This window comes from Adiantum capillus-veneris, chromosome 8 (assembly GCF_014529385.1).
Source record: "Adiantum capillus-veneris isolate H3 chromosome 8, ASM1452938v2, whole genome shotgun sequence".
NCBI lineage: Eukaryota > Viridiplantae > Streptophyta > Polypodiopsida > Polypodiales > Pteridaceae > Adiantum > Adiantum capillus-veneris.
Genome location: NC_140938.1, coordinates 33149937 through 33222025, shown reverse-complemented (window position 1 = coordinate 33222025; position 72089 = coordinate 33149937). Strand labels below are relative to the sequence as shown.

The 72089-nt window shown below is 42.9% G+C and overlaps 1 protein-coding gene, 1 long non-coding RNA gene and 1 pseudogene across 2 annotated transcripts; 1 reads left to right on the top strand and 2 right to left on the bottom strand.

The window, feature by feature from the left end:
- Nucleotides 1–16802: 16802 nt before the first annotated feature.
- Nucleotides 16803–20110, top strand: LOC147451929 (uncharacterized; annotated as a pseudogene).
- Nucleotides 20111–24295: 4185 nt separating this feature from the next.
- LOC147451928 (protein IQ-DOMAIN 6-like) lies at nt 24296–67088 on the bottom strand. The gene is made up of 6 exons (XM_086517804.1): nt 66862–67088; nt 51448–51521; nt 36245–36436; nt 35919–36146; nt 35728–35841; nt 24296–25145 (listed from the first exon to the last, which is right to left on the bottom strand). The coding sequence occupies exons 2-6, from the start codon at nt 51496–51498 to the stop codon at nt 24714–24716; spliced, it is 1017 nt and encodes a 338-aa protein (XP_086373930.1). The 5' UTR covers nt 51499–51521; nt 66862–67088; the 3' UTR covers nt 24296–24713.
- Nucleotides 66862–67449, bottom strand: LOC147451927 (uncharacterized). The gene is made up of 2 exons (XR_015188853.1): nt 67194–67449; nt 66862–66988 (listed from the first exon to the last, which is right to left on the bottom strand). It is a non-coding gene; the product is annotated as an uncharacterized LOC147451927 (long non-coding RNA).
- Between the last annotated feature and the right edge of the window lie 4640 nt (nt 67450–72089).

Below are 72089 nucleotides of genomic sequence, written 5' to 3'. Positions count from 1 at the left end.
GAGCACCGGTGTCTAGACGAGTGTGAAGATCGTCTCGTCGACGCCGAAGCTTCGGAGCGCGCCGAATGCTCCGAAAGAGAGGGAGATGCGGATGGAGTAGGAACGCGCGATGATGCGCCAGAGCGATGACGCTCCACGTACCACTGTCTCTGCTGCGGTGACAAAGAAGAAAGAAACTCCTCATCATCCATACCTGCATTAAACACACGAATATTTAAACTTAATATTGAATGAATAGAGTAGACAATGACGCAAAGACCATTAAATACAATGACGTAATGACGCATATAAATACAATGACGCAATGAATTGAGTGATAGAAGAGGCAAGTCGAAAACTCAGAATTTTCAATCAAAAGATGTGAGCGCGAGTAGAAAAGAGCGTTATACACCATGGAAGGTACTTAGAGAGCCAGAGCTTTTACAACACGGAGCAAAATTGTTCAAATACAATATTTGTGGCTTTAAGAGATCTCTCTCTCATCCTCGCATAACTCAGCATAACTTCCTATATCTATATAGAGCTCTCCGTTTAAACACATATCCTCTGTTTCATTTTGTAGCTCCTCTGCATGCACCCCATATAGAGTAGTAGCATCTTGATGCTCGTCTGGCACCACCGCAGCGGCTTCTGATTGAGCATCTTCTCTGATCTCCTCCATTGATGCCGTTGTGATTGGCACATGGTAGCCTTCATACGTCCTTGCACTACGAGGGGCTACCTCTATGACGTACCACCAGTTTGATGTAGACTTTGTAGGATGAAATATTACCTGCCAGAGCCACATAACTTACATGAGAGCTTTCAAGCACATAACTTGTAAAAGGGGGATGTTAACTATTTACATACTTACTTGTTCACAATGCTCGGGTAGTACGAAAGTGTCTCTTAGGTCAGTCCATTTCTTAGTAGAATCCACCTCAAGAAAACCAGACTCTCCTCTACGCACAGTAGCGTTGCGACCCTCCATGATTATCTTGAACCATTGCACGTCGAACAAGTCGACAAAAAATCCTCTGTAATCGATCCTCAAAATCTCTTGTAGCGTGCCGAAGTAAGTGAGTTCCGCCACCACAGGATCTGCATCAGAGGAACGTCGTCGACTAGACTGTTCAAATTTTGCCATGATTCCACAATCTTGAGTAAAACGCTTTTTGTCGATCCGTTCCACCCTAAAATGTCGACCTTTACACCATGCTGCTGTGTATGACTTATACTACAACGAACAAAGATTATGAGTGGCCGTTCAAACGTTTAGAAATAAAGTCACTAGCTAGTCGTACATTGCAAACTTACCTTGGTCGCGCAACCCCGAGAGTACTCCCACTCTTCCTCAGTCACTTCGTCACCGCATTGTTGTGCGCTTTTCAATTGGTTGTGCAACCATCTTAAGCTCATGAATGTTGGTAGGCTCTCCAGAACCGTCGGATAGTGCATCGGTGGTCGTCTTCCCCGTCTCCACTCGATTCGTGCCCTTTGTCGCTCTTGCTTTGCATCCTCATATTGTGAAATCCACTTTTGCATCACTGGATTGTGAAGCATGCAAAATCGGTTGATTTTAGCCTCTAGATCTTCCGTCATCTTCTTCTCAACACCGAGATTGCACATGACAATCCCAGATATGCGCTCATCATCTATGGTTCGCCATAGCGTGTCCCGGGCTTTATCAAATCCGTCTAGCCACTCTCCAATGTACACTAGGGACTCTGATACCAACCAACCTTCTGCCATGCTACCCTCCGGACGTGCCTTTTGACGCACATATCCCTTAAGCGTTTTCATGAAACGTTCTAAGAAGAACATCCATCTGGAATGAACTGTGCCAGCTATTTCCACCTCATCAACTATGTGAACAAGAAGATGCACCTGAATGGTTAGCATGGTAGTAGGAAAATGTTTCTCAAACATGCACACAAGCTCCGCAGCATTTAGTTTGGCGAATGGTATGGAGTCTACGTTGATCTCCTTTTGTGAGATCATTGCACCAGCTTTGCAAGTTTGTAGATTGTGTTACGGATGTCGAGAGACAAACATCCCTCAATGGCAACCGGTAAAATAAACTGTAAAGTATGTGCAGCAATGATATTAAAGTCCACATTTTATGCAATGATATTAAAGTCCACTATGAACGTACCTGACACATTTTATGCCAATCGTGTGACTTCAAACCGGTAAGCTTTCCTTCTTTAGTAAAACACGTTCGGAGCGAGTGCATTACGCCAGTGGGGGTCCGCAAAGATCGAATGGTCTCTTTTACTTTGCGTTCTTGGGCTCCTGTGAAAATCCATGGTGCTTTAGGGAGTTTTATCGATCCATCAGACTGTTTGCGGCCAATATTGCTCCATACGATCCACATTTCTAAGGTCAACTCTGGCTCCCAAAGTATCTTTCTTGCGGTCAGATGGTCCCATAGTAGATTACCCACATTCTTGAATATGTGCATTGGATCGAGCAAGTGATTGATCATGAGTCGGGGCCAGTATGGTAACTCGTACCATAGAGATAGTCTCTTCATCCCTGGAGGCAATCCGTCATCGCACATCTCCTTCTGCTCTAACCATGCTTGTGCAGACATCCTTGGTGGCTCTCTTCCCAAAAAGCCATCGCGTAACACATGATTCTCTGGAAGATACGCTTGATGACCTTCATAGATTTGCTTCTTCAGTGAGGGCGCCCTACGTGCATTCAGTCTAGGTCCACATGTGACACATGCTCTGTATCCGCTTGTTTGAAGCCCTGCATGTATACACATGACAATAGATCAACTATGGGAAAAAACAAGATTTACAGTGTCTGAGTGAGGAGTGTCAATAGATCACCTGAGCATTCTGTTAGCCCGGGATAGTCATGCATGGTCCACATTAGAATGCCTCTGATCAAAGCATTCCGTCGTCCTGTGTGTCGGCTCATATCCACCACCTCTATGCCAATCCACAATTGTTGTAGCTCTTCCAATAGTGGACGAAGATACACATCCATATTCTCCACTTTATATCGCCCTGGCACAATCAAGCTTAGCCATAGGTGCCCCTTCTTCGTAGTCAACCACGGGGGAATGTTGTAGTTGACGATGACAACGGGCCATACACTGTAAGATGTTGATCTTTGACCAAATGGATTTACGCCATCCATAGCCAGGCCTAAGCGCAAATTTCGAGCTTCCCTGGCAAAATCCGACCATGTTCCATCTATATGTTTCCAGGCTGCGCAATCTGCAGGAATTCGTAGCACACCATCCGAAGATTTATTCTCCTCATGCCATGATGCTAGGGCGGCCATGGACTTACATTCGAAGAAATGCTTGATGCGAGGAAGCAGAGGAAAATGTCGCAAAACCTTTTGTGGAATTTTTGTCCCGTGGAGATCTACTCGATATCTTTCGGAATCACATTTCGGACACTTCTCCATGTCTATGTATTCCCCTCTGAAAAGAATGCAGTCATTAGGACAAGCGTGGATAGAATTGTAATCCATCCCCAAGTTTCGCAAAATCTTTCTTGCTTCATCTCGGGAATGTGGCATCACATTGTCAACTGGTAGTATGTTCTCTTTAAACAATCTACACAACATAAAAATACGATATAGTCGTGTAAAAATCTATCAGATCATTATACATTTAGAGTTTTATTAAAGTAAACTAATTGTAATAGATCACCTGAAAAGCGCTGTGACGCTAGTGTCACTCCATCCAAACTTTGCCTGCATGTTGAGAAGAACCAGGAGTGCTTTCAATCTAGACATACGTGCTCCATTATACAATGGCGTATCGGCTTCACTTTTCATATCATCATAGATAAGCCTTTCTGAATCCATGATCGTCTCGATCATTTCATCAATCTCGGGCTCAAACATTGCCTCATTGGGAGTGTGCTCTGCATGATCATCCCCCGAGCTGTCAGAGGCTACATCTTGTGGCCTCACATATGCTGCTTGACCAAAGCGCCTGCGAACACGTCTATTGGGTTGCAAGATTGCTGCTTGTTGGCCAGCGTCAGAGTCCGACGAGTTATAATTGGCAACAACTCGATCTATAATAGATGGATCGAACTCGCCAAATTCGCGAACGTGCTGCAAAGAAACACGTCTTGTCCGTCGCACAGCATGCTTGCATTGATTTCAAGGACATAAGACCCTCGTTGAGAGATAGATGTTTCGGTTGGACGGTCCCACATCCTCGTCACTACTCATAATGAGGATAAAAATCTTATAACCTGGACAACAAATTTAATATTCTATTGGCATTCATTCTCTCTCTCTCTCTCTCTCTCTCTCTCTCTCTCTCTCTCTCTCTCTCTCTCTCTCTCTCTCTCTCTCTCTCTCTCTCTCTCTCTCTCTCTCTACCTCACATTCTCTAGTCATGTCCAATCCCCGCACACCTCGGTCTAGAGGTGCACGGAGATCAAAACCACCGGGTTATAATCTCGTCTTTATTGGTCAATACCTATATTTGTGGGTACAAGAAATCTACAGACCCACGTCTACATGATACTGCATGTAGTGGACAAAACCCCTTTGCCTCTTCTCTAGCTGTAGCACTTCACAGCATCTTAACATCTTTTCACAGTAGATCTTTTCACTGTTCGTCTAACTCTAAACCCTAAACCGTAAGTAATTCTTGCGTGGACTCGATCTAACGTAAATAATCGTAAATCTAAATAAACGTAAATCTAACTGAAAATAAACCTAAATCTAATTTAACGTAAGTCTACATCTAACCTAATCTTTAACATCTTTTGGGATAGTTTCCTACGACGTTAAAACTCTTCTTCTTGTGTGTGTGTGTGTGTGTGTGTGTGTGTGTGTGTGTGTGTGTGTGTGTGTGTGTGTGTGTGTGTGTGTGTGTGTGTGTGTGTGTGTGTGTGGGTAACCTAAATAAACCTAATTCTAATCTAATATAACATAAATCTAAATCTAATGTAAATTATGTTATATTAAAAACAAAGAACTAAACTAGCAGGGAGTATAAGAACCTTAAAACTGATTTAACACATAATTTTTCACATAACTCGGCAAGAGTTGGCATTCTCATCACTAAAGATGTGAGAGTTAACTTCCGGCGGTGACGTTGCCTCATCTCCATCCACATCTGACGACACCAATTGGCCCTTTGGACCTTTCTTGCTCTTGTTACTAACTTTGAAGTTGCTGTTGAATGACTAGAGGTTGTCTGGATGGTCATTGTCGGGGATGTAGTGACTCTTGCCGCCCTGAAGATCCACCTTCTTCCCTATCTTCTGAAGACATTTCACCAGTACTTTTGGATCGACGGAGCCCACCATGAGTGAAGGCAGCAATACCCTATATTCCATTGAGGGCTTTCTTCACCCGCTTCATGCAGGCATCGCAGTCTATGGAGACCTAAATCTAATCTAATATAACGTAAATCTAAATCTAGCGTAAATAAACGTAAATCTAACTAAAAATAAACCTAAATCTAATCTAATTTAACTTAAATAAACCTAAATCTAATTTAACGTAAGTCTACATCTAACCTAATCTTTAACGTCTTTTAGGATAGTTTCCTACGACGTTATAACTCTCTTCTTCTTGTGTGTGTGCGCGTGTGTGGATGTGTGTGCCAATAAAAAGAGATAAATGGTATAACCTTTCTATCACCCATGCCAAGTATGATAGATTGGTTATTCCATTTCCCTCTTGAATAATAGGTCTTGAGTTCAACTCCTCGTCGGCTAGATCTTTAGGTCTTTTAATTTTAATTAGTTTCCTACGACGTTAAATTAGTTTCTCTCTCTTTCTCTCTCAATGTGTGTGCGTTTTTTTGTTTATGCATGTTTTCTCTCTCTTTTCCTATCTCAATGTGTGTGTTTTTTGTTTATGCATGTTCTCTCTCTCTTTTCCTCTCTCAATGTGTGCGTTTTTTGTTTATGCATGTTCTCTCTCTCTTTTCCTCTCTCAATGTGTGCGTTTTTTGTTTATGCATGCTCTCTCTCTCTTTTCCTCTCTCAATGTGTGTGTGCATTCTTTGTTTATGTATGTGTGTGTGCGTTTTTGTTTATGTTTGTACTCTTTCTCTCTCTCTCTCTCTCTCTCTCTCAAAAACACTATGTGTGTGTGTGTGTGTGAGAGAGAGAGAGGGAGAGAGAAAGAGGGGAAGGGAACATGAGAGTGAGGAGAGGGAAGGAGCATACCTGGCTCTCCTTCCTGTCACCCGTGTGTGTGTGTGTGTGTTGTGTGTGGGAGAAGAGAGAGGAGAGAGAGAGAGAGAGAGAAGAGAGAGAAGAGGGGAGAGCGTTACCTGCTCCTTTCTTGAGGGCGTCGAAAAACTCAGATCTGAGATCTGAGTTTTTGGGCGCTCTCTGTTATTTTTTTTAGCTTAGCCGGCGTCGCTATGAGCGTCGCAAATTTACTTGTAAATTTGCGATGCTCATAGCGACGCCGGGAAATTTTTTTTTGAGCGTCGCGGTGTGAGCGTCGCTAATATGAATAGCCTCTTGTAGTGGTTGTTGTTTTTGTAAATTGATTTAAAAAATCCTATATTGGTCAATTGAGAAAAAAATACGATTTAATTGTAACAAAAGAATCCTTCCATAATTGGTTATGGTGTTTGTCAGTGATTTGTCATGTAAGAATTAAGGTTGTCTTTCTATGAAGATCACAGCCTTGTAGAGTATAGATAGGACAAGATGACATGGAAAAGATAATTGGTGTATAAATGAACTAATGAAGTGCAATAAATTGCTATCAAATTGATGCGGCAAAGATGAGGAAGGATGCACATGCTCTCAAGTATAAAAAAATGACAATCAAGAACCAAGTACTAGACACAGGAGCATTACAAATGACCGTACAAAAAGAAACTTACAATGACTTGAACATTAAGTACAGACCTAGAGCTCTTATTTTTCTATCAATATTACTTTATGCTCAAACATGAAGCCCAAGAGAGCCTAGGAGAGAAGATAATATTTTTCATTATATAATTTGTTTTTTTTTCTTAAAAGTAAACTTTGATCTTTTGGAATTTAGAAGGTAGTCTATTCATTGATAACCCTTTTTGTTGTGGTGCAATACATAACAAATGATAAATAATATGTTGACGATAAAATTTACTATATCGTGTACAAAAACTTGCTCAGGTTTGTCCTTGCTCGGGAAAAATTGCTCAGTGCATGGTAACACTCGTGATTGAGATGCTTGAGGTTCTTGTTTATGATTGAGATTCTAGGGTTGTACTTGAGGTGGGAACCCAACCCAAATTTGAGGGGCTTAAGGACCGAGCTTGTGGCGAGAACTGGGCCCAAGGTTGAGGGGCTTGAGGTGGTCACAAAAGTCAACACATATCCCTACAAGGAGGGGGCGAGACATTCAAGAAGGGGGTGGTGTGTGCTTGACCACTCTCTCTCCCCAAAGGGCACCCCTTGCTCAGAGGATAGTATAACACATGTCAAGCCCCTAGCTAGGTTACCCTGAAGGAGTGTGCAAAGCCTATTGCTTGATCTCTACAGAGGTCCAATGATAATTTAGTTTTTTTAATAATTGTTTTTTCATTTATCAAGTCCTCTCTCTCAAAGGGAAAGGGGGACACACTTGTCCCAAGGCTACCCTTGTTGCTTGAATGCCCCTTGCATGTATGTGATTGGCTAGGCCTCGAGGGTCCAATGAGCTTCAAGTATGAGCTACAAGGGGGGGTCAACCAAAGAAAGAAGGGGAGCTTGTTGGGGGTTATACTCTCCCATACACACTCCCACACACTCTGATTGTGTGAAGTGCAAAGTGAAAGAGCTCCATCTCCTTCTCCAAGCTAGTAGAGAAATTGAGAGCCTACACCAACACTCTTGGCTATGGAATGCAAATCCAACCAAGAGCTATGCTTCAATGCTTAAGCTTTCCATCTTCTCCATCTTCATTACTATGCTATTATGTATGCTAGCAAGAAGAGTGATGATAAGTGAAAAACTACTTCTTTCTCCTATGTGATGTTTCTTCTTCCTCTTTCCTACTCTCATTCCTTGCTAAATCTCTCCACCTTTGAAGGTGTTTGAGGCCTTGGGACTGAAGGCTTGGGATAGTTAATTCTTTTTACAAAGTTTATGTTATGCTTGTGATGCATGAAGCTTTCCATCTTCATTGCATCACCCTAGGTCACAAGGAACATAAAGTTTGTATTGTACCAAGTCTCTCTTAATGGGAGAATCTATAATACAAATGCCTATTGGAGGGGGGGACCAGCTCCACATAAATCCGGTCCTCAATTGTTGTCAAGTTCTCTAAACTCTCTCTCTCTGCAAAATTATTATTCATGCCAAGTTAATTAAGTACTATGTTTATTTGCTACCATCAATTTAGTTCACCCTCTATGTTCTCAAGGTAATCTCACAACAGTGCTTTCTCTAAGTTTCCTAATTCCACTACTCTCAAAGTTCATAGGCCATTTCCATTACAAATACATAATTAGATTGTCTTGCAAAAAGTCATACCTTCTACCCTAATTTCACGACACATGCACATCCATGGAAACCTCATAAACTCCATAAACTTTCCCAACTTCTCTATTGAAAAGAAGAAACCCTAATTTACTCCCTCACACATTGGAAAATAGAAAGCAAATAGGTCAGGAGTACACTTGACCACCAAGAAGAACCCCTGCCTCTTTCTCATCAAGAGAAGATAAAGTAATGATATTTTTCAAGGAATCATTCCCCCATGTTTTGAAATCATGGAATCCATTTCTCTTGTTCCATTTTCCACTTTTTGCCCAGAGTTAGTCATTGTATCAGTCTTTTGGGCAAATTTTGACCCCAGAAAGGCATTTTTGAGGGGGAAATCCAAATCATGTCCAAAATTCCTTAAATTTGATATGCATGATCCTTGTTAGGTAAGTATTATATTCATACATCACTATGAGGATTTGAAAATGTTTATTGCAACCTTTTACCACAGTTTGTAGAGAGAGAGTCCAAAATGGGTTGGCCAAAGAAGAGAGAGGAGGGCAAGAGAGCATTTTTTTCATTTCAAATACTACCATGGATATTACTGCACAAATTATCGTGATAATTACCACTTAAATTGTTTCTAAATAGCACAAGACATATAAAACATCATATAATCCACGTGTATCACCTAAAAAGTAGCCTCTTTGAGGACTAAAGAGCTCTAAGATCTTGTCATTTTCTTATTTGGTATTCAGCTTTTCCCATGGCTCAAGGAAATCCAATTCCAAAATGTTCTTATCTTTGATGAGAGAGCTTAGTCTCGGAGCTATTAGGAATATTCTCTATGATCTTTCCCTTCATCTTAATGCATTGTGTTCACAAATTTCCCCAGTAGCACTTCTTTGTACATCCTAAAATTATGTACGCTAAGGTATCTTTCCCTAATAGGATTTTCCATTTTGCATGTCAAATTCAATTGAAAAATATCTCGTTTCCTAATTTCAATATATGCAATGAAAACTAGTAGGGCTCATTTATATTCCATTTTAGTGGTGATGCATACTTTTATTTTCTACTGTTAAGAGAGAGAGAGAGACAGAGAGAGAGAGATTATATACGTACCTATGCTCATGACCCTTTACGCAACCCCAAACAAACTCTTGAGCATGCCAGCACTACCACTGCTTGTCTTTAGATATCACAAATGCATCATATACATGTGCATCTCTCTACACATCCATATGTGTGTACATGTTTTCCCAAATATGACTCACACTTTGGTAGCAAGAATGTCAAGCTAGTGCATTTTTCTATACATCTACATGGGTGTGTCTTTGCATCTACGTGCATGTGCACCCATGTGTAGCAAGGCTGATACATACAAATTGATTTACAAACTTTACTCAGATTTGCTTCAGAACCTAGAGGCAAGAAACCACAAGCTATTCAAATACAAGACATGGCACCGAAGGGGCACATCCACTATATCATCCCACGTATCCAATTTATGTAGGAGATAGGCAAAATATAGTAGTTTCAAGTTTCTACATGGAATCTTTTTCCTGTAGGAGATTTATAAACTACAAAGAGGTCCATGACTCCATAGCACAATGCATCACATAAAGAATTGGGTTTCACGTTGAATGCTAAGATCATACATGAGACTCTCTAGTGAGATAAATTTTCCATTTTGACGTGTTTTTAGCCATAATAGAGACCCTTTTCTTATATTGGACGAGACCCAAAGGACTAAATTCTTTGAAGGCCCTTTCAAGACCCCAAAATTCCTCTAATGGTGTGCTCTCATTGCAATAGGTCATGTCTACATAGTTATACTAGGAGCAAATACGATGAAACAATATATTATCTCACTTTACGAGGCCTCCCTCTCATCTTGGATCAACTCAATGTAAATTCCTATATCTATTTAGACATCTCCACTTGGAGAGACATCCTCATCATCATCCAAAATCCATCTATGTTTTTTCTATGTACACAGTTTCTAGTGCCTTCTTCTCTAGTCAGTGCTTCCTCTACATTTCCTCTTAGTTTTCCTTTATGATTCCCTCTACATTTTCTATTTTTTAGGAGGTTGTAGTCCTTGTAGACTCATGCACTTTGCAAGGAAACCTCAATGACATACCACCATCTTGGTTGCAAATTCTTGGGAGTAACTTAAAACCTAAAGTGTAAATCTTATTCATAAGCACAAAGTACAAATGCAAGAATAAAGTAAAAACATAAACTTTCTACGCAAAGTTTTGACTAGAAACACAAAGCTAACCATAAACACAAAACTTGAACTAGAAACTAAAAACCAAAAACCTAAACTTAAACTGCAAACTTAAATCAAAAGTGCAAACCTAAACCGCAACGCAAGTCTAAATTGCAAGCCAAAAATGTTAACATAAAGTTTAAATATAATCATAAACCATGAAACCTAAACCTAAACTTAAACATAAACTACAAATACTAATAATACAATGCAAACCTACTCTTAAAATTTATACCTATATGTAAAGTATAAATAGATTTGTTTGAGAAAAACTTAAACCTAAACTGTAAGACCTATACTTAAATCATAGCTAGGTTTAAACCGGGAAAAACATAAACCTTTCAACCATAATTAGGTTTGTTTGAGAAAACCCAAACCTAAATCATAATTAAGTTTATTTGGAAACCTAAATTGACACTACACTGGTAATGAGACATTTTTATGTTGTGAGTCTCTTTTATGTCCTCTTGACCAAGCAATTCTCTAGAATTACTCGATCAAAACCTAAGTTTTTAAGTATTTTATATCCACAAAGTGGGCTTATAGTTGGAAAAAACTAGACATGGATATGGGCTATAGATTCCAGCTTTTACCTTGTGCTTACAAAGGAGATGTCAACCTTCTTTGTTAGTGCTATATAACTTGGAATAGAAGTCTAGAACATGTTTTATGCTTTCAAGGAATAGGATATGTTTGTAATTTAAGTTATAGCCTATTTATGAAAAGTTGCATGTGCTAATTAATTGAAAAATATTATACTTCAGTAAAAAACTTAGCATCTTAGATACAATATAAACACAAGTTCAATTGTGCATATGAATTTTATATCATATATTCATTCTTTCTTAAATTTTGGGACACCTAATACCCTATAGAGAAAACAATGTAACATTGGGGTTATATATTGGTTTTACTAGAATAAAGATCAATTTGAGACACGGGTATATTTATTTCAATATTGTCTTGTATTTGATAGTGGAAAATAGTAAATGTGTAGCTTACATAAGAATTTCATTAAAATTTTAAGCCATGTTGATAGCTTTTCAAGGGATTGTAAAGGCCACCTTATGGAAGCCAGTTTTTTTGTACATGCACTTTTAGTGCTTCACAATTGTGTCCTAAATGATCCTAGGATGGAACATTTTGAAGAATTTCACACTTTCTATGGGTATGTATGAATTTTAAAGAAAATAAATATATACTTAGTGGAAATAATGAGTATAGCCATCTAAACATCGAGGATATGCCAGCAAAATGAAAAAATGTGATATTTCTGTAATGAAGTCTATGTCTAGAATAGAAATTATGGGGCTTCCAAAACCAAAAATTTCAATGAAAAACTTATTCAATTTTGTAAGAAAAATAGGTTTATGGTCTAGAAAATTCCGTGAAATTCTTAGAATGGGATTGACCTAGAGAATTTGTTATCTTTAGTAAAATTTAGCAATACATCTTAATTTGAAGCCTACCATGACCAACTAGTGAGAATGTTACTAATTTTGCTAGTAGGAGTGGTCTTTTAGCTTCAAGATCGAGTAATAATTCCCAAAAAATGGAGTATTGGATTTTTTTCCAAAACCCTAAAGGATACTTTTATGTTTTGTTAAGTAACCAAATTATTGCTAAAGATACATAAACTAAAAAACCAAGCCAAGTTGGCATAAGCATCCATCACAGGAGCTGAGCTGCTCGATGGACCTATGGAAGGACAAATTTGGATGCAAGATGAGAGTTTCATGGTAATCACGAAACCCCCCCCCCACCCCCCCCCCGGGTCAATGTCTCTCTTTGAAATATGACACTTCTTTCTTGCTACATTCTTGCTTTCTGGCTACATTCTTGGATTGCTAAAAAGGATGAATTTCTCCGTCGTTGGACCCGAGAGTACCATGGAAGGGATGCAGCTCTTTCACAATGTCTTGACAGAATTTGTGAGGCATCAATCCACGTCTTTCACAACGGAATGTTGCAAGAGGACACTCTCGATGAAGACACTCTCCCACTTCCTAGGTGGACCAATGATGCCACAAAACGTGGACAAAGTCATTCTTGTCGGAAAAAATTTGCGAGAGAGTGTTTTGGATACAGCCCTGGGTATACAGACGGTCGTGCCGCACATTACTACACATACACATCAATGGCACTATCCTTAGAAAAACAAGATCCAAATGAACTCTTAGAGTTATATGGAAAACACATGATGATAGGATATAAGGGCAATGTGCCATAAAATATATCCAAATTCTCAACAAGTTGAAACACAACTTGTAATTTGTACAAGTTGTCTTGAGCACAATACCATTTTCCTATTGCAGATTGTACATGTTCTGTGGTAAACACATTACCATCTATCTAATTTTCTCAAAACATATATAAGACTTACATATTGTGTTAAAGACTCAAAGTCTCTTGCTCCACCTATGGTTCACAAATTCCATTGTCTCTCTCCACTTTCTTAGGCCTTCACGAGCACTAGAGTTTTTGAAAGCCTCAGAGGATTTAATTTTTCTTTGTTGTACTTGTCTAATTGCCTAAGTTGTTGTTGAAGATGCTAATACTTTCTTTTGCTGCATGCGGTGAAGAATTCTGCGATAGAACCATTGGAAAAGCTCTTTCAAACTGTTTGCCTTGTCTCAAGAGCCACCATACTGAGTGTCTCTGAAGTAGGCTGAAGTAGGAATTCCTTGCCATGTAATGAGACTTTTCTATGCCCTAGGTATCAAAATTTCTAGGTTTCCATACTTTTGAATGAAGTATGGGAAATGGTTGAAAATGATGTGTTATAAATGAAGCAAAGTTGGTAAGCACATTGAACTCTGACAAAGTTGTTTCTAATCATACGAATGGTTTTGAGAGTACCATGTAATGAGTAATCTGAGTGTCTGTCCATGCTGTCTTGAATGATTTCTTCAGAAAATGGAGGATCTCTTTAAACTTGTTGAGATCCTTATGTGACCAATCATCTTTGTCACACATAAAAAAGAGTGCATCTATGGAACGCCAAACATCGACCTTGGCATTGTGAGTAGCTGGCTCCTTGTCCTTCACGGACATATGAAGTTTTTTCCATTGCAAATACTCAACTTTGCTAACATAGGTGGAGTGATATATCCTTCCACGCATTGTCAGCTTCACATCTTTTATGCCTAGTGGTTTAGATTAAAAACTGTGTGCCTTGACCCTGCTAATGGATGTTTGAAAGGCAAGTCCTTCTCATTGGTTGATCTTTTCTCGTGACGTTGGATTTTGAAGTTGCATCCATGAAGACCCATATATGACAATACTAGTTCAAGGGCCTCTAGAGCTATCTCACTTGAGTTCTTGATTTTCCAAGCAAACTCAATGTAGAGATATATTAACTTCTCCATAATTTTGCAAAGAGCATGTACTGTACAAATGTAGACATTGACAAGTGGAATTTCCAAAACTGGGTGGAAGTTAGGGTCTTCATTGTGACGAGTCAGAGCCTTTCTCCCCACTTTGAGTCCATCACCTTTGCAGACTCTATTCAGAACAAGCATGGAGATGTTTTCATTACACCCATTCCAAAATTGTACATACACGTCAGTGTTTTGTGGTCACCTCCAAGATGCCATTGGACTTGAAAGTCTCCCCTCCCATCGGCAATGAGCACCTCGATCTCCTCGATTCATTTGTTGATCAATTATGTCAGGAATAGGGGTTTGATTGAAGACCCAAAATAAAATGTCATGGTCCTTTTTCTTTACTTGCAAGATTCATCCTAATGTGATGTAAAATGAAATGTATTATTTTAGTACAAGAGCTGGAAGAAAATGACTTACCTCAAAACCAGCGAGTCACCATATATTGGTTGCTGATTGAACATTGAAGTCTAAAGGATCATTGGTACGGCATTTTGAAAGTGTCATATTCATTAATATGATTGTCACTCGCTCTAGCTTCTTCTCTTTAAGAATCTCACACTCATCTAGCTTCAAGACAAAATGTAGCACACCGCCAGAATCTTTAAATATGACATTGTAGAACTCTACCATTTTAGTTTGCAACGAAGTAAGGTCCATGAAGATATTGTTGTACACATCATAAGTTGTCGTTTTCCTTGGTCTTTGTAAGTACTTTGAATATGAAAGGGACCTCCAAGGAAGTCGATATGTGCATTGTTGAGTTGAAGTCTCTCTTTCTAGACACTTGCTTTGTTGTTAGTAGTAGCTTAGGCTTTATTCCCTTCTTCACAAATGTGGAGGAGAGAGACTATTGAATAAGTGAATATCCTCTCTTGCTCACGCCAAGTGAGTCAAGTGTGCCTTGTATCGCTGTGATTGATACTGCATTCTTTCAAATAAAACAGTCCACGATATCCCGTTGCAAAACCATAAACTTTTTGTCATGGATCGTGGGATCAATGTTTTCCTTGTCCGGATAGATAGCATGTCTACGAAGAAAGCAATACATAGATAGCACGTCTAATTGAAAAAATGAAGTAAGATTTAACTCCTCGCCTTAGTGCTTGGATTCTTTTTTTAAGACCACCAGATCCAACCTTCAAGGTTTCAAGATTCCGTAGTTTCTTCTTTCGTACACGAGCACCCAAGCTCGTATCTTTCTTTCGTGAGGTCTATACCTTTTCTCGTAGGACTTGTAATTCTTGTGTGTGCTGCAATATGGTTTTTTGGTCATTACAATGCAAATGAGAGAGTTGTAGAATCTCTTTTGCTTGAGCATGAAGCATGCATCTATGATTTTTAGCTTGGCCAGTTAGAGTTTTGCAATAGCCAAGCAAGCCATTCTCTCCATCACCAGCAAAGGTCAATAAACTAATAGGATTTGTCAATGCAGAAGAGGCATTAGTCTTAGGATTAATAAGATAGAGCAAACCATGTGTCCAAATGTCTACATGTTTTGCTCCCTCTGCTATGAGTCTCTCTTTTTGTGCTAGTGTCACTTGTGTGGTAGTTTTGCTTCGCGTACATAATGACTCATATTGAGGATCCAAGTCAGTGTGTGGATGATATTTTAGGACATTTGGCCAGGAGGTTTGTGGATGTGGAGACGGCCATTAGTGGTTAGTGCGAGGAAGACAAGAAAGCCATTAGTGCTCAATGCAAGAAACATTGTGGAGCTGAGTCGTTGAATCTCTCTCCAAGATGATGGTGCATTAAATGTAACTGAAAAGAGGCATTCACTCAATCATCGTGACCGTTATGACGTTGTGGAAAGAATCTATTTGGAAGTACACTTTTTGGACGGTTGTATCGAGGACACCTTTTCTTTTACCACACCTATTTTCTAGAGACAGAACTCCAAAATTTCTATTTTCTCAGAAGGCCCTCCAAACGACCTCCAAAATTTCCTAATGGATGGGCGGGGAAAGAGAGAGAGATAGGGGGTTGGAGAGGGCAGGCGAGGGGAGAGATCGATAGGGACACACACACACAGAGGGCGGGGGGGGAGAAGGGGAAGAGAAAGTGCTGGAGAGAGGGAAGAGAGAGAGAGGGGGGGGGGGGGGAGGTGGAGAGAGAGATGGTGGGCTAGAGAGGACGGGCAGAGAGAGAGAGAGAGAGAGAGAGAGAGAGAGAGAGAGAGAAGGGGGAGGGGAGGGGCCAGCATAGCGAGAAAAATTGATGTTGGAGAATAATCATCATCCTCACCCCTCACAATTCCCTTGTATGGGTTTCCAAAATGCTTTTCAAAAAGGAAATTTCACAATATTTTGCTCAAAATTAGGTAGAATATGTTTCTTTTATTCTTGCTCCTAGCAGGCAGTATGGAATTTTCAAGGGACACAATGAGTTTACAATGTACAGGGTAGAGTGTTCGGGAAAAATGTGGCTCAGCTTAATAAGCGTTGCCGTTGTCAATTTCAAAATGCCGAAAAGGAGAAATTTCGTCCCAAAATAGAAAAAATAGTGTGAAAACTCAAAAAAATAACCTAATTTTCTAAAATTTCCTCTTGACAAAATGAAGGAAAGGAATTTTGTATGTTTGGAAAAATGATTTTTCCCAAACATCATTTTTCCGAACACATTTGTCATTTGTGCTGAATGTATTTAATTTGTGATCGGCCGATGGTCATTCAACGGGATTCATTCAAACCGTTGATCCCCTTTAAAGCCGTATTTCAAAGGAAGCTTGACCAGTCGCGACTCGCGACGCTGCAGACAGTCCATTGTCAAGATTAGCGCTAATTACGCACTAACTTCGATATATATCAGGAGCACCGTATGCCAACGATTCATAGCGATGGGATTATCAGCATCATTGCGGCTTCATCAGGGAGAGATCATGCATAATACTGCAGTAATCTTGAATTGCAGCCGTTAATCAACGCTGGAGTCATCAATTAGTGGGCAGCTGCAGGAAAATCAGGATAATAGTCACGCGATTGGCGCCCAATTAGTCGCTGTTGTCGATGACCGGCCTGAAATCGAGGAAATTGACATGCCACTCTTCAGATGCAGCTGCATTTTGGGAGGGAGATGCAATCAAATCAAAGCAGATGAAGACATTCCAGAGATCACAAGCAATAATCAGAACAGAACCATCGATGGCACCTCAGAGGGGATTAATGTCGTTAATGAGAATGAGATGGAGCATGCCTTGCTTTACCTGCACAGACCATGTATTGGTTCTCTCTCTCTTGGGATGATGGTGCACCGGCCGGGAATCCTCATTCATCGGGATTTGATTCTCACTAGCCATGGAAATCTACCCAACTTTGACGCTGCTGTGGATGGTGAATTTGTCCTTTGTTACCTCCCAAGCTCACGCCGGAGGCGAAGCATTCGTACCAAAACCATCCTGACGCGTCAGTTAGAGCCCCATAGGTAAGTATCAACAGCCCATGATCTCTTGCTATAAGAGAAAATTCAGCAATATTAAACAGGAACATTCAAAATGCATATCTTCTTTACATTAATGTCTGTAAGTGTTAATGTAGGCTCCCATTGATCGATCTAGTCAATCTTCTGTCAAAACCTCAAAGTTTAATCCTTTTATCACACACTAATAAAGATTTATGATGTGCTTATTTGTGAAAAGTTACACTTACATTTGTGTAAAAAAGAACATCATCCAAATCATCCAAAAGACAGATGTCACAATAAAATTAATGGGTGGCTTTCTTTTTTTATCAATAGGTGCTTTCTGACGAGCGAAGCTCTTGACCTGACGCTCGTGGCATGCGAGGCAGTGCCGGAGAATATCACAGAGATAATACCTTTATCGATTCACCAGCACTTGGGATCCATGGATCTCTTGGAGGAGGGCCACCAAGTTTATGTGCTAGGGCACTTACAGAGCAATGAACTGAAAGGAATTCTTGCGTCCGGAACTGGATGCACAACCGTGTTTCCGTTGAAAGATACGAGCAGCAACACATTGGTTGCCTTTACAATCACAAGGGAGCCAAAGCAGGGCATGAATGGGCTATGGATGCCTGGATCAGCTGGATTTGATGATCAAGGAGAGTTCTCGTTCATGGTGGCAAGACCACAGCTCTCGTCTACATCCAACAATTCTAATGCAAATACAGCGCAAAACCTAGCTTCAAGAGAAAATCACTAGAAAATACTACCTCTAGCAACATAGCACAATATGGAGTGCCCCTCTATGTTATTCAAGACTGGATGCTGATGCATGGCATAAGGGATTTGGACAATTTGCCGCCTCCAATTCAGTTATCTACTAATGCGTCAAATGCTTTTACACCGACGACAGGCTCTAGGAGCATGGATGGGAGCCCATTAATCCCACATGGTAGTTTGCCGCTCAGTGATAGGAACTCTATCAATTATGTGGTGGTGATGAACGCCAGTCGCCTCATGTTAGAGAGCCAGCCTAGGAGGAATTCAAGTCCCTCAGAGTCGTTCATCTCTTATGAGCCAACTTGTGTGGGAAATGAGACTCCCTTGCAAATAACTTCAGCAGCTGGTTTAGGATTACACACCATTAGTGCTACCAAAGTGGACTTACACAGCCATATTCTTAAGGAAAAGAGTTTTGAGCTGCCTATAGGAGCTAGTACTGGTGAGGGAAACAATGGCGAGCCTGTTTTCATGCAAAATGCGAGGTCAACACGTGATTTCCAACGGTCTATCTCTGAGTCAGTAACCTCTCGGCCCTCGGCCATTGAAATGGCACTCTAGGACAAGCCTCCCACCATCTTATAAAACAAACTGTGATAATGCAAGAGATTACGAATGGTTTCAAAATGATGAGAAGACCATATTAGCATTTCCAAAGTTTGGACTCAATCAAGACAAGGAGTTCAACATTGAGGAGCTGCAGGCTAGATTAAGTTCAAGCGGTCTTAGTCATGCACCATTGCAACATGAGCAATACTCTGACTTAGATTCTGGCCATGGTAGCGCACCAATTGTACGACAGGAGAGTAATCATGACGATAGCCAGACCACATTGACTGGCGTCGATGTTGATGAACAAATCTATGAGGAAATTACTCTGGAAACACCGAAATCAATGATGGTTGTTGAGTTCACTACTGATGTCGATGAAACAAAGCAACTTAATGCCATTGCACCTACATCTTCATCTGATGATTTTCGAATTAAAGAGGCTAATGATGTCAGTTCAAGGGAAAGAGAGGTAGGAAAGGGAGAAGGCAGCACAAGCTATGTAGAGCCTGATCAGAAAGAGGCAAGCCATGTGCTCATAGAGATAGGTAGTGGGGAGGATAAGCAAGGCAAGCATTATGCTCATGTAGATGAGCAAGCCAAGAACAACATTGAAGGAGAAATAATTAAGAGGGGAAAATGGGATCATAATATGGAGCCCTTAATTAAAGGGCATGAGGAAATGGATACTAAGGGTAGTAAAGTTGGTAATGTCTTGAATGTGGTGAATGCAAAACAACAAGATGTTCCTATCGAAAATGTCAAAGGTGGATTAATCATCGTTACCGAGCAGAGTGATGCTTACCTTGGATGCAATAGTGCAATGAATATGGGTGCAATCCCTAATGAAAGTCTGCCAGAAGGGATACTAAATGTGGGTGCAATCCCTAGTAATAGTATGTCAGTTAGAGAATTCAATGTGGGTTCATTCTCTAATGATGATATGTCAGCGAATGCATTTAATGCAGGCATACTGCCTAACCATAGTATGTTAGGAAAGGCATCAAATAACAGTGAGGGAAAGAAGAAACAGCCATATTCTGCATCACCAGCATCATCTACCCACATAACCCCCCATTAAGGCCAGATGAAGTGTCCAAGAGAATACAAGGTATGGGAATGTAAGCAACATTATGCAGAGTGCAAACATGAGAAATACAAGCAGCAAGGAAGAGAAGGGTGGTGGTAGAAGAAGAAGCAGTAGTGGGAGTATTGGGCCCCCTCTCAAAAGTCTCTTCCTTGATGTTGGTTCCTCCCTTGTTTCCGGACGATGGATGAAATCGAGCAGCTCGAACAAAGCTCCCCATTTTGATGACAACCCTAGCTAGCTAATTTTTAATAATTGCAAGGAAAAGAAATCCTCAGAATTTTGTTTCTAATGCAAAGGGGGCGGGACAATCATTTCTAAAGGAGAAAACAACACCCCAAGGTCATGCCATAGCTCTATGAAGAGTTTTTTATCAGCCATAGGCCCATAGCTACTTGGATCCGCCACCCTTCAAACGTGAAAACAGATCCTCAGGACTTAAAAGCCTTCTGATTGAAAACTTTAACAGACCTATTTTTGACCATCATTCATTACTGACTAGATTTTTTTTCATCCTATAGCAATGAGAAAAGAGGGAAGCTTTACAAGTATGGCTCTAGTACACAGCTTGAAAACTTGAAAACTTGAGAAACTAAATTCTTTAGAGGCTTAGAAATCAACTGATGATTGATCAGTTTGAAGGGTCTTTTTTGAAGAACCATGATATATTAATGCCATTCAAACTCAAGAATTTACATGCCCAAAACAACACATCCAAAGAGCATGGCTCAGTTGGTTGAGCCTTGAAGCCTTCGTGAGGTACCCCCGGGGTAGAGAGTTCGAGGCTCACGAGCCGCATTCAATGTGTCCTTCTCATTTCCCCATTGGGGAAGTTGTTCCCATGGTATGGCCCCTTGTGAGTGTAAAATGCACAGCAATATAAAGTTGGGAACACATGGATATATGTAGAGTTCTCACTACTTCCTTCCCCCACGCTGATGGTTAAAAAACAAGAAGTACCTTGATCATTAAAAAACTTTCAAGAGTTTACCTTCAATCCTCTTCAAGCATCTCAACCATTCAAATGCAAAGCAAGATTGATGATCATTGCTATCAAAGCTTTATAACCCTATGTTTTGTGTAGATGAAGGTAAGTAGATTGCAGCTTCTATTGATGCAACTAGGAGGCAGCATCGTTTTCCTTTTGAAAAATGTCAAGAAGAGAAAAAAATATAAATGCTTTGATATTGCTTTATTGCTCATCTCTCTCTCTCTCTCTCTCTCTCTCTCTCTCTCTCTCTCTCTCTCTCTCTCTGTGAAAAAGAGTGGAACTAATGATACAATAATGTTGGACTACATTAATACTAAAGCCACCAAAAATAAATAGTTTAACTAAAGAAGATTCATGGCATACATCTACAAATCCAATCCAACGCTTGACAATTGTTCTCAAAGGTTTCAGCATGATACTAAGACCAAATCCGTATAGCCCTAATCTGTTTGGAAAGAGAAAATCTGGGTATAAAGAATGATTGGTAGGTCAGGATCCGCTCAATCAGTCTAAGTTATATGCCTAATTAATTAAATTAATCAACTTCATACATTAAACCAATGGGCAAAAACAAAGCTTATCGATCCCTTTTTTTTCACAACACACTGTAACAGGGCCCACAGAGGGAGGTGCTTATCCTTTCCAAATACTAGCCATGAAACATGGTCAGGCAAGGGCTCCATACCATCGGGCAAAGGCCACGCGTAGGCATCACCATGGCCACCTTATTGCTGCACCACATGTACTGACTGGGACAGCGAAGAGAACTTGTAGCAACAAGCTAGGAACCTCCTCCTCGGATGACCCACCCCAGTTAGAGGATGCACTCGAGCAAGATCCCTAGCAAGGTGAACACCAGGTGAGCACAAGGTGTCCATCTAGAGGGGATCCGGGGAGGGATTTGAACCCACAACTAACAGGTTGAGAAGCCAAAGCCTTACCGTTAGACCAACTCTTCAGTCGGGACTATCGATCCCAATCTTGTCCATCACCTATTTTCATCTTCGTTTTGGAGCCCTCATTAAATTAGGCACCTCCACTAGAGTCTTCTTGGTAGCTTCGGAGTTGTTCTTCTCAATGTACAAATTAAAATACTCTTCATTCACCAATTCTTTTGCCTTCTCCATAATTTCTTCACTGAAAAAAAAAATGTCTTGTGCTCGAGTGTCACCACAAAACGTCCCTCATCGAACCATTGTGTGTGTTTTCTTGCATAGATACTTTATGTGGACTTTAGTAATTTGCAAAAAGGTGTAATAATATTTGGGCCTTACTGTCTCAGATGCCTTAATGTGTCTCAAAAAATGAATTTTCTCTAAGAGAGAGACAACTTTTTAAAAATATCAATCTTGCTGATGCAATTTTTACATGATGAAAATGACCAAACTTGCAAAATCTTCCCCTACTAATTATTTTTCATCTTAGTGTCTCTAATATGGCTCTAGATTGGTTTTATCCCGTTCACCCGATCTAGAGATCAAGAGTTGTCAAATTGTATGTGTGCATGTGTGTAAGAGGAGAACCTCCTCATGTGTGTATATGTGTGTCTAGGAGGGAGAGGGGAGAACCATGAACTAACTCTTCTAGCATCACCCAAGTTTGATGGATTGGTCTCAAAAAACGCTTAATAGATCTGAGATAGATGCTTGAGATTTGATGATTTCTAACGAAAATAACAGATCTGCTACTTTTTTCATCTTTACTCTACACTCTCAATATCTCTCTCTCTCTCTCTCTCTATCTCTCTCTCTAATTACTAGACTCTAAAAAAAGTAAACTTCATCATCTCATATTAAAGAGACACAACCAAAAGTATTCAACATATTGTCTCTTCAAAGGCCAAGAATGGAATATTGAGTGTAAGTTATCTACCTTCAGGTTTAAAAGGGTTAACCATCTCAAAAGGAGATGGTTAAAATTGTTAAATGCTGTGGTGATCCCCCCCCCCCCCAAAAGGGAATCATTATTGGTGCTAAGGATCTAAGGATGGCCCACTTTTCATCGTGGGAAGATTACAGAAGTTACCCTAAAGTTTGTGGGAATTTTCAAAATATTCCTTAAATTCCAAAAAATTTCACAACACAAATGTTCGAATGGAATGCTCTAATGTTCACAAAGTTTATTCTTTCTAATAATAGAGACCTATCTTAAACTTTTTAAAACAAAGAATTTTGCAAATGAGCTCTTTCATCTCGAGAGCCCACACTACCATGTAGAATCCTAGCTCTATCATCTACAAAAAGGGAGAACCAATCTTCCAGTGAAAATTTGTTTTAAAAAATCCTCTTAGTGATGTCTACGAGATTGACAAGGCATATTTTGGGAATTTTTGTGAAGCTTGAGGGCAATTTGGGAATCTTCAACAGAATTTGCTAGATATGAAGGGTACTTTGGGGACTTTCCACAAATATCAAGGGTATTTTGGTAATCTTCCCTTTTTTTCCTAACCCAATCAAAGTGGTGAAACTTCTGCTTAGAGAATATTGATGGCCAAACTAACCAAAGGGATAAAGTAGTATTTAGAATGTTTATGACAAACTAACCATGGGGATAAATCAGTGGCTCTAGTACAAGGATAAAAGGTACTCTCTCAAACTTTCGTACGCTCTACTTGCTTTGCACACAAAACCAAATGGTTCTTAAGCTTATAAATCTCATCGATTTGTAGTAGCACACAGAATTTTATCGTTATCCTACTCAAGAGGGTCCTATGGTCATAAGACATCATTTGCTTGAGTGGAGGTGAAAGCTTTGTGAACTTCCATTGAAATGTTTCTTTACATACATAAAAGCTTAGTGAATTTCCATTGAGAACACTTAGAATTACGAAGAAATTCTTGAGCATATTCATCCTCAGAATGTTATGAATGCAAAAACCATGATGATTGGAAAACATGTCACCTTAATCGGAACGTATGAATATATTCACTATGAACTAAGAACTAAGCTGGGCATGGTAAGGTGCTGTGATTTTAAATTAATTTTTATGTCAAGGTTGCATCCGCCATTCATGTGCATGATTGGTGGTGCTCATAAATCAGTTCATACACATGCATACATTGTTTTGGTGGTGGTGGGGGTAAACTGCAGGAATGGACCAGATATGAAAGTTGAGCGCCTCCTCAAAAAATTGCATTACAACAATACCTTGTCTTGACTAGTAAGATTAAAAATCAATTGGCAATAGTCATGGCTAATAAGAACAGCATTCTCAAGGGAAGTTGGCCTAGCGGTGAAAGCCAAGGGCTTCAAGCACGCCCACTATGGTTCAACTCCCCCTGCGACATGCAGGTGTGGGTGTGTCAGCGCAATCCCGTAAAACTAGTTGATGCAAAGCATTAGATTGCTTTTTTTTTTTAAAATTTTTAACAGCATTAAATTACTACAAAACAGGCTCATTCCAATGTAAAAACCATTGTTTAGTTGTAGGAAGGGTAGCCTTGCAAAAACTTGCAGCAGAATTGATGAAAATCAAAGATCATTTACAAGAGCAAACTAGCTGGTCACAAGAAATCAACTAAACAAAGCAGGAAGCCATCGAGGTTGCAGCTTATTGAAAAAGTGTTTCGGAGCAATAATCCAATGAGGTTGTAGGTTATTGGGAATATGTTAGCTGATTGGGAAAGTGTTTGTGTGGGCGCTGGCTACGTAGAGGCCCGGCCTCAATTCCTAGTGATGCTCGAGGTGTTCTCCCCACCAATACAAAAGAGCAGAAAGTGCCAAAACACAGAATTAAGTTCTTCTTTAAAGCCAAAAAGAGCTGCTAAGCATCATACAGACAAGAAGCTTCTTGTCATACAAACGGCAACTTATGACAGCAACTTCATACAATCCAAAACACCCAACAAGTCAATCATAAGACTCTTGGCTTTGCATCCTTGCTATGGTGTTGCTTTGATTTGACAGAAGACTTCTTAGGCTGTACACCATGATTTCGCTTCGGAGACATGGCTTTGCTCTTTCTCCCTTTTCCCTTACTTGAAAGTGATCTCGCCAAGCGGAATCTGCTGGGTGATCCTATCCGTGTATGTACGACTTTGTGGCCATTCAAATTCTCTGCACTAACCTTGGAACTTTTACACTTCTGAATGTGTGTTATGGCAGTGCGATCTGTCAGAGACGTCGTCTTTCTTGCACCATCATTTTGCGGCTTGTTGTCTCCACGAAGGGCAGGCTTCTTGGTTTGTCCATTCAACCACTCATCCAACCAGATCCAAACCCAGGTTGAATTGTCCAGCTCATAGTCAAACAACGATCCAGGGTTGATCTTTGTATTAGCTTTCCACTGTAATAAAACACTCTCTCTCTCTCTCTCTCTCTCTCTCTCTCTCTCTCTCTCTCTCTCTCTCTCACAGACATGGGGCCAGTACAGTGGACTATGTCATGACTTCACCGAGCTTCATCTCTCATATTCAAGATCTCAGTGTGGGCCCTAGGCCTGTTGGAGTAGCAGTGGACCATGCTCTCCTGACTTTTTCAGTGTCTTTCCAGTATAGTGTCTCTCAGACACCACGGAGGATTGCACACACACGGTATACTTTTACACCAGAGACGGATTCAGTTTATGTGGAAGAGATTTACAGACGGATGGGAGCAGCCGAGCCTGTATATACAGTGGAGGAGATCACCACTTTATTGACGGAGATCTTGCATGGGGCAGCAGCAGAGGCATACCCACACACTCAACCAGATCAGAGAAGACGTTCTGGGAACATGCCTCAGAATAGTTGGTATGATGAGGAGTGCAGAGAGATGAGAGTTCAGATTCAGAGCAAGCTTATACTTGGAGTCATTACATATAGACAGTGTCGGATTGCCCTTCGGCGTTTAGTGCGATGGAAGAAGCGGGCCTTTTTAGCCCAGATGGAACGTGATTTGTATCAGCTCTTTTTGAGCCGAGATTCAGGTGAGGTCTGGCGTCTCTTCCATGAGCACTCACCTCCTCCAATGATTACCTCTCCCGAGATTTGGGGTCAATATGCAGCATCATTATATACAGTACCTGGGCAACCACCATTACCAGACCCTCTAGAGCCATGTCCAGCCACTAGTACCTTCTTTACCACTGAGATGGTGAAGAACGCCATTGACAGGATGAGGACTAGGAGAGCATATGATCATGATGGTTTGGTGGCAGAGCACTTGATACATGCTAGAGATTTACTGTCAGAGGTTCTTGCGCGGTTGTTTAACCGTGTCATGTGTGAGGGACTACCCGAGTCCTTGAGATTATCTACTATTGTACCTCTTTTCAAGGCAGGGGACCCCACAGTACCAGGGAACTACCGTACTATTATGATAGGGCACACATTGGCACAGTTGTATGCATCCATTCTTGAACAGCAATTGAGTAAATGGGCAGAAAATGAGGGCATACGAGCAGCAGGATAGGCTGGATTCAGGAGGGGTTTCTCCACTTTGGACCATATTCTTACACTCAGAGCCATTATCGAGGAGGGTCGGGCACATGGGAGACGGATGTATTGTTGCTTTGTGGACTTCCGCAAGGCATTTGACACAGTGCCGAGGGCCAGATTGATGCACAGGCTACTGAAGTTGGGAGTACCCACAGAGTTCATATGGGGGGTCATGGCTTTATACGGCTCAGTGACTGGCCAAGTACGCACTCCTAAGGGGATTTCTGACATTGTTCATTCCACTATTGGAGTGAAACAAGGGTGTCCTTTGTCCCCTACACTTTTTGGTATGTATGTAGATGAGGTCTCTGACTACATTGACAGAGAGGGTGACAGAGGCGCTCAGCTGGCAGGGACATGGATCCCTTTATTATTATATGCTGATGATATTGTGTTAATGTCAGAGTCGCCAGAGGGCATGCAAAGACATTTGGATGCATTGCACAACTTTGCAGAGGATAGTGGACTGTCTGTGAACCTTGGTAAAACCAAGGTTATGGTGTTTAACACCACACCACAGTGGGTCAAGAGATCGGCACCTACACTCGTATATGGCCAGGACACTGTGGAGTACACAGATGAATATACATATCTGGGGGTGGTATTCATGGGACCGAGGTTTACCCTGAGGAGAGCAGCAGAGACTAGACTATCCAGAGCCTATGCGGCATTAGGAGGGCTAGAGAGGATGTGTTCGCAGGTTCAGTTTCAAGAACCACGAACAAAACTATGGCTCTTTGATACTTTGGTTGCTTCAGCTATGCTTTATGGGGTCCAAGTTTGGGGACCATTTGTGAATCATGACAGTTGGAGGAACATGGAGAGACCCTTGGTATTTATGATATCCCGGATGATACACATAGAGGCAGATATACTAGACTGGCTCTTGAGTCCTCTAGACAGTTAGCGATGCAGGGAGATGCATCATGTTGGTATGCACAGATGACCTCATGGTTTCAGAGGCATGGTTTCAGCATGGATAGATTGCTTCCCTTTCAGTATTCCCTGGATGCACCCTCCCTGCCAGTCACACGGACGGAGATCACTAGACTCATTCGTCAGGATCTTATACAGTTGGACACCAGGAGGACATGGGTAGAGCCGATACAGGAGTTGGGCACGAAGATGGCTTTCTACAAAGAGCACCTTCTCCAACTTTCAGGGGATGGGTTTGTGACTCGTCCGAACTACATGGACACTCATTTATCTCATGGTCTGCGATGTGCTATTGGTCAAATTCGCACATCCTCACACCAGCTGGAGATTGAGACGGGTAGATTCAGAGGGATACCACTAGAGTCTAGGATATGTCAACTGTGCGGTAGAGAGCCAGAGACAGAGCTACACTACATATGCCACTGCACTGTGTATTATGAGATACGAGGGCGCTTCCATTGCTTATTCAGGGAGGGTTTTGGACCCCTTGATAGAGTCATGAGGTATCAGGACCAGAGATGCCTTGGCTTATATCTACTTGAGCTACACCGACATAGAGACAGTCTGTTGGGGAGACATGGAGTACGACAGTCGCAGAGACAGATCACAGATTTCTTTGGATCGAGGGAGCCAAGAGACCAACCACCAGCACAGGGTTGTACCCGCATTCATACCAGAGGCACCCTCATTGATAGGGCGATTGAGCTCGGGAGATCAAGACGACCACGACCGAGACACAGGAGCACACTACATCGACGGAGAGTCCAGCAGAGGATCAGAGGCATTCTAGCACGACACCCAGATTGTCATTGAGGGCCTATTCTACATTTTCACATTTCACATTTCACACTTCATTTCAGTTTTCATTTTTACTTTCAGTACTTTTTGTACTTGTAATTCAGACATTGTATTAGATTCACCACTTTGTATCTGATGGTCTCATAGGTCATTTTGGCCTTTTGAAGACGTTAATATATCATTTCATTTCATTTCTCTCTCTCTCTCTCTCTCTCTCTCTCTCTCTCTCTCTCTCTCTCTCTCTCTCTCTCTCTCTCTCTCTCTCTCTCTCTCTCTCTCTCTCTCTCTCTCTCTCTCTCTGTGACATCGACGGAGACTACAGCAGAGGATTCGAACCATACTCTCTCGACGTCCAAAGTGCAGATGAGGATGGATCTCCACCATATCTCCCCCCCCCCCCCCCCCCCCCCCCCCCCCTTCTTTCATTGTACTACACATTGTATTTTGTTTCAGTTCTTTTTTATTCCGGACATGGTATCAGATTCACTATGTTGTAACGGCTTGGTCTCATAGGTCATTTTGGCCTTTTGAAGACGTTAATATATCATTTCATTTCATTTTTTCTCTTACTTACACACACACAAAGAGACCCTTTAATTAGTAGAAACATGTCCAAAAGCATGATATATTAACTAATTCCTCTAGCTATGCTGACGACACACTTCGAGGAAAATTTTCTGCCTCTTGTATCTGATGAGACCCTGTAAGGTTGAAAACCCACAAATAGTTTTGGTACCTGCTCAATGCCTAAAAAAGGATGCAGCTCTCCAGAAAATCTACAAAGAAAATGTGATTCTTTAGTTGTGATTGGAATTAACACTTCAATCAAACCACGAATTGGTAGCTAGAGTGCTACCAAGCAGACAATGACACCCTGTAGGCCCCAAAGACTGGCGCCCCTTTCGGTATTTCTTTAATCTTATAAATCTTGGGACAAAACTTGTAAGTTCCTACAAGCTGTCCCGCTTTTACCGGGCTGAAAATGGCCTACCCTAGCCCGGTTTCGGCAACATAACCGCAATAGGAGGCTTCACAGACAAAATCCCCATGTAAAAGATGACTTCCCCGGCGCATAGGCACTTTCCCGAACTTGGCGAGAATCTGCGGCACGCTGAATTCTCTGTTTTCTGCCCCGAAAATGCACCCGATCACCTATACCATGATCTCAACGCTTCCCCGAAGCTCCTAGGGGTATTAGGGATCAATTAGGGTCAAAACCCTAAACTTGCAAAAATACACAACACGCTGTATTTGTTAGGTGCAACAGAATGAATGTTGTTTTTTCTCAAGATTAGTGATCTTTATCGCTCAAGGTTCCTTTTAGTTCTTAGGGAAAGAGAGAGCTTTCCGTCTTGTAGAGTGTTGTGGTCACGAACAAAGTGAGTGGATTGTGCATGCAAGTGAATGAGACTAAGAGAAGGAGAGAGAAGAGATACGACACCCGAGAGGTTGTAAAACCCTCCTCCGAAGGCCCCACTCTCGTCGGCGAGAGTGGTCTACTTTGATTGCACAAAGGTGTACAATGCGTATGCAATGGACTATGCAACTTAGACTATGCCGATGACGACAACAATGATGACGACGACGACTTGATGGCTGAAATCTGAGTTCTTCTAATCGCTGAATTTCGGGACTGTGTCGGTGGCTGAAAATGACTGTTTTGGCTGCGTTTTCTTGGCTGAAAAATGAGGTTTCTTAGGGCTGAAAAATGATGGTCTTTACGGGCTGAATCTGCTACACTTTAGGTGAATAATGCCGGTCTTAATTTGCTGCTGAACGCCAGGGGCTGAAATTGGTCCTTCTGTCGCCGGGGTTCTGCAAATGCAAGAACGCTAGGCTGATCTGCTGTGTCGTGATGACGCCGGGGCTGATCTGCTGTGCACAAATCGCCAAGGCTGATCTGATGCAAAAACGCTAGGTCTTCTGCGGAGAAAACGTCAGAGTAGTCGCGGGGGTCGGTCTTGTTGAGAAGTTGCCTGTTGAGCAAGGTGCTCCTGCTGCCTCTTCTGCCATTTAGTGCTAACTTGGTTTGTTTATATATTAACTTAGCAAAATTGCCCTACCTACTTTTGTTGGAAAGTCACTTAAAAATATTAAGTGAAAATCCCAATAAATAGGAAAATAGGCTAAATGCACTGGAAAATTCCCCTAACTGATGCTAATGGATTCTGATGGGAATTCCGATGATCATGCTGTGTGCAACCGGAGGATATGCATCTATGCTAAGTGACTGGACATGCACGGTCTACGAATAGACTCACAAAAGTGTCAGATCAATGCTAATCTAGACTTGACAGAACTGACTAAACCCTGCTGTGGTGTAGCTTGTCCACGGACACATAGGGTTGGGATGTGTCACGTGACATCCCCTCCTTTTCAAAGTGAGGTACTGGTACCGAACTGTATGGCGTCGAGGGAGATCGCCAATAGCATCTGGAATCCGGGAAGGGACTCTTCGCCGGCCCACTCTGTTGTGTGGGTCAAGCGGTACTTGAACTTCATAAAGGTCTGCAATGCTTGCTTCTTTGGGCCGCGCCGAAAGCGATACAAAGTCTTCTGAATCTCCTTTCTTGCGTCAACTTCATCTAGAGAACTGCTTCTTTCGTCTTCAAGAATCTCCATGGCTGAAAATTCCTGAAACCATCTCCAACACAAAACCATGAACATACCCATTCCATGTAAAGTGAAGGGAAAAAATCTTTTCTTCTCTAAAGACTGTGCATGCAATGTAGATGAACATAGAGACGGAGTGACAACCCGTTCATCAAACACATGCAACCAATGCGATCGAATCTTTTCTGTTTGATCGAAATCAATCAACTGTGGCAAATCACAATGGAAATGCCCATGCTTGGTGCTCATACTATCATGCGATCTTTCGGGTACTGTGTCATGCCAAGGAAGAGACATGGAATGTGACTTCCTTACATATTAACTTTTCAGCTTTTCATGAACAATCCGCATACATTCATGCTCATCCATGATAGAAACGTGCTCAACATACAATATGTCATGCCTAGGAAAAGGGATCACATAACGATGTTGACTAAAATACAGGAAACCGTCACGAATGAAACACTCGAACAATGCGTGCGTATCAATCAGGCGAACACACAATACTTCCTGTGAGGGTTCTTCGGACCAAGGCTCGAGAGCCAAGATCGGTTCTTCGGGGTCTATTGAATCTTCTTGTGGGGGATCTGTGGACCTCGACTCAAAAGCCAAGATCGATTCTTGATGACTGATCGATTCTACAACGAGGTTAGCTTTGCTAAAGAAAACATCAACTAACACGTCATCCTTGTGAACAATCACATCATCTTTATGCAATTCATCATGCTTGTCTTTTTCATCCAAATCATCATGCTTGTCATTGTCATCCAAATCATTATACAAATCATTGGCATCCAAATCATCATGCTTATCATTGTGCTTCAAATCATCATGCAAATCATTATCATTCAATTCATCATGCTTCTCATCATGCAATTCCTGTGAGTCATGCTGTGGAGAAAGAGAGACTGAGAGAATCTCCTTTTTCCGATTCTGTTGCATCTGTGCCTTAGCTTGAGAAAAGAGTCGCAATAACTCTTGCATTTGTGCTTTGTTCTCGCGATAAAATTATGCTTCTATGGCTGCCCTTCTTTCTTGGTACTTACGCTCGATGGTTGCCATGTCTTCTTCGTAGGCTTTTCTTTCTAGTTAGTGCAATCTTTGTCGTAGATGAGGAAGGGTCGGAAAAACCACCTGGTGGGGAAAATTCTTCTTCGCCTCTCTCATGCTCATCACCTCCAAGCGAAGTATCCATTCCGCTTCGAGTGATGACCATTCTGCAATCGTGGGTTCTTGTGGGTTCTTAAGTTCATGAGGAACTTGGGTTCTTGCGGGTCTTGGGTTCTTAAGTTCACGAGGAACTTGGGTTCTTGAGGGTCTTGAGGTTCTTGAGGTCCTTGATTCGTGAGAATCTTGGGTTCTTGAGGATCTTGAGGTGTTCTGTCGCTTGCAAATCGCATTGGAGAAGGATCTTCTCTTCACCCGAGTTCTACTCCTTTCTACAGGCGCACCCCTTGGCGGCCTTGCGCTCACAACAAGGTTGCTTTTTCCCACCTCACGTCGATTGGCCGGCCGCTAAGTGCACGGTCCGCTCTCAATGAGTGAAAAGAGACACAAGGGGAGGCTGGACAAGCCCTTCTTTCTTGGGATTCCTGTTACTCTTCAACAAAACACGATTAGGAATCGCCACGCCCAAGTAAACTTGGGTTCGTGCGATCACAACAAGTAAAAAAATTTATTGTGGTTCTTGTGGTTCTTTCCTTGAGTAATGCAGAACACATCCAAAGCTTTGATACCAATGTTGGGTGCAGCGGAATGAATGTTGTTTTTTCTCAAGATTAGTGATCTTTATCGCTCAAGGTTCCTTTTAGTTCTTAGGGAAAGAGAGAGCTTTCCGTCTTGTAGGGTGCTGTGGTCACGAACAAAGTGAGTGGATTGTGCGTGCAAGTGAATGAGACTGAGAGAAGGAGAGAGAAGAGATACGACACCCGAGAGGTTGTAAAACCCTCCTCCGAAGGGCCCACTCTCGTCGGCGAGAGTGGTCTACTTTGATTGCACAAAGGTGTACAATGCGTATGCAATGGACTATGCAACTTGGACTATGCCGATGACGACGACGGTGATGACAACGACGACTTGATGGCTGAAATCTGAGTTCTTCTAATCGCTGAATTTCGGGACTGTTTCGGTGGCTGAAAATGACTGTTTTGGCTGCGTTTTCTTGGCTGAAAAATGAGGTTTCTTAGGGCTGAAAACTGATGGTCTTTACGGGCTGAATCTGCTACACTTTAGGTGAATAATGCCGGTCTTAATTTGCTGCTGAAATCCAAAAACGCCAGGGGCTGAAATTGGTCCTTCTGTCGCCGGGGTTCTGCAAATGCAAGAACGCTAGGCTGATCTGCTGTGTCGTGATGACGCCGGGGCTGATCTGCTGTGCACAAATCGCCAAGGCTGATCTGATGCAAAAACGCTAGGTCTTCTGCGGAGAAAACGTCAGAGTAGTCGCGGGGGTCGGTCTTGTTGAGAAGTTGCCTGTTGAGCAAGGTGCTCCTGCTGCCTCTTCTGCCATTTAGTGCTAACTTGGTTTGTTTATATATTAACTTAGCAAAATTGCCCTACCTACTTTTGTTGGAAAGTCACTTAAAAATATTAAGTGAAAATCCCAATAAATAGGAAAATAGGCTAAATGCACTGGAAAATTCCCCTAACTGATGCTAATGGATTCTGATGGGAATTCCGATGATCATGCTCTGTGCAACCGGAGGATATGCATCTATGCTAAGTGACTGGACATGCACGGTCTACGAATAGACTCACAAAAGTGCCAGATCACTGCTAATCTAGACTTGATTGAATTGATTGAACCCTGCTGTGGTGTAGCTTGTCCACGGACACATAGGGTTGGGATGTGTCACGTGACCGTATTTTACTGTTTTGGGCTTCGTTTCACGTGCTGGTCGCATCCGTAGCAAGCCCTCGAGCTCCCACACTTGTAGGTCTACTTGCCCTTTGAATCAGACAAGATTTCTCGCGTGAAATCTCTTTGAATTCACATGTACCTGCACGGGATTAGCAATTAGCTAACCCAATACCTCTGCAAGAGGCTCTTGCTTCGGCAATCACGCATGAACCCACACAACTGTACATACAGATGACAAGCCCTTGAGCGGGGCATCACGTTTCTGTATTCAAAGGGGGGGAGAGATGCACGAGAGTGGAATCATCATGCTACATAGAGCAAGGGAGAAGGCAAGCTTTCCATTAAAGCTGTGATCACCTACACCCCACTACTCTCACACACATTGTAGTCCACTTATGAAGCTAGAAATCAGCCCCCTCTCTCAAAATGGGCGCCCCCTCTTGGGATGAGCCTGGCAAGTTGCTCTAGAGCCGCCATGTGTCTAGTTTGCCTCTTTTGCGCTTTTATTGCTCGGATTCCCGTGCCGATTGGCCCAACCATCTCATGGCGACCTGCCCTTCCCGACTACAAGTGAAACTCTCGGCTGTCGACCATTTCACACTGGCCACACAATGTTCGGCCATTTGTGACTTCAAAAAGGGGTCCCAAAAATTAAAGAAAATCAAGGGAAAGAAACCAACAACTAAGGATAGTGGTTGCCACAGCCTCATGACATACCCCCCTCTTGAAATCGCAAACGTCCTCGATTGCATACCAAATATACATGCAATATATGATTAAGTGTGATTAGAACCCTTTTATCATCACATGTATCCACAGGAAAGGTCATGAAACATAGATACAAATGACTTAATGAGACCTTCATACTTTTGTCATTTCATCTACGATAATGAAAATACACATGTTCTAGCAAATAAGAATTACAAACCTAGAGGATATCCTCCTAGGATAGGACAACCAATGGGAGCAGCACTAGCTGCCCTATTGGAAGGTCCATGGTATGAATATGGAGGTGACCATTGGGCACAAGTCTATCCAAACAAGTGCCAGCGAATGAAAATATTTGGATTCTATGACAGAGGTGCAATAGATCACCTCGTCCGACACTATGCTAAAAATTTGGACAACAAGGAGAAAGTGACTATAAATGTCATAGGAGTCTTGCGCACAACGCGAAATTCCGTTTAACCTGCCATGTCAGCATGTCAATGCAATTTACGAAGATCTGCAGCCATATTTCGCTTTCGTATTTTTAGGGTTAAGGCCCCTCGGCCAGTGCTCTCCACGTCAGTAGGGGTTAGGCTTTTAAAATACTAACCCCCTAGGCCCCTTGGCCATATCTTACCAATTCTTCTGGGTTGGAGTTTTTAACTCTAACCCATTTGTCCTCTCGGCCAGTCCTTCCCATTGGGCATGCCACGTCACACACTTGTGACACTGAGGAGTATCCAAATCCAGAGTCTCAAAACTTGTGAGCTTGCAGCTGGAGTCTCACAAGACTACAATGAAACACTCACATCATAAGGCTGCTCCCCACTATTGGTCGCTGGTCTCTCCCTCCTTCGAGAAACAAGGACAAGCTGCTTGCCTTGTCTCTACCCTTGCTTCCCTGTCAAAACATCCAGGATCTGAGCCAAATAAAGAACGGCACACTGAAAAAGATGAAGAGACTTCACCAAATGACCAGAACTGCTTTAGAAAAATACCACCCAAAAAACAAGTGCGGAGACATAAAGAAATCTGAAAGACCAAGTCCCCGGTATGTAATTCGTACCCAAACCATTGCTGGAGGCCACGGAAAATGGAAGAGTGGGTCTGTTATCTTAATCACATCATTAACAATTTTGATTCTCTTTTGAAAGAGGAAATAAGCCTGGCGAGAAGACTGTTTGTACCAAGGTTTCTGTAAACCACACCCGCCCCCAACTCCCCTGCCTCCCCCCCCAGCCCACACACACCACATAAACCTGCATGCACTAATACCAAAGCCTGCATTCTGAGTTTGTGTTATGGTTCTGGAGATGTAGGGCCTGATCAGCCAAAATCAAGCCTACCACCCACACTCACAATTGTCCATCCTAAAAAGTAAACTCTAGTACAAAAGTTTAAAAACCTAACAATCTGCACTGCATGGCGCATACAGTCATGGATATGGGTGCATGCACACACTGCAATAAAGCGCCAAAGAGCATGGCTTATCATGAATACTAATTGCATGAAGAAAAATCAATTTGCAAGATTACTTTATTGCAGAAAGCATAAGCAATAGCTCGCTCCCGCTTAATTGCTGCCATTTGTCGTTGCTGCTCCTTGGCCTGAATTTCTTCAACTGTTCCAAGTGCATTGCACCACTCCATCTGTAAAAGGGCATGTAATCAGTTAGCAACGGTAACATACCTGATAGCTGACATCCATAAGCTACATAATTAATTACCTCAGGTTCTGCTCTACATTTGTCTACAACAAGACTAGGAGCATCTTGCTCAGGCAACCCTAAAGCATCTCCACTTTTACCAGCTCGTTGTCTATGGATTCTCGCTTGGACTCGCACAAAGACGTGGATGCAATGAAGGCTCACAGATGATTGTTTGGGGGTATCATGCCCAGTGATTGCAGCCTGGAGACGCAAAAGCCCTTTCAAGGCACGGAGTGCTTTTTTTGCCTGCTTGCAGCATTTCAAATACATCAAAAAATAAAAACTTGCATTATAGCTATAAATTATGAATCTTTGTCTGCTTATCAAAACGGCGCATAACCAACCAGAAAAACACGAAATGCAGTTTGGATACGAATAGCTGCTCTCTCTTGTTGAACCATCCCATTCTTCCCAACGCCACCTAGCCCTTTCTTTTTACCAGCCTCTCTTTCAGAATGACTAAACTTTCTGCCAATAAAATTGAAGGATTTCCACAATTTCCACCTATTTGGCTTTTTGTCTGCTGAGATTTCATCCTGCAAAAGTTAGGAAGATCATAAAGTGAGCATTCATCCATGACAGCCAATTGCCATGTCTTTGCAGCAAAGCCACAAGAAGCTAACAGCAGAAGTCCTCTTAAAAGTTCAAGACTTTACCAAAAAGCAAGCACATATTACAAAAAAACATACTTGTTACCACCACAGTGGCACATACAACAGTGCTTGCAAGACCTGCAGACTCAAGCTGACAGTAAAAGAATAAGTATAGTACGACTCCATCCAAGTACTTGCCTGTACTGAGGAGCTCAACTCAATTAAAAAGCAAGTCAGAGGAAAAGCCAAGGGCATGGACCTTAGCCTCGACATGCGGTGTCTTCTTGAGAATGGCAGAAGTATGAGCAAGTAACATATCTGTGTGTACCACAGAAACACGATTGCACATTATAGAATAAAACGAAGCCAACTATCTAAGAAAGAGCCCAAGAAGATGATGCAATTAATGTTATTCACCATAAAATGGGGGCGTCCACGTGGCGGTTGGATGGGTGCGGGGCACGGCGGATGCGCGGTAAATCAACGTTAACCCAGCAACAAGGGCGTTCGAGGTGGAGCCACATGGCAGGCCTGGCACAATGACGGGGCGTTCCACGTCAGATGCGATGCGCCGCCGGCGGATGGCATACCACGCAGGTTCTGGGGCTTATGTGGGGATCATGGCTACGTCTCGGGGTGACCAGTGGGAACAGGACTAGCCATCATGGAAGGGTAGGGGTGAGATGGTGTCCGTGTGGAGTGCAGGGTTGTAATCGTACCACGTACGGAACGTTCCGTACGTCCGTCCAGTCCCGTGCGTTCTGTACGTTCCGTATGTTCCATACGGTAGTCGTCCGATGGAAAAAAAAGGACCGTTGGCAGACTTTTTGACCGTTTGAGCGGGCTGCAGATTTTGAAGTTTATGAACGTTAGGGGCCGTTTGGAGCCTTGGGGCATGCCATAGGCCTATAGTGCATATGCCATATGCAATGTGCATGATTTGCTCAAGCCTCTCTCTCTCTCTCTCTCTCTCTCTCTCTCTCTCTCTCTCAGCGACGGTGGAGAGGTCTACCCGCACTACTGGCATTCTCATAGACCAAGCATTGGAGCTAGGGAGATCTAGACGACCCTGAGGGAGGAGAGGAGCTACACAATTTCGAAGGAGGCTATGGCAAAAAATTCAAGCCATACTCTTTCGTCGTCCAGAGTGCAGATGAAGATGGATCTCTACTCCCCTCCCATATTGTCTTCTGCTTAGTTTAGGATCCCGCAGTATTTATATTTTGTTATCCTAGTTTAATTTATTTTGTTAATCTGACTTTGTATCAGATACACCGCATTGTAACTTTCTGGTCTCATAGGTCACTTTGTCCTTTTGAAGACGTTAATATAACATTTCATTTCATTTCATTTCTCTCTCTCTCTCTCTCTCTCTCTCTCTCTCTCTCTCTCTCTCTCTCTCTCTCTCTCTCTCTCTCTCTCTCTCTCTCTCTCCACATGATACATCTCCCTTTAACCCTCCTCTCCCTTTGCCCTTAAAACCTATATAAGGTTACCCACCCTCTCTTCTCCTCCATATCTCCCTCAAGCTCTCTCCTTCATCAAGCCCCCTACTCAAGCTCTCTCCATTCATCAAGTCTTCAAGCCCCACACTCCATCAAGGCTTCAAGCTCCCTTCATCTCCTTCAAGCTCTCCATTATTCCTTCAAGCTCCCTTCATCTCGATTCTCCATCACTCTACCTTCATCTCCTTCAAGCCCTCCATCACTCTCCTCACTATCCATCTTCAAACTCTCCATCACTCTCAAGTTCTCTCATCACTCCTCATCTCCTTCAAGCTCTTCATCACTCTCAATTTCTCTCCCCACTTCCCATCTCCTTCAAAGTTCAAACTCGCCATCACTCTCAACTTTTAAGCTCTTCATAATGCCGCCCGCTCTTCATGAAGCCTTCATGAAGCATTGCTGCTACTTTGAAAGGGTGAAGAGTAAGCAAAATGGTTGCAAATGGTATTGCAAATATTGCTCCAAGACCATGACCTCAAGCGCCACCCACCACCCGCCTTATCATCCACTTGACCAAGATGGGAGGGCAAGCGGGCCCTTGCCCGAATATCCCCGACGACTTCCTCCAAGAGTGCAAAGCAAAGTATCTCCCCTTGAAGACGTGCAAGGGGGTTGCAAAGGCATCGGAGGAGGTGGTGCTGCCCGACCATGATGTCTCCGATTCGGGAGAGGATGCTTCTCCCTCAATGTCCATTGCATCCGGCACCGCTATCATGGCTCTTCTTTGAGACGGAGGTAGCGTCTCAAAAAAAGTCATGGTGGGCGGCCTCCAAAGCAAGGTACTCTTGCACAAGCGGTGGGTGGAAGTTCCGGTCCTTTGTCTTTCCTCAAAGAGAGGCAACGGCAAGCGGAGATAGAGATTGCATGCACCATCATCGAGTACAATCTCTCTTTCCATATTCTTCACACGGACCGTTGGAAACGCATGGTGAAGGCTATTGCCGCGGTTGGTCCATGTGAGGGGTGGATGGGAGTGTCATACCATGACATGCGCACCAAGAATCTTGATGAAGAGAGGGCACAAATCGACGAGTCTCTTGACCCCGTGCTGCCGGATGGGAAAAGTATGGATGCTCTATTCTCACCGATGGATGGAGTGACCGCAAGAAGAGGGGCATCATTAATATCCTTGTCTCATGCCCTCTTGGCATCTACTTCTTGTGAGCGGTTGATGTGGGAGCAAGGGGAAAAAGGTCACGGCTGCCTTCATATACCACCACATCCGTCAAGCCATAAAAGAAGTAAAAATTTATGTTTCCACTTTCAAGTATCTACTATTTTCAATTTTGTCTTTTGCCTTGGCTCTTCTCATTTTCCTTTTTCTCCATATGTAGATCGGTCCAAGCAACATCATTCAAGTAATCACCGACAATGCCTCCAATTGTGCTTCCATGGCCAGAAAGCTAGAGGTGGAGTATCCACACATAGTAAGGACTCCATGTGCATCTCATTGCATTGACCTCCTCTTCGAGGACATTGGCGACCTACCGTGGGTGAAGGACATTCTAACCCAAGCCCTCTCAATCGTCAACTTCATCAACAAAAAGGTGAGAGTACTTACGATATATCGCACTTACTCCGACTTGGAGTTGAAGAAGACTTCCGCAACAAACTTTGCCGCTATGTGGCTCCTCCTTGAGCACCTCAATGATGTGCAAACCAACTTGCAAAAGACAATGGTCTCGGATGAGTTCAAAGCATGGATGGAAAGAGAGACACAACCAACCCAACAAGATGCAAAGGCCATCCAATGTAACAGACTTGGACAGTCCAAGTCGAGAATCTACCGCGACACCACAAACAATCACTTCAAAACAACCCACAGTTCACAATTGATTCGACACTGGCCCGGCGGAGTTCCGTGCCTAGAGATATTGGCCCCAAAGACCAGCGCCCCTTTCGGTATTTCTTTTTGTATTAATCTGTGTTCAAGGTACAAGAGTGTAGGCAGGCGCTCACTCTCAGACTCTGCCTCCAGATGCTCTGTAGAGTGGGAGGCATGCCCACTTATTTAAAGAGTTTACAAGGGATGCCAAAAGCAGAGCCCCAACAGCTGAAAATAAAAAGTTGTTCCTCTCTCACTAGCTCTCTCTCTTGAGAGAATAAAGCAAGGCTTAAATAAAAAGCTCTCTCTCTCTCTCTCTCTCTCTCTCTCTCTCTCTCTCTCTCTCTCTCTCTCTCTATATATATATATATATATATATATATATATATATATATATATATATATAGAGAGAGAGAGAGAGAGAGAGAGAGAGAGAGAGAGATATCTTTGCCCATTGCGTAGCCAGCAAAAAGAAAAGCTGCCGCCAGACTATCCACGCAAAAAGCATCCCCGCAAAAAGCGGGCCCTGCCTACAGTGACTGCCACGTCAGCAGTTGTCAGCCGTCGGCATTCTCAGCGTAAAGTGCGCCGCACTTTCCAAAAGCTGCTGAACCGCTCAATCTGTTCCTTGAACGAGATCTTCTTAAATGAAGAGGCAGGTAGAAAAGAGCTCCAAAATCTCTCGCAATAAGCGTCCACTGTATCCTTCTTGGTCATCCGTAGATGGTTCCATGTAGTTCGTATGTCGCGTTCATACTCTCGAGTCAGCCAAGAAGAAATAAAAAGCCTTTTGAATTTCAACCATTTAACTGGCGCTGTCTTGTTTAAGAGAAGCGTGGACCACCAAGTTCGAGCATTCCCCTTAAAGTAAGAGGTAGCCCTCCGAATCTTAGAGTGCTCTGAGTAACGCCCTCCTAAGAAAGCTGTGTCAAACTGCTATATAAAAGACAAAGCCTTTGAAGCATCTCTATAACCAGAAAACGTGTCAAATTTAATTGACTGTCGACCTTCCTTAAACTCTCGGACTTTCTTGCTTTTGTCTTTCAAAAAGTCATATTGGTTGGCTTTATAAAAATTCTTCTTCTTTGCTTAAAAGCTACTGGCGTCAGAGTCTGAACTATCTGAAGACGAGTCCTCTGTAGAACTGTCAACCACTGGGCAAGATTTAGGCTTCTTTGCCTTTCTCTTGCCCTTTCCGAAGCTTTGCTTTTTGCTTCGCTTTTTGCCTTTTCTGTTATCTTGCTCGAATCAGAGGAGCTAGAAGAACTGCCAGAAGAAGAAGAAGAAGAAGAACTGGGTACTCCTTCAAATCGAACACACTTCTTTTGCTTTCTTGCCGATTCAAATGTAGACTGACGACCCAAATAACCCGAGAAGTCAACGCCTTTCTTCTGCTTTTTGTCGTGCTTTTTAGCTTTGTTCTGTGCGTCAAAAAGCTGAGCAATTCGTGCATCAACCACCTCTTCTAATTCTTGCTCTGTGTACATCCTAGGAGTTGGAGGTTTCTTGAGAGCCGGTTTGAGGGGTGGATTTGTGGTCTGCCGCCACTGCGTGTGCATCTCATCGAAAGAGGTCTCACTCATATACTTTGCAAATTTTGGGTCCTTCGCAAAATTAAGCATCATCTTTGTTGCATCGCCGATCAATCGTCGACGCTCCATCTCTTCGAGCTCCGCCTGAGTAGGCTGAGGCGGGCTATACTACTCGCGTGAATCTTCGTTGTGATCTCTTCCCGCATCTCCGGATGTAGAGGAAGTCAACTCATCTCTGCCAGAAGCCATGAGTGCCGCATAAAAAGGATCGGATTTCCTGTAGAAGAGAAATCGGCCCTGCTCTGATACCACTGTAACAGACTTGAACACTCCAAGTCGAGAATCCACCACGACACCACAAACAATCACTTCAAAACAGTTCACAGTTGATTCGACACTGGCCCAGCGGAGTTTTGTGCCTAGAGATATTGGCCCCAAAGACTGGCGCCCCTTTCGGTATTTCTTTTTGTATTAATCTGTGTTCAAAGTACAAGAGTGTAGGCAGGCGCTCACTCTCAAACTCTGCATCCAAATGCTCTGCAGAGTGGGAGGCCTGCCCACTTATTTAAAGAGTTTACAAGGGATGCCAAAAGCAGAGCTCCAAAAGCTGAAAATAAAAAGTTGTTCCTCTCTCACTAGCTCTCTCTCTTGAGAGAATAAAACAAGGCTTAAATAAAAATCTCTCTCTCTATCTTTGCCAATTCCGTAGCCAGCAAAAAGAAAAGTTGCCGCCAGACTATCCACACAAAAAGCATCCCCGCAAAAAGCGGGCCCTACCGTACAATGACTGCCACGTCAGCAATTCTCAGCCGTCAGCCATGTCAACATTCTCAGCGTAAATCGCGTCGCGATTTCTCGAAGCTCCTGTACACTGCCACGTCAACCTTGCTGGGTAATTCCTGCCAGAATGGGAGTGTCCGGTCTGCTACCCATTGGATGTGGTGTATCTAGGGTTGTGCCACGTCACTGATTGTGACATCCTACAGCTTTGCTTGAAGGAGTTTTGGCAAGCCGTCAAGGGTCTTGTCATTGTGGCCTTACCATTGTATAGGGTGCTTTGGATGACCAACATGGAAGGGTCTACCATAGGTCTCCTTTACCACTTCATGGAGGAGGCTTACAAGGAGATTGAGAGATCCACCATTCTTGATGGAGCACCCGATGGTTCAAGGTAAACAATTCACGCTAGTAACTACCTAGTGTTATGATTTATCTACAGTGTAACTTTACTTTATCTACATAGCTCTAGCTCAAGCTCGGACCACAACTCCAATGATGAGAGCGATATGAGCACTTAGGACTCTCTTTATGCTTTAAAGTTTGCACCCATGGGCCATAAGACTATGAGTTGTGTCACTACTTTTTTGTACTACTTTTGTCACTTGTATCTCTCGAGCCTCGACTCTCTACTTAAATCAAATGCAATCATAATCTTCTTTTTTCAAACATTGCCGTTTCCAATGTCCATGGCCAAATCTTTCATGTTCTAGCTTGTAAGACTTCACTTTTAAGTTGTAAGTACTTAATACTGAGTACTAAGGTCTATGTCACGACTCATAGTAGACTATAGGCTCTAAAGATGTATGATTTTTTTTTTTTGCATCGTACGTTACATCAACGTATGTCTAATTTTTTTAAGTTCAATTAGTATCGCACGTCTTCATTTTTTTTAGTTCAATTAGTATCGCACGTCTTCATACATGTAACCATCGTACGTGACCGTAAGTGTCAACCCTGATCAAGCCGGAAGGCGACGCACGTCTACTAATCGCTACACATCTATTAATCGCTACACGCTACTCCGGCCTCTGCGAGGCTCCTCTATATGCGCTCCCATTAACGCCTTGCATTGCACTACACTTAGAGTTGTGAGAAGGCGAGGTTCGTGAAGGACGGCTTGTAACAAACTTGGACACCCCAAGTCAAGATTCTACCGCGACACAGCAGAGATTCACTTCAAAACAGTTCACAATTCATGTTAGGTGCAGCGGAATGATTGTTTGCGCTTCGCTCAAGATGAGTGCTCCGAACTGTCCTCAAGGTTCCTTTTGTTATGGGAGGTAGAGCCTTCCGTTCTTAATGAGAGAATGCTATGATCACAAACAAAGTGAATGGACACTGTGCGTGCAAGTGTATGAGACTGAGAGATAGAGAGAGAAGAGAGATACGACACCAGAGACTTTGTAAAACCCTCCTCCGAAGGCCCCACTCTCGTCGGCGAGAGTGGTCTACTTATGATTGCCCAATCTGGTACAAATGGAATGCAAGTGACTGATGCAAGTCTAGGCTATGTCGACGATGACGACGGTGATGACGAAGTCCACCTCAGGGCTGAAATCTGCAATCTTTTTACTACTGTCCAAAAACGCTATGGGCTGAAATCTGCGATTAGTCCAAAACGCTGATTTGGGGGGCTGTTTTCTGCGGGTCTTTGTCGCTGAAAATCTGCAGGTTTAGGGCTGAAAACTGACGTTCTTCATGGTTAAAAACTGATGGTTCAGCATGGCTGAAAACTGAGGTCTTTCTGGGTTGAATCTGCTACTTCTTCATGGGCTGAATCTGCTACCCTTATCTGTTGCTGGAAACCAAAAACGCTATTGTAGCTGATGATCAAAAACACTAGCAAAGCTGGTCCTTGCAAAAACGCTAGATGGCTGGGTGTTGCTGGCGATACAAATCTGATGCAAAAACGCTAGTGACTGGGTACTACTGGCGATAGTGCTAGATGAAGAAAACGCTAGGTATGCCGCTTGGAGAAAACGCCAAGGCTTGGGATCTTGCTTGGAGGGGGAAACCGCCAAGGTTCTGGTGAGAAGTTGTCTGCTGAGCTTGGCTCTTGTTGCCTCTTCTGCCATTTAGTGCTAACTTTGGTTTGCTTATATAATTTCTTACCCAAATTGCCCTACCTACTTTTGTTGGAAAGTCACTTAAATTAATAAGTGAAAAATGTCAAAAATAGGTAAAATAGGCTAAATGCATTGGAAAATTCCCTAACTGATTCTAATGGATTCTGATGGGAATACTGATGATCATGTTGTGTGCAACCAGAGGATATGCATCTATGCTAAGTGACTGGGCATACACGGTCTACGAATAGACTCACAAAAGTGCCAGATCACTTCTAATTCTAGACTGACTCGACTGATTGAACCCTGATCATGCTGTAGCTTGTCCACGGACACATAGGGTTGGATGTGTCACGTGACATCCCCTCCTTTTCAAAGTGAGGTACTGGTACCGAACTGTATGGCGTCGAGGGAGATCACCAATAGCATCCGAAATCTTGGAAGGGACTCTTCGCTGGCCTACTCTGATGTATGGGTCGTGCGGTACTTGAACTTCAAAAAGGTGTGCAAAACTTGCTTCTTTGGGCCGCGCCAAAAGCAACACAAAGTCTTTTGTGGCTCCTTCGATGCGTCAACTTCGTCTAGAGTCATGTTTCTTCCTTCTTCAAGAATCTCCATGGCTGAAAATTCATGAAACCACTTCCAACACAAAACCATGAACATACCTATTCCATGTAAAGTGAGTGGAAAAAATCTTGTCTTCCTCAAAGACTGTGCATGCAACGTAGGTGAACGAATAGACGGAGTGCCAAACCGTTCACCACATACACGCAAACAATGAGATCGAATCTTTCTCTTATGATCTAGAGCAATCAACTGTGGCAATTCACAACGGAAATGCCCATGCTTGGTGCTCATACTTTCATGTGCTCGTTCAAAAACTGTGTCATGCCAAGGAAGAGACATGAAATGTGACTTCCTTACATATATACTTTTCAGCTTGTCATGAACAATCCGCATACATTCGTGCTCATTCATGAGTGAAACGTGCACAACGTACAATATGTCATGCCTAGTAAAAGGGATCACATAAAGACGTTGACTAAAATACAGGAAACGATCACGAATGAAACACTCGAACAATGCGTGCGTATCAATCATGCGAACACATAATACTTCCTGTGAGGGTTCTTTTGACCTAGGCTCGAGGGCCAAGATCGGTTCTTCCTGAATGATCGAATCGTCTTGTGGGGGTTCTTTAGACCTCGACTTGAAAGCCAAGATCGGTTCTTCGTGAGGGATCGAATCTACAACATGGTTAGCTGCGCTAGAAAATACATCCACTACCACATCATCCTTGTGAACAATCACATCATCTTCATGCAACTCATCATGCTTGTGAGAAATCACACCTTCATCATGCAAATCATCATGCTTATCATTGTCAATCAAATCATCATGCAAATCCTGTGTATCATGCTGTGGAGAAGAAGAGACTGAGAGAGTCTCCTTTCCCCAAATCTCTTGCAGCCGTGCCTGAACTGGAGAATAGAGTCGCCAGAACTCTTTGTTTTGTCGTTCACTCTGTTCTTGTATTGCTTTGGCTTCCTTCCTTGCTGCTTCTCGTTCTGCTTCTCTTTCTGATATTCTTCTGCGTGTCTGCGTTCCATTTCTGCCATTCTTTCTGCATATCTTGCTTCGCGTTCTAACTTCCTTTCCATAAACATCTGGTCCAAAGCCTCCATAGGAGTGAGTGCGATCCTTGACATAGATGTGGAAGGGGGAGGGTCGGAAAAACCTCCTGGTGGGGAAAATTCTTCTTCGCCTCTCTCATGCTCATCACCTCCAAGCGAAGTATCCATTCCGCTTCGAGTGATGACCATTCTGAAGTCTTGGGTTCTTGTGGATTCTTGTGGGTTCTTAAGTTCACGAGGAACTTGGGTTCTTGGGGGTCTTGGGTTCTTAAGTTCATGAGGAACTTGGGTTCTTGGGTTCTTGAGGGTCTTGAGGTTCTTGAGGTTTTCTTTCGCTTGCAAACCGTGTTTGAGAAGGATCTTCTCTTCACCCGAGTTCTGCTCTTTTCCGCGGGCGCACCCCTCGGCGGCCTTGCGCTCACACCAAGGTTGCTTTTTCCCACCTCACGTCGATTGGCCAGCCGCTAAGTGCACGGTCCGCTCTCAATAAGTGAAAAGAGACACAAGGGGAGGCTGGACAAGCCCTTCTTTCTTGGGATTCCTGTCACTCTTCAAAAACACGATTAGGAATCGACACGCCCAAGCGAACTTGGGTTCGTGCGACCGCAACAAGCAAAAAAAAATCTTGTGATTCTTGTGGTTCTTTCCTTGAGTGATACAGAACACTGCCAAAGCTCTGATACCAATGTTAGGTGCAACGGAATGATTGTTTGCGCTTTGATCAAGATGAGTGCTCCGAACTGTACTCAAGGTTCCTTTTGTTCTTATGGAAAGTAGAGCCTTCCGTTCTTAACGAGAGAATGCTATGATCACAAACAAAGTGAATGGACACTGTGCGTGCAAGTGTATGAGACTGAGAGATAGAGAGAGAAGAGAGATACGACACCAGAGACGTAAAACCCTCCTCCGAAGGCCCCACTCTCGTCAGCGAGAGTGGTCTACTTATGATTGCACAATCTGGTACAAATGGAATGCAAGTGACTGATGCAAGTCTAGGCTATGTCGACGATGACGACTGTGATGATGAAGTCGACCTAAGGGCTGAAATCTGCAATCTTTCTACTACTATCCAAAAACGCTATGGGCTGAAATCTGCGATTAGTCCAAAACGGGGGCTGTTTTCTGTGGGTCTTTGTCGCTGAAATCTGCAGGTTTAGGGCTGAAAACTGAGGTTCTTCATGGCTGAAAACTGATGGTTCATCATGGCTGAAAACTGAGGTCTTTCTGGGGCTGAATCTGCTACTTCTTCATGGGCTGAATCTGCTACCCTTATCTGTTGCTGGAAACCAAAAACGCTAGTGTGGCTGATGATCAAAAACACTAGCAAAGCTGGTCCTTGCAAAAACCCTAGATGGCTGGGTACTGCTGGCAATACAAATCTGATGCAAAAATGCTAGTGACGGGTAATGCTGGCGATAGTGCTAGATGAAGAAAACGCTAGGTATACTGCTTGGAGAAAACGCCAAGGCTTGGGATCTTGCTTGGAGGGGGAAACCGCCAAGGTTCTGCTGAGAAGTTGCCTGCTAAGCTTGGCTCCTTTTGCCTCTTCTGCCAGTTAGTGCTAACTTTGGTTTGCTTATATATTTTCTTACCCAAATTGCCCTACCTACTTTTGTTGGAAAGTCACTTAAATTAATAAGTGAAAAATGTCAAAAATAGATAAAATAGGTTAAATGCATTGGAAAATTCCCTAACTGATTCTAATGGATTCTGATGGGAATACTGATGATCATGCTGTGTGCAACCAGAGGATATGCATCTATGCTAAGTGACTGGGCATGCACAGTCTACGAATAGACTCACAAAAGTGCCAGATCACTTCTAATTCTAGACTAACTGAACTTTGATCATGCTGTAGCTTGTCCACGGACACATAGGGTTGGATGTGTCACATGACAATTCACATTTGATTCGACACGGCCCGACAGAGTTCCGTGCCTAGAGATATTGGCCCCAAAGACTGGCGCCCCTTTCGGTATTTCTTTTTGTATTAATCTGAGTTCAAAGTACAAGAGAGTGGGAGGGTTCTCACTCTGAGACTCTACGTCCAGATGCTCTGAATTGTGAGGGCCTTGTCCACTTATTTATAAGTTGCAAAGGATGCCCAAAAGAAGAGCCTCAAAAGCTTCCAATTTTAAAAGCTTGTAAAATAGAGCAACTATTCCAAAAGCTTCTCAATTAGCCTTGCGTAGAATTTCAGCTTGCGTCAAAGCCAATTTCCGTACGCTTTGCCACGTCAACAAATTTTCGCTTTTTGCGCCGCAAATCACAGAAGTCCGTACGGTACTGCCATGTTAGCATGTCAACAGATTTTCCGGGTGCTGCCAACCGGGGTGTGTGTGTGTATCTGCTGCCACACTTCAAAGTGTGTCCAAGGGCCAGCCACGTACCAGTTTGTGACATACCCCCCTCTTGAAAGCATTGTAATCGCCCTCGATTATGCCTGCAAAACAAAGAGAATCCATAAACTGTCTTAGCAGACACTGACTGTTAGTATCGACGCACTAGGAACAACACATCTAGCACATGTACCAATCGACAATCTCATCAGAGGACATCACAGGACATCACATGACAAATCACATTCAAAATTCATTCGAATCTCAGACCATGATTAATCGGCAATGTATTTAGCAATCGCATCTAGATCCACTCGAGACCTCTCAGATGCCCGATTAACTAATCCTTATTGCAATCATGTCTATAGAGATTTATCAGACCAAAATGCTGTAATCATTTCGTCTATCATTCTTGCACTTAAACAAGTCAAGTACAAATCAGTATCATATTATCAGGAATTCCAAGTCTTAAAGTCATTACAGCAGAATACTGTCAGCTCACAGTATCCTTGAAACCCAATAGGGACATCAGTGACTCTATTATCAAAAATCGGAGCGATCTGTTGACAAAGGAGCGGAGTGACTCCCCTCTTGTGCAAGCCCGCTACACCAAATTCCTCCCAAGCTGAAGTCGGGGTTCTATCAGAGTAGACTATGCTAAACCGAATGCTTCAAGGTAAAGATTCACAATCTGAGGAGTATCTGCCAAGTCCTCCTCCTCCATCCACTTCGCATCCAATGCGGAATAGTTCTTGAATTTAACCAAGAACCGCCTTATCGCTTTACCTTTTATCTTTCTATCTTTATGTGCCAATATCTGTTCTGGAACGAGTATCTCCTCGTTTTCCTCTCCTCCACTTCGGTTGCTCATCTGGCTCCCCATCATCGGGGACATCGCCTTTAAAAGACTTCAGGAGACTCACATGAAAAGCATTGTGAACTCTCCAAGTATCGTGCAGCTTCAGTCTAAAGGAGACATCATTTATCTTTTCTTTTATCTGGAAAGGTCCACAGTATCTTATGCTAAGCTTTGGAAAAAGCCGCTCCTTTCCCTTTTTCTTTATCAGGCGTGCCTTCTCAAAACGTAAGAGCACCCAATCGTCTTCCTTTAATTCCAAATATTGACGATGTCGATCTGCTGCCTTTGTGTGTCTTTCCTGAGATTTCTGTAAAGCCTCCCGGAAAGCTGTCTCCAAGTCCATCATGTACTAGTCGGCTTCAAAAATCTTTTCTTTTGTGCTTAAGAAGGGTGGAACCTTCGGAGCACCTTCAATAATCTCAAATGGCGCCTTCCCCGTCGAAGAGTGAATCGTGTTATTGTAGGCAAATTCCACCAAGGGCAAATACTTTTCCCATTGAGTCTTCTGATCCGAGATATAAGACTTCAATAAATCTAGTACGACTGAATTTGCAACCTCCGATTGCCTATCTGTCTGCGGGTGGAAAGATGACGAGAACTGCAACCATGTGCCAATGTTCTCCCAAATAGCCTTCCAAAACAAACTCGTGAATTGGATTGGTAAGGCCAAAAGGCATCACCAAAAATTCAAATAAACCGAAGGTCATCCGAAAAACTGTCTTGTAGACATCTCCTGGCATGATTCGGATCTGATGATATCCGCTCTTCAAATCGATCCTGCTGAAACAAGAGGATCCCTATAGTCGCTCTAGAATATCATCGATCCTAGGAATTGGAAATCTATTCTTGATGGTGATTTTGTTGAGAGCTCTATAATCAATGCACACTCTCCAAGATCCGTCTTTCTTCAAAACCAACAACACCGGAGAGCAGAAGGATAAGACAACACAAATACTCAATCCTAGAATTCAAACTCCACATGACCAGACAAACAAAAGACAAAAAAACAAAATTCTTAAATTCTGGTCTAAGCAATTGGCAGGTGTGTATGTGTTGGATGAATTGTAGAGTGCCATTGAGTGATCAATATCTAAAAGTGTAGGTGCACTAAGTTATGTGTGTGTGCACCTAATATTTAGTGCTTTTATGCCTCATCACTACTATACACTATGTGGGTGTGGGTGAACCATTACTTACTTGAAAATGGTTTAGGAAAAGCCTAAGGAAAAAAAATTAGAGAAGCTTACTTGACTGAAATTTGAAACAAGGACTCGAATTTACACAATCAAGACAAGGATAAGACAACACAAATACTCAATCCTAGAATTCAAACTCCACACGACCAGACAAACAAAAGAAAAAAAAACAAAATTCTTAAATTCTGGTCTAAGCAAAAGACTAAAAAACTACTATACCTAGAATAGGCAAAACATAACCAACCTAGTATGATATTGAACTTGGCAACATCCAACCTAACTTGTCCAAAAATAAGACTGTCACTTTTATCATGCATGGCCTAGACAACACCTATGACATCTCTACTCACGTCATCAATGCCCAAGATTGGTGTGTATATATAAAGATTGATGTGTGTGCTTGATCCATGAAATGTGACTAACTAGGCATCACAACATACCGCCTACATTTAGGTGGTTTCTTGAACTCACAGTTGTAGACATCCATATAGCTAGAAGATCTCTACTACCTGTTTCAGACTCCCAAGTGCTTAAATCTGGCGGACCTACCCCTTTTCTGAGTTTTTCATTTTGTTATAGTGTGTTGTCTCAAGTTTCCCTCTTTTTTTGAGATGGGGTATCTACTGGTGATTTTGCCTTTAATACGTTTATTGTCGTTTTCTCTTTGTTTGCTGGTTTCCTAGAACAATCCTCAAGATAATGTCCCCTTTTCTGTCCCTCTACTTATGCTTTTGTTTCGTGTTTAGCCCAAAAAAATAAATCTGATGGACCTTTACACTAAGTTCCTATCTCTAGGAGGCCATCATAAGACCTCGTCTTATTTGTTCATCATAAGTTTTTTCCCCAGTCACAGCCTTTGAATTGACACTTCAGAACCCTTGTAGACATGTCTCTACACATCAAATGTAAGGCAAAATTGCAAAGATTAACCATGTGCCCTTGCGATGGCCCCAGCTTGGCTTAAGCCCTCACCACGATCCTCAAACTTCTTGTGTTATACAACTCCAATTGCAGACAGAATAAGAAATAGACTCTCATAGAGTCGGCCAAATCGCTTGAGATGCTTGGTCTCTGTGCATCCAATCCAATAGTACCTTACGTCTCCTTGTATAATTTCTCGAAGGAAACACAGACATTTGGCAAAAGGCCATGCACAACATGACAAGACAAATGGATCTTCAAAACAAAAAGAAAAGAACAAATATTGAAGATACTCACCAACTTTTTTCTGCTAAGAATGACCTTGAACCATTTCCTTGAGGAAACCATGCTTTGAAACAGTTTTTAACTTTCTGAAAAAAGCAGGTTTGCAACCTAAGTAAGTATTATAAAACAATATGCTGACTTTGTTCAATAAGGACAAGTGGAGACCTTTCAAAATTAGCGTGCATCAATTCTTCAATTGGCATGCAATTTTGAATGACTTCATGCATGTTTATGGAATGTCTTGACAAATATCTAAGCACTGTCAACTCGCACAAGCACAAGTGGATGAAAACTAAAGTTCTCTAAAATGGATGATAGACTTTACGAGTGAGCAAAATGACGATAAACAACATAAAACAGGAGACTTCTACTATCAATGGACTCTTTTTTAAGTAAAATTTGTAAGTAGGTTATGAGATGAATACTACAATCACAAAAGATTCTATTCTCTATCCAGAAGTGCTGATTTTTCTCTCGAAAAGCTGAATTTCTCCCTGTAAATCTGATTTTCTATCTCCAGGGCTGAGATTCCGTCCTAATTTCTACTTTTTTGGGTGCATGTGTGAAGGACCAAATAGCTGAACGCCTTTTGTACTCTTCTTAAATGATTGAATCTCAAATCAGTTAAAAGTGTATCTTTTTAAAAGAGTGCCTAAACCTGTTTTGTTTTTGGTAGCATGTGTTTTCCGTTGGCTTCTTTTAGTGGGGGTTGCTTTAAGCAAGGTCTGCAAAATACGCCCATTGCTCTTCCCTTAAGGGCAACACAAATCCAGCAAGTGTTCACTGCAGTTGAGATAGTCAAAAGGCAGGAAAGAACCAGCCAGTTGTTGTCATATTGTCAAAAGTGTAATGGAACGGATGAGGGCACAAAAGCATAGACGGACGAGAGATGTGGAAGGGAAAAAAAGCGCAAGAGAGAAGAGAGGGAGAAAGAGTGGGGCAGTCTATGATCAAGGAGATACAATGCCTGCACAAGGTACCTCCTAGGGGCACCCCTCTGAGCACATGGACTGCCTGATTCCCCAAAAAGTACCCACGACCCCATACAGTAGACCTGAGACGAGACTGAGGAATGAAGAGCGGAGAGCAATTAGAGTAGAACAATTTGTTTCCTCACAAAATTCCAATTGTAATAGCACTCATTGGCGAATGGTTGGTCCACCTTTGTTCAATGGCACACCATTTTGCCTGTTGCGGCACATTTGGCACTAGTGATTTGGGCTAAGTGTTTCAATGGGTGGTAGGATGATCGCCCCAACACATATCACACTTCCTCAATTAAGGTTGTCGGATATTCTGCATTTGTTTGAAAGCCTGGTTCATTCTTCTCATCACTTCTTCTATGATTTGGTCCATATTAGGCAGTTGTTGTGTAGTGTTTTTTCCTCAGTCGAAGCTTCAAAAATCCATGGCTAGTTCAGGGCCACAATTCAAAGAGATGTCTAAAGTAGTTTTCAAAGCTTGGATCAAAGCCAATCAACCAGACCCAGCTGGGTGGATCCAAATTGCATCCAAATGGCACAAGCTGGCAGGGGGCAAGACTAACAAAGGGGAAGAAAACATTGTTAGAAAGACGTGGCATACCCTGACACCTTACGAGGTAGAGATGTAAATAGAAAGGAGAAAGAAACGAAAGCAGGAAGCAATTTATCAAATTATCCAGAATGAAAACACAACCTTCTTTCTCCTTGAATTTCTTCCATGGAGGTGCGGTTGACTGATTTGAAGTTGCGGATGGAGCGAAGCGTTTAAACTTTGAGTGCCCCTATTAGTCTCCCTCGTCATAACTCCTTGACATAACCAAAGTATTGTCATAGTTCTTCACAAACTTGTAGCTATTCAGGAGGTATTGTTCTTGTAAACTATGAGTTCTTGTAACATTTTCCCTAAAGAATTCCCGACCCACTATCATGTCAAATAAGTAAAACAAATACCTAAAAGATAAAATAAATAATAGAATCACAATGGGCATTCACTTGAGAAGCATAAACATTAGTAGAGAGAAGCAAAGAAGAGAAGAAAAAGGGGGCAAATGCATACAAAGGTGCCTCCAGCTAGACAAGTATACAGGCGCAAGAATCCACCATTTCTTCACGCTTACTCTTCATGGCCAAGATACCACCTGCTTCTCTTGAGCCCCTCTAGGGTTCCAAGGATTTTGTTGTACCTCTAACATAGACGATGTTCCTCTTACTCTACTCGTAACAAAATAGGAGACATTTCCCACATACAAATGTATATGTTAGGAGATCTGAGACTTTTTATGAACACCAAGAAATAGACTTATGCGGCCTTCCTTGCATACTTTATGGACACTTTTTGGGATCACACCTAAGTGGTGTTTAGATTTAGACATTTATCTTGAGGATGCATCCTCAAGATGTTTATTTTGATAGAAGCTTTTCTTTTTTTTTCTTTCTTTCTTTTTTTTTTGGGCAGGCTCGGGGGGGGGGGGGGGGGGGGGGGGGGGGGGGGGAGGGGGGAGAGAGAAAGATCTTTTGCAGAGCTATTGGAACCGGCCCGTGGGGCGGTAGGCTTTGGCTTTCACCCGAAACTTTACTTTAAAACTTTAGGACACAAAGAAACTTCACGAATAAGCTTGTGAGACTGGAATTCAACACTTCAAGACAAACCACGGCCTGGCAGCTATAGCGCTACCAAGCAGACAGCGACACCCTGTTGGTCCCAAAGAATGGCACCCCTTTCAGTATTCCTTTATTCTTATTATATTTGAGAAAAACCTGTAAACTTCTACAAGCTGTCCCACTTTTATCGGACTGAAATTCCTCTACTCTAACCCGATTTCGGCAACAAAACCACAGTAGAAGTCTCCACAGACAAAATCCCAAGCAAACATTGACTTTCCACGCACTTTAGAGCTCTTTGCAAAAACTGGCGAGAAATTGCAACTCACTGAATTCTCTGGTTTGCGCTCCGATCCGCGTGCCGATCACCTTTTTTGGGTAACCCTCAAGCTCTCGCACCTGTAGGGTCACTTGCCCCTTGAATTAGACGAGATTCCTCACGGGAAATCTCTCTAAATTATCCTGTACAAGCACCCAATGCTTTCTCGAGGCTCCCCTAGCAGATAAACGATCAGAACGCTTGCACCTAACCCCCACCAAGCTGTCCAAACCTGTCCATATCTGTAATTGCAGGTTTTTGACCTAATTTCGCCAACATAATGATGCAAATATCCCTGTAGGTCAAAAGTACACGTCAAGGACACTTTCCCTTGCGGTATGGAAGCTTTCCAGTGAGCTGCACGTCAATTTCAGCATGCTGTAATTTTTTGTTTTGCCATTGTTAGGTGCCTACTGCCTTGTACACGCATCCCAAGGGCCTTTCCGAGGCTCCCCTAGCAATTCCCTCCAGTTTAGGTACGGAACCCTAAACCTGCAGAAAAATACAGCAGGCTGTAATTTTCTGTTTTGGCCCGTTTCGAGCGGAGCGAGCACGCCCTCGCATGTCTCAAGTGCTCCCCCACGCAATGCAGGGTAGTTTTCGTACAACGTACGAAACGAGACTGCAGGTCACATTCCTTCTCGTTCGTTTAGTACGTTCTGTATGGGTTTTTTTTTTTTTTTTAAAGCAAAACTCACAATTGTTAGTGGATTATATTGAGCAACCCAAAAAATTTTAAGTGGCTGTTTATAGCCATTGGCAGCTCTTGACTATTGACTAAGGGCCATTAAGGACAACTTTTGGGGCCGTTTTGGAGCGCCAATTCAAGCACTTAAGCCACATTGGATTCTATGTGCTAGGGCTCCACTTCTCCTATGCTCTCCCTCTCTCATCAAGACTCATCCTCCATGCTCTCTCTCTCTCTCATGCTCTAGCCTCTTCCAATTTAACCAATGCCTCTCCATCTTGTTCTCCAACACTTCCAGGCTCTCAATGCTCATTGCTCTCAATGCTCTCACTCCTCAATGCTTCCATGTTCTAGCTTTCAAGTGATAAGCTCTAGAGACTAGAGTCTTGCCTCTCCATCTTCTCTCCATTGGGTCTCTCCCTCTCAAGCTCCCATTGAAGATCTCATAATGTCAAGTTTCTTTAGTGTAAAGTTTAAACCCAAGGGCCTAAGCCTTGACGTAAGAATTCTTTGTTTTTTTATTTTGAACGTACGTAACGTCGTCGTACATCTTAATATTTTTTAGTTCGTTTAGTACCGCACATCGTCGTACGTGTACAAAACGTACGGAACCGTACGAGACGACTATGACGCAATGGGACAGTTCCCTTTCAAATCGGATGAGTTTTCACGCGAGAAAACTCTTTGTTTTCGCATTCCTTCGCGATGGAACTGTGCGTACTTGAAGGGGATTAGCAATTAGCTAATCCGGTTCCTGTACAGAAGGCTCTTGCCTTGGCAAACGCGCATAAAACCCCCAAAATTGTACATGGTCATCTGAGAAGCCCAACTAGTGGGGCATTACCATATGTGCAAAGGGCAGAGAGAGATGTACGAGAGAAAATCATCGCGCTACATAGAGCAAGGGAGAAGGCAAGCTTTCCATTAAAGCTGTGATCGCCTACACCCACTACTCACACACACACTGTAGCGCTTAATGAACAAGATCAGAATCCTCTCTCAATTTGGGCGCCCCCTCTTCATGCAAATCTGGCAGAATGATTTGGAGCAGCCATGTGTCCGTTATGCCTGTTTTGAGTTAATTTCCTAGTACCCACCAACTTATAAATGACTTTGAACTGAGCCTAGACACCTTTTACTACTCGGATTCCAGTGCCAATTGGCCCGACCAACTCGTGGTGACCTACCCTTCCCGACTGCAGGTGAAACTCTCAGCCATCGGCCGTTTCACACTGGCCATACAATGTCCGACCATTTGCAACTTCAAAAAGAGAGTCCCAAAAATAAAACAAAAATCATTGGAAAGAAACCAACAACTCAAGTTAGCAATTGCCAGTCCTCGTGACAGCTATCTGCACAATTCAGACCCAAAAATTTATGTCATGTGTTAAAGGGCTCCCTGACACTATCACTTTGAAAAAGGATGTTATACTCACCGAGTATGTGGTTACAGGCAGACCGAACTAGAGGCTCTAACAGAGATGATGTTTCTCTCGCTGTACTCATGACAAAATAAGAGGAGAAGTTTTCACTTCTTGGACCACATAAGAATGTATATGTTAGGAGATCTGAGACTTTCTTTGAACACCAAGAAATAGACTTGGGCCTTCATTGCATATTTTATGGACACTTTTTGGGATCACACCTAAGTGGTGTTTGGCTTTGTACATTTATCTTGAGGATGCATCCTCGAGATGTTTATTTTAATAGAAGCTTTTCCTCGGCAGAGGTAGGGGGTGGGGGGGGGTGTTGCTTTTAGAGAGCTATTTGTACATTTCATACCCAAAAATCTGTGTCATCCATTACAGTGGCTACCACCCCTTCCACTAAGTTTCTCAACAATACCACTTTTGAGTGGATAGGGATGTTACACTCACCAAGTACGTGGTTACATGCAGACTGAACCGGTGCCTAGATGTCATGTGATGGCACATCTGTGAGGGATTGCCCTAGAGGGTGACAAAAGACAGACTAGTTGCAAGGGGGAACAGCCCTTGCAGCCATAGCAGATGGCGCAAAGTTCTGCACAGCAGCCGGACCCCGCACAACACCATGATAGAGCTCAGATGGTCAGCGTCAGCAGCAGCAGAGTAATCAGTAGCAACACCGTGATGAGCAGACACAGAACTGAGACTGAGACAAGGGAGCCTTGCGGCAGTAGTTGACCGACTGCAGGCAATCTGTCATTTGCAGAATTGTAGGCACACGCCCAGTCGAGGGGAGGTACGAGATCTTATACAGGCGCGCCTTCTTACCGAGGTCAACAAGCTCACCGATATCCAGATCCTTGGCCGTGGCTTTTATTAGGTTGAGTTCGAGGGGCCATAGATGGTGGCCAAGGTTTTGCATATGAGCCCTCTTGCTCTAGAAGATGCTAGAGCCTAATTCAGACCTTGGCGACATGGCTTTGACCCCTCTTTGGTTGAGTCTGCTAAGGACGTGAACCAGTGGCAGTCTGTTTCCCAGGTTTGCACAGAAGAGTACCTCCCTTTGCCTCCTCGCCTCGGAGATCTGATTGGTTCCTTCATAGAGTCTCCAAGGACGGCTGCATCGGTGGCTGCCAAGGCAGCTGGTATTCCATCAGTTCTAGTCTTGGTCAGAGATCCTCACGCCTTACCGAAGATAGTCCAACTTCCAACGGTTGGTGATGATTGGATTAGGAAGCGCGTCGAGTTTTCGAGGCTGCCTAATCAGTGCTTCATTTGCAGACAGATGGGACATACTCCACGAGGCTGCCCTCGTCGCCGCCCCGCCCGCCACGCCTAGCCCAGGGCCAGTCGGATTCTCAATGTCAGACGGCATCTACAACGGGCAAGGAACCTCCCCAGCAGCATCTGAGCCGGAGTGGCAGGAGGTTCAAGGTGCAAGGGGCAGCGACAACCCCCTGGGGGGGCATAGGCTAGGCCTCAGCTAGCACAGAGATGGGTTCCTACAGGGAACCCTTTTGATCCTTTAGCCAGACAGGAGCAGTCCAAGCATGTGGAGGAGACCCATCCAAAGCCAACTCCAGCAGCAGCAGCCAGTTGTTTAGTCGTTCCGCCTGTAGTAGATAAGACTCCTTTTCCTCCTCCGCCTGCTCTTACGTTGGTCCCATAGGTCGAATACGAGCTATGTTCTGGTTTACTCTTCCAGCATCATATTGAGAATATTCTTAGTACATCCATAGTGTTTTGGAATCAATGAAGAATACGTTGCAAAAACAATAATGGATACAAATTCTACTTTGCAGATCTTGAATGTGTTTCATAGAAAGAGAACCATTTCTTTAGCATAAGGGACCCTCTGTAGATATTTACATATTGCCATGGGCTTAATGATCTTTGCAATCAGACAATACGGATGAAACCTTGATTCATTGTGCGTTATTTTTGTATTTATGTTTAAAACTGCTGGTGTGCCTTCAATTGTTCTTAAAACATGCACTTGTTTCTGGAGTGCTTTCTCCTTCGTGGAGGCAGCCAGCAGGACTGGACGACGGAGACAATTGGCCAGAGCATCAAGACTCGGGTGATCGAATTCTCTCACCATCTGGGGGACCAAGGGGTTACAAATGTGCTCAAGCATTTTAGGCCTTTGGCACGATTTGGTTTATCACATGCTGATGCCTCGGGATTTAGACATTTGGCTATGCACATGATTGTGGATACATAAAGTGATGTATTAATTCATGACGATGTGTGGTCACAGGCAGAGGCAAGACGGGTAGCCATAGAATACTGGGAGATGCTCAGATATATGGATTGCCTTCACAGTTTTTGTCACGTGACACATCCAACCCTATGTGTCCGTGGACAAGCTACAGCATGATCACGGTTCAGTCAATCCAGCCAGTCTAGATTAGAAGGGATTTGGCACTTTTGTGAGTCTATTCGTAGACCGTGCATGCCGAGTAACTTAGTGTAGATGCATATCCTCTCGTTGCACACAGCATGATCATCAGTATTCCCTTAGAATCCATTAGAATCAGTTAGGGGGATTTTCCAGTGCATTTAACCTATTTTCCATATTTTTGACATTTTTCACTTATTATTTTTAAGTGACTTTCCAACAAAAGTAGGTAGGGCAATTTTGCTAAGAAAATATATAAGCAACCCAAAGCTAGCATTCTTTGGCAAATGAGCAAGGAGCACAACAAGCCCTCAGGCAGCAGGTACCCCTTCTCTCTCAGCAAGACCTCTCCAAGCCTTCCTTGGCGAGCCCAGAACCTCCCTAAGCCTAGCGTTTTTGCTATCATCGCCACACCTCACCCTAGCCCTGCCCTGGCGTTTTCAGCCCTGATCATCGCCATCAGCCCCAGACTCCCAGCGTTTTCACTAACGCTACAGTACCAGCCAGCATTTTCTATTTTCAGCCCATTTGGCCGCAGATAGGCAGCGTTTTCAGCATGCATGAATAGCAGCAGATTCGGCCATAAAGACTTGCAGAAGATCCCTAAATTCAGCCCTCAAAAACGCAGCCAAAACAGTCATTTTCAGCCACTGAAACAGTCCCAGATTTTCAGCCATAGCGTGTTTATGGACGACAGATAGAAGACCGCAGATTTCAGCCCTAAAGTCGTCGTCGTCACCGACATAGTCCCAGGTTGCATCAGTCCATTGCATCGTCATTGTACCACTTTGTGCAATCAATAAGTAGACCACTCTCGCCGACGAGAGTGGGGCCTTCGGAGGAGGTTTTTACGTCTCCGGTGTCGTATCTCTCTTCTCTCTCTATCTCTCAGTCTCATACACTTGCACGCACAATGTCCATTCACTTTGTTTGTGATCATAGCACTTTCCATTAAGAACGGAAGGCTCTCGCTTCCATAAGAACTAAAAGGAACCTTGAACACAGTTCGTAGCACTCATCTTGAGCAAAGCGCAAACATTCATTCCGCTACACCTAACATTGGTATCAGAGCTTTGGCAGTGTTCTGTATCACTCAAGGAAAGAACCACAAGAATCACAAGAATTTTTTTGCTTGTTGCGGTCGCACGAACCCAAGTTCGCTTGGGCGTGTCGATTCCTAATCGTGTTTTTGAAGAGTGACAGGAATCCCAGGAAAGAAGGGCTTGTCCAGCCTCCCCTTGTGTCTCTTTTCACTCATTGAGAGCGGACCGTGCACTTAGCGGCCGGCCAATCGACGTGAGAACCAGAACGGTAAGAACGGTAAGAATGGTAACTCTTCTAACCAATCTTCCAACAGTCTCTCAGAAAAGAATTCTTCCAATGAATCTAAGGGTAAGGCTAACACAATTGCTAAACCTAAGCTTACTCCAGATGAAAAGGTAGCACAAGGAATTGTAGGAGGATACATCACGTCGGAAGAGCAAAGCACTTATTCTAAGGAAGGTCGTCGTTTTCATTGTCACATTAAGGGTCACATAAAAAGAACATGTCCTAAGCTTGAATCGAATGAATCTAAAGAATCCATAGAACCCACTTCTCTGTCAATGCAATGAATGATAACACGAGTGTGCCCCAAGTTTCTCATGACCCTCCCATTGATGATTCTCTCATTAAATGTTATGGTCGTACATCGGGGCAGCGTTTTGTCATATTGTTTGACCCAGGTAGTATGCATGATGTGATCAGTCCCTCTCTTGTTAAGAGAGCCCGCCTCGAAGTTAGTCCGAGATCTTCTATCGAGGTCTCTGGCTTTGTTTCCGGTATGGACGCTCTCATCACGGAGGAGTGCCTTGATGTGTTTTTTGGAATTCAACAAGCTGCCTTCACTAGAAGATTTGTTGTTTCTCCTCTCTCAAGATGTGATATGATTTTGGGCATTTGATGGTTTCGTGATAATAACGCTCTCATTGATTTTGAGGCTAACACTTTAACTCTCAATGCCAAAAGTGATTCTCCTATTGTCATTCATGGAGAGAACATTGTTCATTCTCCATCTCTCATTACTAATATGCAGGACAAGATTGAAAGGATTCAGGAGAAGTAGACTCTCTCAGTCTCTTTTTCTCCACAGCATGACACACAGAATTTGCATGATTATGAGAAGTGTGATGATTTGAATGATAATGATTTACATGATGGTTTGGATGACAAAGATAAGCATGATGATTTGCATAATCAAGATGTGATTTCTCACAAGCATGATGAGTTGCATGAAGATGGTGTGATTGTTCACAAGGATGATGAGTTAGTTGATGCTTTTTCTAGCGACGCTAACCTCGTTGCAGATTCGATCAATCATGAAGGATCGATCTTGGCTCTCGAGCCTAGGTCCAAAGAACCCTCGCAGGAAGTATTATGTGTTCGCATGATTGGTACGCATGCATTGTTCGAATGTTTCATTCATGATCGTTTCCTCTATTTTAGTCAGCCTCTTTATGTGATCCCTTTTCCTAGGCATGACATATTGTATGTTGAGCACGTTTCTCTCATGGATGAGCACGAATGTATGCGGATTTCTCATGAAAAGTTGAAAAGTTTGTATGTCAGGAAGTCACATTCTATGTCTCTTCCTTGGCATGACACAGTTTCCGAACGAGCACATGAAGGTATGAGCACCAAGCGTGGGCATTTCCATTGTGTTTTGCCACATTTGATAGCTCTCGATCATACGAGAAAGATTCGATCTCATTGTTTGCGTGTGTGTGGTGAACGGTCTAGCACTCCGTCTGTTTGTTCCTCTACATTGCATACACAGTCTTTGAGGAAGACAAGATTTTTTCCCTTCACTTTACATGGAATGGGTATGTTCATGGTTTTGTTTGGAAATGGTTTCAGGAATTTTCAGCCATGGAGATTCTTGAAGAAGAAAGAAGCAGGTCTCTAGACGAAGTTGAAGTAAGGAAGGAGCCACAAAAGACTTTGTGTCGCTTTCGGCGCGGCCCAAAGAAGCAAGCGTTGCAGACCTTTATGAAGTTCAAGTACCGCAAAACCCACACATCAGAGTGGGCCGGCGAAGAGTCCCTTCCAGGATTCCGGATGCTATTGGCGATCTCCCTCGACGCCATACAGTTCGGTACCAGTACCTCACTTTGAAAAGGAGGGGATGTCACGAGACACATCCAACCCTATGTATCCATGGATAAGCTACAGCATGACCAGGGTTCAGTCAGTCCAGTCGGTCTAGATTAGAAGGGATCTGGCACTTTTGTGAGTCTATTCGTAGACCGTGCATGCCCAGTAACTAAGTGTAGATGCATATCCTATGGTTGCACACAGCATGATCATCAGTATTCCCATTAGAATCCATTAGAGTCAGTTAGGGGAATTTTCCAGTGCATTTAGCCTATTTTCCCTATTTTTGACATTTTTCACTTATTATTTTTAAGTGACTTTATCACAATAGGCCCTCAGGCAGCAAGTACCCCTTCTCTCTCAGCAAGACCTCTCCCAGCCTTCCTTGGCAAGCCCAGAACCTCCCTAAGCCTAGCGTTTTTGCTATCATCACCACACCTCACCCTAGCCCTGGCGTTTTCAGCCCTGATCATCGCCATCAGCCCCAGACTCCCAACGTTTTCACTAACGCTACAGTACCAGCCAGCGTTTTCTATTTTCAGCCCATTTGGCCGCAGATAGGCAGCGTTTTCAGCATGCATGAATAGCAGCAAATTCGGCCATAAAGACTTGCAGAAGATCCCTAAATTCAGCCCTCAAAAACGCAGCCAAAACAGTCATTTTCAGCCACCGAAACAGTCCCAGATTTTCAGCCATAGCGTGTTTATGGACAACAGATAGAAGACCGCAGATTTCAGCCCTAAAGTCGTCGTTGTCATCCCCGTCGTCGTCACCGACATAGTCCCAGGTTGCATCAGTCCATTGCATCGTCATTGTACCACTTTGTGCAATCAATAAGTAGACCACTCTCGTGGCCTTCGGAGGAGGTTTTTACGTCTCTGGGGTCGTATCTCTCTTCTCTCTCTATCTCTCAGTCTCATACACTTGCACGCACAGTGTCCATTCACTTTGTTTGTGATCATAGCACTTTCCATTAAGAACGGAAGGCTCCCCCTTCCATAAGAACTAAAAGGAACCTTGAGCACAGTTCGGAGCACTAATCTTGAGCAAAGCGCAAACATTCATTCCGCTGCACCTAACAGTTTTGGCTATGTGAGTTGTTGTAACAGACTTGGACACTCCAAGTCAAGATCTACCGCGACACAACAGGAATTCACTTCAAAACAGTTCACAATTCACAATTGATTCGACACGGCCCAGCGGAATTCCGTGCCTAGAGATATTGGCCCCAAAGACTGGCGCCCCTTTCGGTATTTCTTTTTGTATTAATCTGTTGCACAAAGTACACGGAGTGGTTTGGTCTCACTCTCAAACTCTGCCTCCAGATGCTCTGAGAAGTGAGAGGCCAACTACACCTATAAAGAGTTACAAGGGATGCCAAAAGCAGAGCCCCAAAAGCTGTCCCAAAAGCATTCAATAAATAAAGCTTTTGTTTTACTCTCAAGCCTTGCTTGAATAAAGCAATTAAAATAAAGCTTTCCCTCTCTCTTGCTTGCGTGGAAACAGAAAAGCAAGAATTTGCGTAGACTTTCCAGCTGCCGTACTGCTGCCTTTTTTTCCGTACGTTGGCCATGTGGCTGTCCGTACAACCTTCTGCGTTTTCCGGCGCAATCTACAAAGGTGTCCGTACGGTGCCTGCCACGTCAGCAATGCAGCATCAAAACCTGGAAGCCTTTTTCCCGGGACTTTCCATGCCAAGGGGAGGGTGTGCGCGTGTGTATACGGGCTGCCACATCACTGGTTTGTGACATACCCCCCTCTTGAAAGCATTGTAATCGCCCTCAATTACGCCTGCAAAACAGACAGAAGCCATAAATTGTCTTAGCAGACACTGACTGTTAGTACCGACGCACTAGGAACACACATCTAGCACATGTACCAATCGACAATCACATCACACGACATCACAGGACATCACTCGACATCACGTGACAAATCACATTCAACATTCATTCGGATCTCAGACCATGATTTATCGGTAACAAATTTAGCGATCGCATCTAGATTCACTCGGGACCTCACAGATGCCCAATTGACTAATCCTTATTGCAACCATGTCTATCGAGATCGTTCAGGCCGAAATGCTACAGTCATTTCGTCTATCAGTTCCTGCACTTAAACAAGTCAAGAACAAGTCAGTATCATGTTCGGGAATTCCAATTCATAAAGTCATCCAGTAGAATATTGTCATCTCACAGTATTTTTTCGACTCTTCAAGGCTAGAGCTTAGCCGCCTGCTGAGTCAGTTCGAGCTTTCTGGCAGGAGTTGATTCACACTCTACGTCACTATTAGAGTGCAGTATGATTGTATCACAAGCACCTCTAACAATGCAACGTGACAGCAACACGGTTTGACCAGAATCTGGCGCCCGGGTCCCTTTTTCTCGGTGGGCCAACAACCTCATCAACCACCTGTGTGGTTATTCCCTTCCCCTGTTTCTTGATCTAGCCGTTGTACATTTTGATGGTCGTGACACACGAAGAATCTCCCCTCACTCTGGCACTATGTACCCCACCACGAGGGAGTTGTAGCCCTAAGGGCAGTTTTAAAAAATAATAGAAGGATCTTTTTCTCACGGGAAAAACAAGTGATAAAATTACCAGGCCTGCCAAGCATATTAGAAATTTCTTTTTGACATGCAATTTTTCAAGCCCTCTTTCATATGCTTTGTGTAATGCGATCAACTTATATAATTTGCCATATATAACGATAACTCAAGGATATTAACACAAAACATGACAGGTAATTTTGAGATTCTAGCATGTCAAATGACATGAGGTTTTTTTTAAGCACTTGTTTTGATAGGCAAAATAACCCTTGACAAAAAAAATAGGCGTCAATTTTAGGCCTTGATTTGAGTCTAGATCCCACTTTAAAATCTCTACATCTCTAAGCTTTTTTTAAAAAAAACATAAGCACAAAAAATTGAATAAAAAAAGCACCCTTAAGCTTTACACCCTAAGCTTTAGAGCCGTATGCTCTAGACCCCACTTTAAAAATTCAACATCATTTGCTCTAGAGCCCCTTTTACGAATTTAAAACTCTAAACCCCTAAGCTGTAAATCCACTCTAAAGGCTCTAAAGTTCTAAGTCCTAAAACTCTAGCATCTCGGGGTGACCCTCCCCCTACCTGTGGGTCCATGTAACCTTTTCACTTTCTTTAATTCAAAGTTTTACCTTCTTATAAAAAAAACTATAGGTACTCATTGGATCATTGAAGACCTTACTTTAAAAGTTCTACATCTTAAGTTTTAGACTTAGCTTTAAAATCTCTAAAAGTAAAAATAAAAAATATCTAAAGATTAAAGCTCTAAAGGATAGATCCCTTCATTAAAGTTTGAACTAACAAAAATGACAACTTTAGTCTATCACCTCAAGTTTCAAAAGGTGAAAGAACTTCTCAAAATTAAAAGGTGGGATTTGTGGAGCCTCTAAGGTTTTATCATTTAACCTCTAAGACTGTCAACATTTCATGCTTTCAAAGGAAACCTCTAAGGTTTTATCATTTAACCTCTAAGGCTGTCAATGGTTTCATGCTTTCAAAGGAAGCCCAAAATCCTTTCCTTGATAAATGAGCATTCATTTCATGTTTCAAAACTCAAGACATGTCCATCATTAGATTTACACACTCTTTATCTAAATGAGTGTCCACTACCTTATTTCAACCAATCAACATTTTGGCCTATCAAAAAATGCTTGAAAATACAACTCAACCTTTTTTCGATTTTAGTCAGCAAAAAGAGAAGGGATCTCTATAGCCTTTGCCCTTTGGGCACGCCAAAAAATATGCATCTTATTATGTGGTACCACATCCAAAGATGATGGAATGGATGCGGATAATTTTGGAGGCAGAGCACAGGAGTTTTACATCCCCTTGGTTTTTTTGCGCTACTATAGGAGTTTTTTTACAACATATACTTTATATCTTTATATCATTCTAGTAGCTAGCACTGGTCTTTATAGAAAGCTTTTGGCAGATTTGTTAGGCTTCCTACAACCAGATAGAACCTCTTCACCACTTCATGGTTTGAGTATATTATCCTTTAATGTATCCTGTGGTTGAATGGGTATTTTTCCTCATGATCTCATTGTATATCTTTCAGGATTTTTCCCACATTTCTTGTATATGGACCTTTCGTCGATTCTATGTAATGCAAAGGGTCACAATCCCCACTTTTTGCTCAAAAGAGAACGCTCACGTAGAATGGGCGTTGGGCTGAGGTGGACACTTGGGGTGAAGAAGTGCCGCCGGTGATAGTGGATCGCAGAGTAGACGCCTGATGCACAATCCAATAAGTTCGGATAGCAAACTCTATGAATGATGCAAGACACATGAAAGAGAGCCCCCTACACCTTAAATATAATAGTGAGTCAGGGTACGGTCGGGTAAATATCTCTATCAAATACCTGTTTTAACTGGTACGTATGAGTAATTAAGAAAATTTGTATTAATTTAGTTCTAGGAAGTGATTTAAAGAATTGACTATTTTTGTTCCTGGATGAATTCATTTTCTGCTAAAAAAAGCAGCAGCATTTTAGACATCCAATATGTCAACATAGACATCAAAATTTCTACTGCTCTTGAAAATTGCCAGTGTACAAGGTTGTTCATTCAATTTTACAAGGTGACCTTGGGACATCAAACAGCTGAGCAAATATTGCATCAAATGAAGGACAGGGTCAAGTTGTAAAATTCAAAACAAAGCACCACCTACACAACTCATAAATGATGAGATATCTGCTTGAATGTTCATAAGCTACAATACATCATCAATACCCAAGCATCAGAGTAAGTTGGCATAAAACTAGCCACTATTTTAGTCTTTAAACTTGTCTATTTGAAAACCGGCATTCAAGAAGTGTAGGGCAGCACCTGGCTATCTTCTGTTGATTGGAATCATCCCTCTTAGCAACCACTTTGATTCGTTAGCACCGGATCACATTACTGCCACACTATTGCTGGTACAAGCTGAAATGTAAATCCAGACAAAGCGAAACCCCTGTAATGAAACAAATATGTGTACACGTAAGAGACGGAAGAGCTCTGCGAAGTTTGCAGCGCTCTCTCTCTCTCTCTCTCTCTCTCTCTCTCTCTCTCTCTCTCTCTCTCTCTCTCTCTCTCTCTCACACACACACACACACGCCTACCACAACACACGCACGCACACGTAGACACAAGCACAAATTGTGAAGCATGATGCTCACCGATGCGGAAAAGCTGCGCTCTGCACTGTAGAGACGAGAAGAATGTCTAACAGACCATGAGTACAAGGGATGTGTCGGTGATGCGTGCAATTCCAGCAGCCTTTTTCGGCAGTGGGGTCTGCCATTGAGCTTGGCGCCATTCTAGCAGGACCCAGGTAGTCTCAACTTTCAAAGATGGCGATCGCCGACAGGCAGACTCCAGAGTCCACACATTAAAATATATTGGTGTGCTGCTCGTGCGTCAGCGTGCGTTCGTGTGCGACGGTGGGAAAGAACTGAGGGCCTACACATGGTGGGTTTGAAAACTCACAAAACTATTCCTAAAAGGTTCCCTTGATAATAGGGGTACTTTTACACTAATAGTTGTTCAAAAGATTGTCGGGTTTGAGAGTTTGCTCTTCGTACACAAAAGAGTTTACCAGATTTTTTTTCGCAAGTCCATTTTGTGCGTTCTTGACACCTTTAAGTTATTCTTACACAGTGATTCTGCTACATTTGGTTCGAATAAAGAAAAACCATCTATTTTCTTTATTTAAACCCATCGTGTGAAAGCCTCTTAGAAGTTTTTGCTTGGCAATAAAAATATACCTATGACATGCCACGAATATTGTGGGGTCAACAGTGGGAGTTTCGTGGGCGAAGTCAACACCTTGAATTTAGGGCCTCGAGCACTCGAATTTACCAAATCTTTTTGAATGGCACAGTGATGGGCATTTGTGAGCATGTTTGTGTGTAAGGTGCAGGAGCTAGCTGTTTCAAAAGCTCTCCTTCTTTACTTTTAGAGGGCATATGGGGGAGCCCTCTAAGAAAGAATGGGTGACCCACTACTGAATGTCCATCTTTGTAGAAATAGTAAAACAAAGGGAAAATTACCAAAATACCCCTCTAATAGAAGAGCCACTCGCCATGAAAATAGCTTATCACCTACATTTTCTTGAGGGCTAGTAGAGGTAAGAGATTCACTCGGTCTGCATGGCTGAGCTTTCGGCTTTTCTATTTTTAGGCAAAGCAATACCCCCACTCTCCTAGAGTGCGACCCGGCTCTTCGTTAGCAAAAAGGTTTGCCATCATTAGCGTGCCTTGTATCCCACAATTTCTCCTAAGAATTCCATGGCTCACTAACAAAGCCTTATGTAGGCGAAAAATATTTCCACATATGAAACAATGTGAAAAGTCACAATAGCTTACATAAAAGGATGAGGAAGAGTGTGCATGACCCACTCCTCGATGTCTCAATTTAATTTATACAAATAGTAAAAATAACTCCATAGTTTACATTTAAGTGATGGAACAGTCACCATGGCCCACTTCTCAATGTCCCCATTTATTGAAATAGGCAACAAACATCAACAATTATTACATTAGACTACATATACATAAGACCATGTTTAGTTAATGCCCCTCTTTCAAGCAAAAGGAAGAAAATAAGGTTTGCCATCGTCAGCTTTCCTTGCAAACGAGCTCAATCCAATGGTCCACAATTATTCCCAAGAGTTCCATGTTATACTAAGGCCTTATCTAGGTCAAATATTATTTCATATTCCTCTTCTTTATCATAGAGTGTTGACTTGATTGTTGGTGGAAGAACCCTCCTCGAAGCTCTACATAGACATATGTTCCTCACACCCTTCACACTCTCTCTCAAACACATAAACTGTCAATATCTGTAAGGGTTTTAGGCCAAGTGGTCGCCTAAAGGCAATCGCCAGCCACCCATATTCATTTTTTTGTTATAATGCCAATAAGAAGATGAGAGTGGCAATGCTAAACACACTATGTATCTCCTTTTACTTCCCCCTTCTCTCATTCCCTCTCTTGCACTCACCATTGCAACTCCCACAAGTGGTATCAGAGCCCAGGTAAATCACGGCTACCCCGTGCATGCAACTCTCCTTGTGAAGGTTTTGGAATCTAGAGAGCTTGGAGGCTCTACAAAGGAAATCGGGCATCTCAGTAGATGAGATAATTTTGGGGAGCTTTGGTAGCTTCTGTAGAGAGTGGAACAGGTGAATTGAAAGCTCTTGAGCTTGCAAGCAAGCCTTGAAGGTTTGGAACAGGTCGAAGCAGGAAATTGAGAAATTAAATTCTTCTTTCGAGTCGAGAGGCAAGCTTGGGTTATGCAAGCAAAGCGAACAGCGGGAGCAACAGAGAGTGTTGAGCAGAGCAATTGGGGATTGAGGAACTCACTGCAACACTATAGCAGGCAAAGTAAGCAAGTCAACAAGCATTTGCCAAGCTGTGGACGAGTCAGCTAAGCACTTGAAGTCGAGGAGCTCGGGAGTCAAATAGGAGCTCCAATCAAGCAGATTTCTTGGGAGTGGGTGTGGTCACACACACACACACACACACACACACACTCAGATCTCTCCCCACAAACCACCATCTCGAATTGGCAACGCACACACACCCCTCGTCAGATCCTACTGGCATTCGTTAGTTTGGCAGGCAATCGACACCAAAAAAACCTTTTTTTTTTAACCTTGAGTACACATTTTGTGTGCAAGGGCCGATCCCACTAAAAGCCCTCGACAAACCAACACCCCCCCCCACACTCACATCTCTTCTCGCAGTTGTAGAGAGCACACACACACACACACACACCCGAGTCAAAGTGTGATCGAGATAGAGATAGTCCAACAGTGAGAGAGCTTGAGACGGTTGAGCGACTGAGAGAGAGAGAGAGAGAGAGAGAGAGAGAGAGAGAGAAAACAGGGACATGTGACTTCGGCGATTCCTCTTCGGTTCGGACTACGACATTCTGGTTGAGACAGTCTCTCCCGAACGATTCCTTCTCAGTTTCGAACATCGACGAAATCGGCCTTGGCTTTAAGCATTGACGGCCCGACGATCAGTTTCAACACTGATCAGACGATTTCTCGGCTTCGACGCTCTTCTCAACATCGGCGAGTGCTTCCGTCCGACGGCGGTGGCGGAAGGCGACATCGGTTTCAATTTTTGACATTGACTCAAATTCTCGGTGACCTCGATGTCTCCCACGGACGACTGTGCTTGCAACATGCACGGTTGAGGTGGTGAGATACCTCTACCATAGAGGAGTGACATCCGACATCGACATTGAGCGCACCGTTTTTCTCCCTACGGCATAGTTTTCAACTTTGATTCTCTTGGCGGCTACTCGACTAGCACATTTCCGTCCGACAACGAAAATCGGCATCGACATTCCCATTCTACACCGACATGCAGGTACATAGGGGGTTTTCGAGCCCACACACAGCAGTTTCTCCAGGTTTCCAGACACCTATAGGCACATTTCCTTTCATGCGATTTTGGAAGTCATTTTGACAGCAGTTTCTTTGTGGATAGATGCGTTGACAGATGCATGTTCTTTTGAGCACACCTAGTGCTATTGAGCTCCTTTGAGAGCAGATATCCCTGTAGGGATCCTTTTTACTGCACGCAACAGTTCTTGGTTCTTGTTCGTGTGCAATCACTCATGTACATTGAGCTATGTACACTTCCTATTATACTTCGTGCGGAGCCATTTTTTGGCTATTTTGGAAGTTTTCACGGTCGCTTCTGAGACTCGGACTGGAAGAGCCCTTCTAAGACTGTGGCTAGTCGTTTTGTGTCTGCTTTAGCCTTTGGAGGGTCGTTTCGTGAGGTTTTCTTTGAGCTGGGGTATTTTCGAATGTTGAGATGCCTTTGGTGATTCAGGTAGCTAGAGTTCCCCACTTTCGGTACCCTCGCCATAGGACATGTATCTGGACGGTTTCTTTTGCTTTTGACGCCGAGTTGGCGGTCACACAGCAGTGGTTTTGGGCAGTTTATGCCCAGTGGTTATTTTGAGCAATTTATGCGCTTGCTTTTGTATTGTCGGGTTTGAGAGTTTACTCCCCGTACAGAGAAGAGTCTAATGGATTTTTTTTGCGAGTCCATTTTATGCGTTCTTGGCACCCTTCAGTTGTTCTTACACAGTGATTCTGCTACATTTGGTTTGAGTTTCTACTCTTGTTATAGGGAAAACTCTGCCAAAACTATCCCAAGAAATTTGCCATAAAGTTTTTGGTCACCTTCTCTTGAGTCATGGCTAGGAGTAGTGCTTCCAAAAGAGAAGAGTACTGCATCAAAAAGTTGATGGCACAAACTTTGCTATTTGGCGGTAGTGTATGCAAGATGTTTTGATCAACAAAGGCTTGATAGCACCCTTGTGTGAAGAAGAGAGAATGCGTGCATTGATGAACAGTGGGAAGACTTGAATGAGCGTGATATGGCAACCATTTGCCTACACCTTGGTGAATCCGTTTACTTTACTGTAATGGATAAGACCAATGCCAAAGATTTATGGGATGCTCTATGTGCAGCATGGGATGGAAACAATGCCTCGAACAAGGTTTTCTTGATGAAGAAGCTTATGTGCATGAACATGAAAGAGGGCACTAATGTTAGTTCTCACTTGAATGAGCTCAACAACATCTTTTCACAGATTACTTCAAAAGGTCTCAATTTCGGTGATGTCATTTTCTTGCTATGTTTGCTACCATCGTCATAGGATACCTTCAACGTAGTCAAAATCAATATGCACCTGATGGCAAGCTAGTTTTTAGTGACGTTTCTCAGTGAGGAGATTCGACGTCAATCTGTTGATGCAAGTGGGCATGGTGATGCGTATGTGGCTACTGGCAATTGTGACAAGCAAAGGAAGCGTGCTCGTAGTCGCGGGCATTCTCAAGATTGCAGGCAAGTCGTAGCAAGAGTTGCGGCAAAGACACGCAAAATATTGAGTGTTACTACTACCGTAAAAAGGGACACCTGAAGAAAGATTGCCGCACAATGCGGCCGGATAAAGGCAAGGAGAAAGTGAAGCCTAAAAAACATAAAAGCAACATGAAGATTGAGGCAATTTGACGTGCCAAATGACGTTGATTTTCACATCGG

What these genes read in the sequence shown, in the direction of transcription:
- LOC147451928 (XM_086517804.1), bottom strand. Translation starts at nt 51,498, where the DNA reads ATGGTTTCCTCAAGGAAATGGTTCAAGGTCATTCTTAGCAGAAAAAAG. An exon ending in TTCTTAGCAGAAAAAAGTTG is followed by an intron (nt 36,437 to 51,447) that starts GTGAGTATCTTC and finishes TAACTTTTGCAG; the next exon opens with GATGAAATCTCAGCAGACAA. An exon ending in CTGCATTTCGTGTTTTTCTG is followed by an intron (nt 36,147 to 36,244) that starts GTTGGTTATGCG and finishes TGCTGCAAGCAG; the next exon opens with GCAAAAAAAGCACTCCGTGC.